The following is a 52,135-nucleotide window of genomic DNA, read 5'->3' on the forward strand; positions in this document are numbered from 1 at the left end:
ACTACATGTTTGTTTGTTTTCAGCAAAAACACATTTATATCCTGCTCCTCCCTGACCTCTTTGGAGCAGCTCCTCAGAGCTATGGGAGAGGCTCTCTCCCAGGCTATAGTCCTCAGTAAGGTCCCCAAATAAAGCATAACGTGCAACTTTTAGGTTGTGTGCTTTTGTTCAGTGGACAAAGGTCACAATGTATGAAGACTTCTGTTGCATATTTGGTACTTTCGTTTAATCCTCACAACAACCTTGTGATGCTGGACCTCTCACATCCATTTCACCAAAGCAGAAAACCAAGACATGGAGGAGTTAGGTGCCTCGCATGATATCATACACTTACTGAATGAAAAAGTGTGGACTTGATGCCAGGTGTCTCTGAATGCAAAGCCTAAGATAGTTCCAATAGAGCAGGAAAGTCACTGACAGCAGTTCATAAACCCATCACCTACGGGGATGTTAAGTCCCTAAGGATTAGCCTGTGGGTCCCCCTTCCCGTAGAGGAAATGGACGTCCTGCCTGAGGCTGATGCCGCGTGCGGTCCCTCACTTGGTCCTGATCTCCGTGTATTCTGAGTGGGCGCTCTCCCGAGGATGACGCATCCCATGGAAGCTGAGGGAGGCGTAATGCAGCTCTTCCTCCATCCCCGAGGTGGGGGTGGCCCCTGCCGAGCTGGTGGGGTCAGGAGGATCCTCTAACTTGGACTCTCGCCGGTGATCCTGGATGGAGAGCAAAGGAAGGGGTCAGATCAAGGTAGTTTCAGGGGGAGAAGGGAGAGAGGGTCCAGGAAGTGAATTTGACTCTGGGACAGAGCATCTATTCATTCTTCCATTCTGCTACCAAACGTTTCTGAAGGTTCCATTTATTCAGTCATCCAACAAATATAACGCTATAGATTGTTTTCCAGTTCTACTGAGCACCCACACAGACCTACGGAGGAAATATTACTACGTTACAGGGAGAGAAACGAAGTCTCAGAGAGGGTAGGTTCTTCCCAAGGTCACACATCTATTGATCACAAACTCAACCCCTGGCCCTCTGAGGTTTCCTGAGGTTTTCCGTAAACAGGAGGGTGTTTATGGAAACTCACTTCTCCTGTGTGTCTCTCCTTTACTCTCGCACCATTATCACACTCACAACACTTCTGTCACCAGATGCGTGGGTTCTTTGTACCCCCACACCAAGGAATTCTCCCACACCAGCTGGGTGTCCTGCAATGTAACTCAATTCTGATACTATCTGCCTGGAGATAGTGTCAGATCCCACAGGTTAAGGGCTCAGTCCCATGAGACTGCCTCCCCCCCACTTCAGGTGTCAATCACAAGTCCAGGTTGTCACCTGTGCTTCTGACCAACTGGCTATAAATCAGAGGTTCCTATGGCCTCCTCTGCAGGTTTGATTAATTTGCTGGAGTGGCTCACAAAACTCAGGAAAACCGTTTACTTACTAGATTACTAGTTTATTATGAAAGGATATAGCTTAGGAAGGCGTGAAAAGTCCGATGAAGAAATACACAGGGCAAGGTATGTGGGAAGGGGTGCAGGGTTTCCATCCCCTCTCAAGACACGTCACTCTCCCAGCACCTCCACTTGTGCACCAGCCAGAAGCTCCCTGTGCCCCACACTATTGGGATTTTTATGGCGGCTTCGTCATGATTAAGCGATGCGTCTCTCCAATGCATCAGCTTGTCCCAACCTCTGAGCCCAGCACTTGTGGCTCCCTCTGTCTAGAGCCCTTCAACGACTCTCTTTCAGGGGCTCACACTGTGTTCCTTCACTTCCTGCAGGGGTTTTCTCAAAGACTCCCATCCCCAGAACTGTCCCTCCCATTGCATTTCCCTCCATAGCTCTCATTTCCTGTATACTTTCACTACTCACCTGTTCATTGCTTTCACCATAACCGCCCCACTCCCCTCTCAATAAATGTAAGTCCTTGACAGCAAGGGACATTTTCCACTGTCTCTGTAAAAATACAGATATTACCCAAGTGCTCAGAACAATCAACAAGTGGGAGATAGTTGCTGAAGGAATAAGTGAATGCATGCGTTATGGATTTGCTCAAAACGTCAGTGATGGCCACATTAGTCATAGGTCAAGAAATAAATGCAAGTCAGGGATCAGAGGATGAGCATGAGTAGGGCTGGTTGATATGGACACGTGAGGAGAAGGGGGCAGATGGGCAATGATTCTGAGGTGCAAAAAGCTTACTTTGCTTGAGCAAGCCTGTTTGGAAGAAGTGCAGCATTAAAGCTGACTCTGGTTTTCCTGCCCTAAATGTCAATCAAGTTGTTTGGCAGTGTGGAGAAACAGTGCATTTCAGACTTGGGCAGGATGGGATGACTGTCTAATACAGATGCAGGCAGTGCAGATGCAGTCAATGCAGATGCAGGTAATGCAGATGCAGGTAATACAGATGCAGGTCATGCAGGTGCAGGTAATGCAGGTGCAGGCAATGCAGATGCAGGCAACGCAGGTGCAGGTCATGCAGATGTTTGGGGGAAGGTGGGGAGGCTTCAGCGGGATAAGAGCTAAGTGGGGAGCTCAGCTCAAAGGGAGTGTTTGTATCAAGCTGTATTTAGAAGAAACACAGACATGCTTTGCAGTGTATCAGTGCAGGAAGAGGTGATGGGGGAAAGGGATAGATCGCTGGTTGGGAGTCAGGAACAAGAGTACCATTGATGAATTGGAGAACCCAGCAGAGTATGTTTAGGGATGTATTCACCATGTGTTTCTGATGTTTTGACAACCGGGGCTTTGTTAACCCTCGAGGGATTGCCCCTGCCAGTGCTAGTCAAGTTCTAGAGATTCTAAGGGATCTGCCTGTAAGCCTGCCCTTCATATTGCAAACCGATCAGCCCAAACCACTTCCTTTATCAAACTCTTACTCTCTGGACCGTTATCCTGCTCTCATCACCCCGGGGCCAGGTACCAGAAAACCAGAGACAACCCCTACACCCCAGAGCATTCTGAAATCATTCAAACTAGACAGTCCTCAGTCTGCTTACCCTGCCTGTTCCTTCCCACGTAAACCACAAAATCTCTTGCCCAGGTTTCCTCCTCACTCCCTCTGCCTCTTGACAGACCCTTGTGCTGCCCCTCATGGCCTTGCAGGGTGTGGCACGCCCCCTCCTCTTGGGAACTGTAATACCTGTCTTTTTTGTGGTAATTGTCTCCTGATCTGTTGGCCTCACACAGAGGAATAATAATAAATCCTACATTTTCAAAGAAGCAGGAAGGGGAAGAGCTCATTTCTGGACATGCTGAATGGAGCATGGCTGTGGGCCGCCCCGGGAGATCTGCAGGGCAGGCTGCATTGCTGGGATGCCCGTGTCACTCACCAGGGAAGTTGGTCCTATGACAGGGTGGATGTCCTCCATACCCACTGCAGTCCTGGCTGCTCTCTTCCTGTAGGTCTTCACTCTGTTGGGAGACACTAGGGTCTGTGACACAGGGTATCTCTTTTGAGGCTGGAGTGAGTGACTAAGGCAGGTCAAGAGTAGGGTGAGCCCAACATATTCAGAAAAAACCATAATTCGGAAAGACACCTGCACCCCAACGTTCATAGCAGCACATTTACAATAGCCTGGACGTGGAAGCAACCTAAATGTCCATCGACAGAGGAATGGATAAAGAAGATGTGGCACATATATACAATGGAATATTACTCAGCCATGAAAAAGAACAAAATAATGCCATTTTCTGGGACATGGTTGGACCTAGAGATTGTCATACTGAGTGAAGTAAGCCAGACAGAGAAAGACAAATGTCATATGATATGGCTAATGTGTGGAATCTAAAAAAACGGTACAAATGGACTTATTTACAAAACAGAAATAGAGTCACAGATGCAGAAAACAAACTTATGGATACCAAGGGGGAAAAGCGGTGGATAAATTGGGAGATTGGGATTGACATATACACACTGCTATATATAAAGCAGATGACTAATAAGGACCTACTATATAGCACAGGGAACTCTACTCAGTACTTTGTAATGACATATGGGAATAGAATCTAAAAAAGAGTGGATATATGTGTATGCATAACTTATTCAATTTGCTGTACACCAGAAACTAACACAACATTGTAAATCAACTCTACTCCAATAAAAAGTAAAGATTAAAAGGGTAGAGGGAGCCCAGGAGACTTTATAACAAGACTGTGACAAGGTCCCTTCTCCCTCCCGGCTTCTGGATCGGGGACCAGGGCTGGGAACACGCTCAAGCCTGGCCAGGTGTCTACGAGCTGGATCCTCACTACCCCTGCACCGCCCCAGCCTTGCTCTGGGTCCTCACAACCCCTCCAGGCGCCTCTTCTCCTCCCCTGGCCCACAGCCAGCCCAACTCACGTGAAGAAGATGAGGCACAGGCAGAGAACAAGCAGCGTGGTGACACCAGCTCCCCCAAGGGCCCCCTCAATCACTCCTGCTCTGGTCCCCGAGTTTCCTGCAGACAAGAGAGACTTGGGGAGAATTCCAATCCTGACGAGCAGGCATAAGTCTCCTCCTCTCCGTAGCAGGTAGAGAGGGGTGCCCCCCCTTCCCACCGAGGGTTCTGCCCCTAGGTTCCCCCACCATTGGTAGGACCTGAGCCTTCTCCAGAAGGGCACAGTCTAGGCCACACCTCCTCTCCACCCCACAGACTCCCAACACACTTCCGCTCTTCGTGGAGTCAGATATTTGTCCATCCAGGGTCTCTCTGCAAAAGACTCCAGACCTGGCCACAGCAGAGCCATGAGGTTCTGGGCCCCGTGGACATTCCCGAGAGACAGACAGACAGAGAGCACTGTGGGAGGCTGAAGGGCCTTGCCTCTCCTTCCTTCCAGGGAGGGGGTCTAAATCTGCTCTCCTGGCCTCTACTGGCCCTGTCACTCAGGGTCCACGGTGATCTTTTGTGCCTCAGAAGGAGGTGGAAGCAGGAAGCTTCTCAGACCTCCAGGTCAGGCCCAGACAGCTCTCCTGGCCCTGCCTGGTGGCACCCCAACACCCAGGGCAAGGGATGTGCGTCTGGGCGTCACCTGTCAACAGATCGGTGGGCACTGCTGAGACAGCCCTAATGGGGCTCTGTCCACATGGGGACCAGGTGTTATGACCAGTGGGAATACAGCAGTGAGGGGAGCGCTGGGCTCCAGAGAGGGCTCAGGGTGAGGGCTGAGGGGCTGACAGTCACAAAAATGGTCCAAAGAGATGTTGGGACAACGAAACTCTTCTGTATGATACTATAATGGCAGATACATGTCATTATACATTTGTCCAAACCCATGAAATGTACAACAGCAAGAGGGAACCCTAATGTCAATCATGCACTTTGGTTGAAAATGATGTGTCAGTGGAGATTCATCGATTGTAACAGGAACCCTCTGGCGGGGCGTGCTGTTGGGGGAGGCCGTGCGTGTGTGGGAAAGTGCAGTGGGGACGAGGGAAGTCTCTTTACCTTCTGACGAATCTGCTACGAACCCAAATCAGTTCCTGAAAATAAAGTCTACTTAAAAAATGCCCCCCCCGCAAGGTCTTCGGTGACTGGAGAAAGATAAAGACCATATTTAGAATGGGCAGGGAGGGAGGTGTGGGTAACCTTGGCAAGGCCAGAGTCGGAGGATACTGCAGGAAGAGACCTAATGGGGGCTTCTTGTGTCTAATTGCAGGACCACACCCGACCTGCACCATTTGAGCTCTGAAAGTGCAGTCCTGACCCAACCTGGAAGAGACCCCACTCCAGTCAATGCCCCATGGATGGGGGGGCTCCGTCTTACCTGTGCCATCCCCTGAGCACACACCTGTTGCTGGGCTCTGTGGAGCACCTAGCAGTGGAAGACAGGATTTCCTTCCTCAGTGAGAGGACTGGGGTGAGATAAGGGTAGGCATCCCCCCACACACACACCCAGAAGCCACAGAAACGCAGGAGGGACAGGGCTTCTGTCCTTCCAGGCCCTCCTACTCAGCCGGGTCTCCACGCAACAGCACCAAGCACCCCCGGCCTGGCCCACCTGCCCCCATCCCCTCACGCCCCGGGCATCACGGCGCAGCGCTCACAGGTGACGCTGAGCTGGATGGTCCTCTCCACGATCACACCGCTTGCGGGGAACTTCACCTGACAGGTGACATTGGTGCCATTGTCCTGGGGCTGTGGGGTGATGGTGAGCACTGAGGACAGGTGGGTCCTGGGGCCCAGGGAGGTGAGGGCGGCTGACGTCCAGGAGAAGATGGGGGGTGCGCCCTGCTCACAGGCCCAGGGCACAGAGCAGGTCAGGTTCCCGGGGCGGCCAGCCTCCAGCGTCGCAGGAATGAGGATGTGGGGTGTATGGTTCAGGGCTGATGAAGAGAGGGGGAGACGGGGTCAGGAGGAGGGTTAGAGGTGCAGCCCTGAGATAAGCTTCAGGCTTTGGTCCAGCCCCTCTTTCTGAACCCCCACTTGCTCTCCCCCCGACCCCTCCCAGGAGGGGGTCCTATCCGAGTCCTGCCCTGGGGCTCCAGGTCCTTCCCCTGAGGTCTCTCCCGGACCCCACTTCTTACCCGTCACATGCAAGGAGAGCTTGTTAGGCTTATAAGTCCATAATGTCGTTCCTCTTTGCACACGAAAAAAATATGAACCTTGATCCCTCCTCCTGGCGTCTCTGATGTCCAGGGAGCAATTGTTTCCACGGTCCCCTAGGAGGTGGAATCGGCCTTGGGTCTCTTCCTGAACTTCATGTCCTGCGTTGTTTGTGGCCACAGGGGCATCCAGCTTCACATCGGCCCCTTCCTTGAACCAGTAGCCGAAAACTGGGGCAGAGTTGTCCCAGCTGTACCAGGGATAGTAGAAGGAGCAGGGCACGCGGACACACAGGCCCTCCTGCACCGTCACGGACGCCTGCACTTCCAGCCGGTATCTGCTCTCCCAAGCCAGGGACCCTGCGGGGAAACGAGGGTCAGCCACAGCCCCTGCCCTGCCCACCCCTCTCCCCGCAGCCCACCCACCTGCCCACAGCAGGGACAGCAGCAGCGGCAGCATCTCTGAGACGGAGGGCTTCTGGGCGTCCTGTGTGTGAAAAGAGAAGGGGCAGGAGAGAGGGAGGTAAGGCTGCGGGGAGACCCACGGGAAGCCGGGGAGGAACACGAGACCCAGCTGTTCACAGAAGAGGAACTGCAAAGCCGGAGCTCGGCCCCCCCTCCGCACAGAGCGCACGGACACCCCTCGGTCCAGAGACCCCGGAGACCTGCCCAGAGAGGAGCAGGCAAGGAGGAGAGCCCTGCCCTGCCCCCCATCTCAGGTGGGTCCTTCCAGCACCAGAGCCTCTGAGGACATGGAGGCGTAGGACACGGTGAGCCTCCTAAGGTCCTCCCGTCTGAGCACCGCTGTCTACACCAGGGAGCCGCTCAGCTCCTGTCTCGACCTGGAGGGTCCCAGCCTCACCTAGACCCTCGGGTGGTCGGTCCCGCAAGATGTCGGGTTCTTTAGGGTCTGTGTGAGCGTCTGGGGCAGAAGACAAGAAGGGGCTCCTGGGTGACGTGAAGGCAGCCGCCAATCATGCCTTCACTCCTTCCCCCAACACTGAGCATCTTGGGCTGGTGACCTGGAGACCAGAAGGGCTACGGCTGGCCTGGTCCCTGCCCAGGAGATGCTCCCACCCGGGCCCATCACTTCCTCCCCAAACAGGCAGCACTGTCGGGCTTTAGAGCTGCATCAGTGGTGAGATTGCCGAGTGTCCGGCAGCATACTGGGTATTTTCTAAAAATATGATATGGGATGTTTTTTTAACTTCTACTATGCTGATTCCCAAACTTTCAATGGCATCTTCAGAATAAAAACCATGTAGCATCTTCATGTAGAACAAACGGGCAAGCACATGGTCTATGTCAGTGCAAAGGAAATTTCTTTTTTTTAACGAGCCTCCAAATTATTTAGTTTTCAATTTAGTTTCATTTTTATTTTGTATTGGAGTAGAGTTGATTTACAATGGTGTGTTAGTTTCAGTTGTGCAGCAAGGTGATTCAGTTATACATATACATATATCTATTCTTTTTCAGATTTTTTTCCAATATAGGTTATTGCAGAATATTGAGTAGAGTTCCCAGTGCTATGCTTTGTCCTTGTTGAGTGTCAATTTTATATATAGCAGTGTGTATGTGTTAGTCCCAAACTCCTCATTTATCCCTGCCCCATCCCCTTTCCCGTTTGGTAACCATAAGTTTGTTTTCTATGTCTGTGAGTCTGTTTCTGTTTTGTACATGAATTTAGTGGTATTAGTTTTTAGATTCCACATGAACGTGATATTATATAATGTTATCTCTGTCTGACTTACTTCACTCAGTGTGATCATCTCTAGGGCATCCAGGTTGCTGCAAATGGCATTATTTCATTCTTTTCATGGCTAGGTGATATTCCACTATATATATTCATATATATATCTCACATCCTTATCATTTCTCTGTGGATGGACACTCAGGTTGCTTCCATGTCTTCGCTGTTGTGAATAGAGCTGCTATGAACATTGGGTTGCACGTACATTTTTGAATTAGAGGTTTCTTCGGATATATGCCTAGGAGTGTGATTGCTGGATCATATGCGAACTCTATTTTTAGTTTTTTTTTTTTTTGCAGTACGCGTCACTGTTGTGGCCTCTCCCATTGCTCCGGACGCACAGGCCCAGCGGCCATGGCTCACGGGCACAGCCGCTCCGCAGCATGTAGGATCTTCCCGGACCGGGGCACAAACCCGTGTCCCCTGCATCGGCAGGCGGACTCTCAACCACTGCCCCACCAGGGAAGCCCCTATTTTTAGTTTTTTAAGGAACCTCCATTCTGTTCTCCATAGTGGCTGCACCAGTTTACATTTCCATCCACAGTACAGAGGGGTTCCCTTTTCTTCACACCCTCTCCAGCATTTATTATTTGTAGACTTTTTGATGATGGCCATTCTGACGGGTGTCAGGGGATACCTCATTGTAGTTTGGATTTGCATTTCTGTGAGGATCCTTTTCAAATGAAAGTTCAATCCTGTCTCTGCTCTCCTCAAAGGCTTCCGGATACTTGCATTGGCCTGGAAGCCCTTGGGATAATTGTCTCTTATGGGACACAGAACCTGCTTTCTTCCACTTTCAAGTCTTCGCTCAAACATCACCTCGGGCACACTCTCAGCAACAGAAAACAGCCCCCAAATGTCACGTGTTCGCTCCCTGCCCGATGCTTCTCCAGACACATGTTACCATCAAGCACACTCAATATTTTTCCTTATTTTTTAAAAATGTTTCTATCCTTATATCCAGAAGGACACCTTCTTGATGACAGAGATTTTAAAAATTTCTTTATTGAAATGTAGTTATTTACAATGTTATGTGTAATGTCTGCTGTCCAGCAAAGTGGCTTAGTTATTCATATACATATAATACATGTGCTTTTTCATATTCTTTTCCATATGGTTTATCCCAGGATATTGACTATAGTTCCCTGTGCTGTACAGTGGGACCTTGTTTATCCATTCTGTATATAATAGTTCACATCTGCTAACCCCAAACTCCGAATCCATCCCCCCCCCGTCCCCCAGGTAACCACAAGCTTATTCTCTATGCTTGATGACAGACATTTTTTTTTTTTTTTTGCGGTACGCGGACCTCTCACCGTTGTGGCCTCTCTCGTTGCGGAGCACAGGTTCCGGATGCGCAGGCTCAGCGGCCATGGGTCACGGGCCCAGCCGCTCCGCTGCATGTGGGATCTTCCCGGACCAGGGCACGAACCCGTGTCCCCTGCATCGGCAGGCGGACTCTCAACCACTGCGCCACTAGGGAAGCCCGATGACAGAGATGTTTGATGCTGTGCTCACTGATGCCCCCTGGGAACCTCCAACAAGGGGCACAGAGTAGATGTTCAATAGTTCCTGCCGGATAGTCTATAGTTAAGTGTATCCACTCTTCCACCCAAAACCAGACAGTGAAACACACTCACACACACACACGCGGGGACATTTAAGCCTGAGCCTGAGGATATGTTCAGGACTTGGAGAGGCAGGAATGGGGAGAGAAGGATGTTTCAGGGGAAGGGACTGCACGTACAAAGTCTCAGAGTCACAGAGGTCAGGCCAGGCTGGGTGTGGAGATGTGGGGAGATGCAGGGAGAGGACGGATGTGGGTGGAGATTCCAGCAGGGCAGAGCCCGCCAGGGCTGCAAATCCAGCCAGTGGTGTGTGCACCTTGGTCTCTGGCCGTGGAGAGGAAACACAGCTGTCCCTGCTGTGCAGCAAGTGGATGGTAACGGTCTCTGCGAACAGTGCGGAGGCCTGTGTTTCCCAGGGAGATGGAGGCAGGAGGTGGGTGGGTTCAGAGACCCAGGGAAGAGAGGAGGCTGCTGGAACGACTGGGGTCAAGATGGGAAGGAGACGGGCATCAGGACGAGCTGTGCTTAGGAGGAAGGATTGTCAGCACTTAGTGATTATTGGCTCCTGGAGAAGAGAAGCGGGGATGAAAGGGGACAAACCCCGTCCTTCCTTCTGGCCTTAGAGATGGGGGCCACCTTGTCATCAGTGTGACAGGGAACCCAGCAGAGAAGTGGGTTTGGGGAGGAAGATGGCAGCTCCACTTTGGGTACGCTGAGTGGAGCAATCCTGGGGGCCATTCTGGGGCAGGTGTGCAGTAGGATGTTGGGTGGTAGGATGCCGACATCACTCCCCAAGAGGGGTAACCTGGAATGGCGTTTGCAATAGACGCGCCCCCTGCAGGCCTGGTTTTGCATCTGAAACGCCCCCTGCAGGCCTGGCTGCCTTCCTCCTGCGGGACATCACTCTGAGCCACAGAAGAGACCAGGCTCTGGTCAGATCGGGTGCCGCGGGCCGCACACTCACCCTGTTCCTTGTTCAGGGGCGGGGGGATGACTGAGGTGGGAGAGGGCAGGTCTGGCCCCACAGACCCTCTAGAGCACAGCGGCTACCCTCAACCCTGACACTGGGCGGGGAGGAGCCCCTGCCCCAGGGGACTCCTCACCGCCCCCAAGCCCCGCCCCCCCACTCCCCCTTCCCGTCAGCCTCCTGCCGGCCCCGCCCCCGCCCCCTCCAGCGCTGGTTCCAGGGTGCAGCCACCTGCACCCTGCCCTCCCCACCCCTCCCCTCTCCCCTCTCCCTGGGGGTGCTCACAGGAGGCCGATGAGGACCAAGAAGAGTAGCGGGATCTTGACAGCCGCTTCCCAGATGGCCGTCAGAATCACCTGTGCTGCGACGCGCCCCGACTGCCCTGCAGGAAAGCGGGACCAGGATGGAATCATCTGCTCAATCCTGTGTCCTTCCGCTCCCAGGAGGACTCTGGACGTTGGTCTTCCAGGCTTTCCTCATCCACCGGATGCCGAACCCCGTGTGCCCGGGGTATCAGCCCACCCCATGCCCTTACCTTCCAGCAGCTGAACAGAAAACAAAAATGCATAAGTTGGACTTCATGAAAATGAAAAATTCGGCTCATCAGTGGACTGAGAAAGTGAAAAACCCACCCATTTAATGGGAGAAAATATTTGCAAATCATAGATTCGATATGTGTGTGATATCCAGCCTATATAAAAGCTATATCAAAAACAATACAAGGGCTTCGCTGGTGGCACCGTGGTTGAGAGTCCGCCTGCCGATGCAGGGGACGCGGGTTCGTGCCCTGGTCCGGGAAGGTCCCACATGCCGCGGAGTGGCTGGGCTCGTGAGCCATGGACGCTGGGCCTGCGCATCCGGAGCCTGTGCTCCGCAACGGGAGAGGCCGCAGCAGTGAGAGGCCTGCGTACCACAAAAAAAAAAAAAAAAGGAAAAACAAACAAACAAACAAAAAACAATTCAAGAACAAAAAGGCAAACAGTGCAATTTTTCCAAACGGCCAAAGGAATAAAAAAATTCTCCAAATAACCAATACGTTCATGAATAAAATGAACGACGTCATTACTCGCTCCATAAATGTAAATCAAAACATGATGAGATATTCCTTCACACCCAGTAGCGGGCTCGAATTTTTTTTTAAGGAAAATAATGTCGACAAGGATCTGGAGAAATTGGAACCCTCATACTTTGCTGGTGGGAATGTAAAATGGTGCTGCCAGTGTGGAAAACATCTGGCATTTCCTCCGAAATTTAAAATTAGAAACGACCATTTGACCCAGAAATTTCACTCCTAGGTATATGCCCGAGAAAACTGAAATCAATGATCTAAAAAAAAAAAAAAAAAAAAGGAAAAGTATAGCAACGTTCATAGCAGCATTGTAAGAGCCAAAAAGTGGAAACAACCCAAACGTCCATCCACTGCTAACTGGATGGAGACAAGCTGGCGCATCCGCGCAATGGAATGTTATTCAGACAAAAAGGAACTGATATGATACACGCTCTACGGATGATGCTTGAGAACGTTTAGCGAGAGAAGCCGGACAGAAAAGGCCACTGCTCTGTAACATTCCACGTGTATGAAGTATCCACTATAGGCAGATCCAGAGACAGGAGAGCAGCCTCCAGACCTGGCCACAGCACAGCCATGAGGTTCTCTGCCCCGTGGAGATTCCAGAGAGACAGAGAGCACTGTGGGAGGCTGAAGGGCCTTGCCTCTCCTTCCTTCCAGGGAGGGGGTCTAAATCTGCTCTCCTGGCCCCTACTGGCCCTGTCCCTCAGGGTCCACGGTGATCTTTTGTGCCTCAGAAGGAGGTGGAAGCAGGAAGCTTCTCAGACCTCCGGGTCAGACCCAGACAGCTCTCCTGGCCCTGCCTGGTGGCACCCAAACACCCAGGGCAAGGGATGTGCGTCCGGGCATCACCTGTCAACAGTTCGGTGGGCACTGCTGAGACAGCCCTAATGGGGCTCTGTCCAGATGGGGGACCAGATGTTATGACCAGTGGGAATACAGCAGTGAGGGGAGCGCTGGGCTCCAGAGAGGGCTCAGGGTGAGGGCTGAGGGGCTGACAGTCACAAAAATGGTCCAAACAGATGTTGGGACAATGAAACTCTTCTGTATGATACTATAATGGCAGATACATGTCATTATACATTTGTCCAAACCCATGAAATGTACAACAGCAAGAGGGAACCATAACGTCAATCATGCACTTTGGTTGAAAATGACGCGTCAGTGGAGATTCATCGATTGTAACAGGCACCCTCTGGCGGGGCGTGCTGTTGGGGGGAGGCCGTGCATGGGAAAGTGCAGCGGGGACGAGGGAAGTCTCTTTACCTTCTGACGAATTCTGCTACGAACCCAAATCAGTTCCTGAAAATAAAATCTACTTAAAAAATGCTCCGCCCGCAAGGCTTTCGGTGACCGGAGAAAGATAAAGACCATATTTAGAATGGGCACGGAGGGAGGTGTGGGTCACTTTGACAAGACCAGAGTCGGAGGATACGGCAGGAAGAGACCTAATGGGGGCTTCTTGTGTCTAATTGCAGGACCACACCCGACCTGCACCATTTGAGCTCTGAATGTGCAGTCCTGACCCAACCTGGAAGAGACCCCACTCCAGTCAATGCCCCATGGATGGGGGGCTCCGTCTTACCTGTGCCATCCCCTGAGCACACACCTCTTGCTGGGCTCTGTGGAGCACCTAGGAGTGGAAGACAGTGTTTCCTTCCTCAGTGAGAGGACTGGGGTGAGATAAGCGTAGGCACCCCCCACACACACACCCAGAAGCCACAGAAATGCAGGAGGGACAAGGTTTCTGTCATTCCAGGCCCTCCTACTCAGCCGGGTCTCCAGGCAACAGCACCGAGCACCCCCGGCCTGGCCCACCTGCCCCCATCCCCTCACGCCCCGGGCATCACGGCGCAGCGCTCACAGGTGACGCTGAGCTGGATGGTCCTCTCCACGATCACACCGCTTGCAGGGAACTTCACCTGACAGGTGACATTGGTGCCATTGTCCTGGGGCTGTGGGGTGATGGTGAGCACTGAGGACAGGTGGGTCCTGGGGCCCAGGGAGGTGAGGGCGGCTGACGTCCAGGAGAAGATGGGGGGCGCGCCCTGCTCACAGGCCCAGGGCACAGAGCAGGTCAGGTTCCCGGGGCGTCCAGCCTCCAGCGTCGCAGGAATGAGGATGTGGGGTGTGTGGTTCAGGGCTGATGAAGAGAGGGGGAGACGGGGTCAGGAGGAGGGTTAGAGGTGCAGCCCTGAGATAAGCTTCAGGCTTTGGTCCAGCCCGTCTTTCTGAACCCCCACTTGCTCTCCCCCCGACCCCTCCCAGGAGGGGGTCCTATCCGAGTCCTGCCCTGGGGCTCCAGGTCCTTCCCCTGAGGCCTCTCCCGGACCCCACTCCTTACCCGTCACATGCAAGGAAAACTTGTTAGACTTATAACTCCATAATGTCGTTCCTCTTTGCACACGAAAAAAATATGAACCTTGATCCCTCCTCCTGGCGTCTCTGATGTCCAGGGAGCAATTGTTTCCACGGTCCCCTAGGAGGTTGAATCGGCCTTGGGTCTCTTCCTGAACTTCACGTCCTGAGTTGTTTGTGGCCACAGGGGCATCCAGCTTCACATCGGCCCCTTCCTTGAACCAGTAGCTGAAAGCTGGGACAGAGTTGTCCCTGGTGTCCCAGGGAAGGTAGAAGGAGCAGGGCACGCGGACACACAGGCCCTCCTGCACCGTCACGGACTCCTGCACTTCCAGCCGGTATCTGCTCTCCCAAGCCAGGGACCCTGCGGGGAAACGAGGGTCAGCCACAGCCCCTGCCCTGCCCAGCCCTCTCCCCGCAGCCCACCCACCTGCCCACAGCAGGGACAGCAGCAGCGGCAGCATCTCTGAGACGGAGGGCTTCTGGGCGTCCTGTGTGTGAAAAGAGAAGGGGGAGGAGAGAGGGAAGTAAGGCTGCGGGGAGACCCACGGGAAGCCGGGGAGGAACACGAGACCCAGCTGTTCACAGAAGAGGAACTGCAAAGCCGGAGCTCGGCCCCCCCTCCGCACAGAGCGCACGGACACCCCTCGGTCCAGAGACCCCGGAGACCTGCCCAGAGAGGAGCAGGCAAGGAGGAGAGCCCTGCCCTGCCCCCCATCTCAGGTGGGTCCTTCCAGCACCAGAGCCTCTGAGGACATGGAGGCGTAGGACACGGTGAGCCTCCTAAGGTCCTCCCGTCTGAGCACCGCTGTCTACACCAGGGAGCTGCTCAGCTCCTGTCTTGACCTGGAGGGTCCCAGCCTCACCTAGACCCTTGGGTGGTTGGTCCCGCAAGATGTCGGGTTCTTTAGGGTCTGTGTGAGCGTCTGTGGCAGAAGACAAGAAGGGGCTCCTGGGTGACGTGAAGGCAGCCGCCAATCATGCCTTCACTCCTTCCCCCAACACTGAGCATCTTGGGCTGGTGACCTGGAGACCAGAAGGGCTACGGCTGGCCTGGTCCCTGCCCAGGAGATGCTCCCACCCGGGCCCATCACTTCCTCCCCAAACAGGCAGCACTGTCGGGCTTTAGAGCTACATCAGTGGTGAGATTGCCGAGTGTCCGGCAGCATACTGGGTATTTTCTAAAAATATGATATGGGATGTTTTTTTAACTTCTACTATGCTGATTCCCAAACTTTCAATGGCATCTTCAGAATAAAAACCATGTAGCATCTTCATGTAAAACAAACGGGGAAGCACATGGTCTATGTCAGTGCAAAGGAAATTTCTTTTTTTTAACGAGCCTCCAAATTATTTAGTTTTCAATTTAGTTTCATTTTTATTTTGTATTGGAGTAGAGTTGATTTACAATGGTGTGTTAGTTTCAGTTGTGCAGCAAGGTGATTCAGTTATACATATACATATATCTATTCTTTTTCAGATTTTTTCCAATATAGGTTATTGCAGAATATTGAGTAGAGTTCCCTGTGCTATGCTTTGTCCTTGTTGAGTGTCGATTTTATTTATAGCAGTGTGTATGTGTTAGTCCCAAACTCCTCATTTATCCCTGCCCCATCCGTTTTCCCCTTTGGTAACCATAAGTTTGTTTTCTATGTCTGTGAGTCTGTTTCTGTTTTGTAAATGAATTTAGTGGTATTAGTTTTTAGATTCCACATGAAAGTGATATTATATAATGTTTGTCTCTGTCTGACACACTTCACTTAGTGTGATAATCTCTAGGTCCATCCAGGTTGCTGCAAATGGCATTATTTCATTCTTTTCATGGCTAGGTGATATTCCATTATATATATTCATATATATATCTCACATCCTTATCCATTTCTCTGTGGATGGACACTGAGGTGGCTTCCATGTCTTCGCTGTTGTGAATAGAGCTGCTATGAACATTGGGTTGCACGTATCTTTTTGAATTAGAGGTTTCTTCGGATATATGCCCAGGAGTGTGTTTGCTGGATCATATGCTAACTCTATTTTTAGTTGTTTTTTGTTTTTTTTTTTTTGCAGTACGCGTCACTGTTGTGGCCTCTCCCATTGCTGCGGACGCACAGGCCCAGCGGCCATGGCTCACGGGCCCAGCCGCTCCGCGGCATGTAGGATCTTCCCGGACCGGGGCACGAACCCGTGTCCCCTGCATCGGCAGGCGGACTCTCAACCACTGTGCCACCAGGGAAGCCCCTATTTTTAGTTTTTTAAGGAACCTCCATACTGTTCTCCATAGTGGCTGCACCAGTTTACATTTCCATCCACAGTGCAGAGGGGTTCCCTTTTCTTCACACCCTCTCCAGCATTTATTATTTGTAGACTTTTTGATGATTGCCATTCTGACGGGTGTCAGGGGATACCTCATTGTAGTTTGGATTTGCATTTCCATGAGGATCCTTTTCAAATGAAAGTTCAATCCTGTCTCTGCTCTCCTCAAAGGCTTCCGGATACTTGCATTGGCCTGGAAGCCCTTGGGATAATTGTCTCTTATGGGAACACAGAACCTGCTTTCTTCCACTTTCAAGTCTTGGCTCAAACATCACCTCGGGCACACTCTCAGCAACAGAAAACAGCCCCCAAATGTCACGTGTTCGCTCCCTGCCCGATGCTTCTCCAGACACATGTTACCATCAAGCACACTCAATATTTTTCCTTATTTTTTAAAAATGTTTCTATCCTTATATCCAGAAGGACACCTTCTTGATGACAGAGATTTTAAAAATTTCTTTATTGAAATGTAGTTATTTACAATGTTATGTGTAATGTCTGCTGTCCAGCAAAGTGGCTTAGTTATTCATATACATATAATACATGTGCTTTTTCATATTCTTTTCCATATGGTTTATCCCAGGATATTGACTATAGTTCCCTGTGCTGTACAGTGGGACCTTGTTTATCCATTCTGTATATAATAGTTCACATCTGCTAACCCCAAACTCCGAATCCATCCCCCCCCGTCCCCCAGGTAACCACAAGCTTATTCTCTATGCTTGATGACAGACATTTTTTTTTTTTTTTGCGGTACGCGGACCTCTCACCGTTGTGGCCTCTCCCGTTGCGGAGCACAGGTTCCGGATGCGCAGGCTCAGCGGCCATGGGTCACGGGCCCAGCCGCTCCGCTGCATGTGGGATCTTCCCGGACCAGGGCACGAACCCGTGTCCCCTGCATCGGCAGGCGGATTCTCAACCACTGCGCCACCAGGGAAGCCCGATGACAGAGATGTTTGATGCTGTGCTCACTGATGCCCCCTGGGAACCTCCAACAAGGGAGCACAGAGTACATGTTCAATAGTTCTTGCCGAATAGTCTATAATTAAGTGTATGCCACTCTTCCACCCAAAACCAGACAATGAAACACACACACACACACACACTCACACACACACACTCACACACACACACACGCGGTGACATTTAAGACTGAGCCTGAGGATATGCTCAGGACTTGGAGAGGCAGGAATGGGGAGGGAAGGATGTTTCAGGGGAAGGGACTGCACATACAAAGTCTCAGAGTCACAGAGGTCAGGCCAGGCTGGGTGTGGAGACGTGGGGAGATGCAGGGAGAGGAGGGATCTGGGTGGAGATTCCAGCAGGGCAGAGCCCGCCAGGGCTGCAAATCCAGCCAGTGGTGTGTGCACCTTGGTCTCTGGCCGTGGAGAGGAAACACAGCTGTCCCTGCTGTGCAGCAAGTGGATGGTAACGGTCTCTGCGAACAGTGCGGAGGCCTGTGTTTCCCAGGGAGATGGAGGCAGGAGGTGGGTGTGTTCAGAGACCCAGGGAAGAGAGGAGGCTGCTGGAACGACTGGGGTCAAGATGGGAAGGAGACGGGCATCAGGACGAGCTGTGCTTAGGAGGAAGGATGGACAGCACTTAGTGATTATTCGATCCTGGAGAAGAGGAGCGGGGATGAAAGGGGACAAACCCCGTCCTTCCTTCTGGCCTTAGAGATGGGGGCCACCTTGTCATCAGTGTGAGGGGGAACCCAGCAGAGAAGTGGGTTTGGGGAGGAAGATGGCAGGTCCACTTTGGGTACGCTGAGTGGAGCAATCCTGGGGGCCATTCTGGGGCAGGTGTGCAGTGGGATGTTGGGTGGTAGGATGCCGACATCACTCACCCAGAGGGGTAACCAGGAATGGCGTTTGCAATAGACGCGCCCCCTGCAGGCCTGGCTTTGCATCTGACACGCCCCCTGCAGGCCTGGCTGCCTTCCTCCTGCGGGACGTCACTCTGAGCCAGAGAAGAGACCAGGCTCTGGTCAGATCGGGTGCCGCGGGCCGCACACTCACCCTGTTCCTTGTTCAGGGGCGGGGGGATGACTGAGGTGGGAGAGGGCAGGTCTGGCCCCACAGACCCTCTAGAGCACAGCGGCTACCCTCAACCCTGACACTGGGCGGGGAGGAGCCCCTGCCCCAGGGGACTCCTCACCGCCCCCAAGCCCCGCCCCCCCACTCCCCCTTCCCGTCAGCCTCCTGCCGGCCCCGCCCCCGCCCCCTCCAGCGCTGGTTCCAGGGTGCAGCCACCTGCGCCCTGCCCTCCCCACCCCTCCCCTCTCCCCTCTCCCTGGGGGTGCTCACAGGAGGGCGATGAGGACCAAGAAGAGTAGCGGGATCTTGACAGCCGCTTCCCAGATGGCCGTCAGAATCACCTGTGCTGCGACGCGCCCCGACTGCCCTGCAGGAAAGAGGGACAAGGATGGAATCATCTGCTCAATCCTGTGTCCTTCTGCTCCCAGGAGGACTCTGGACGTTGGTCTTCCAGGCTTTCCTCATCCACCGGATGCCGAACCCCGTGTGCCCGGGGTATCAGCCCACCCCATGCCCTTGCCTTCCAGCAGCTGAACAGAAAACAAAAATGCATAAGTTGGACTTCATGAAAACGAAAAATTCGGCTCATCAATCGACTGAGAAAGTGAAAAACCCACCCATTTAATGGGAGAAAATATTTGCAAATCATAGATTCGATATGTGTGTGATATCCAGCCTATATAAAAGCTATATCAAAAACAATACAAGGGCTTCGCTGGTGGCGCCGTGGTTGAGAGTCCGCCGCCGATGCAGGGGACGCGGGTTCGTGCCCTGGTCCGGGAAGATCCCACATGCCGCGGAGCGGCTGGGCCCGTGAGCCATGGCCGCTGAGCCTGCGCGTCCGGAGCCTGTGCTCCGCAACGGGAGAGACCGCAACAGTGAGAGGCCCGCGTACCGCAAAAAAAAAAAAAAAGGAAAAACAAACAAACAAACAAAAAACAATTCAAGAACAAAAAGGCAAACAGTGCAATTTTTCCAAACGGCCAAAGGAATAAAAAAATTCTCCAAATGACCAATACGTTCATGAATAAAATGAACGACGTCATTACTCGCTCCGTAAATGTAAATCAAAACATGATGAGATATTCCTTCACACCCACCAGAGGGCTCGAATTTTTTTTAAGGAAAATAATGTCGACAAGGATCTGGAGAAATTGGAACCCTCATACATTGCTGGTGGGAATGTAAAATGGTGCTGCCAGTGTGGAAAACATCTGGCATTTCCTCCGAAATTTAAAATTAGAAACTAACATTTGACCCAGAAATTTCAGTTCTAGGTACATGCCCGAGAAAACTGAAATCAATGATCGAAAAAAAATAAAATAAAAATAAAAAGGAAAAGTATAGCAACGTTCATAGCAGCATTGTAAGAGCCAAAAAGTGGAAACAACCCAAACGTCCATCCACTGCTAACTGGATGGAGACAAGCTGGCTCATCCGCGCAATGGAATGTTATTCAGACAAAAAGGAACTGATACTGATACACGCTCTACGGATGATGCTTGAGAACGTTTAGTGAGAGAAGCCGGACAGAAAAGGCCACTGTTTTGTAACATTCCACGTGTATGAAGTATCCACTATAGGCAGATCCAGAGACATGGAGAGCAGATCAGTGGTTGCCAGGGGCTGGGGAGGGGAGTGTGGGGAGTGACTACTTCATGGGTACCAGGCTTCTCTTTGGGGTGATGAAAACATCAGATGGATGGAATTAGGTAGTGATGATGTTTGTAGAACATCGTGAATGTTCTCAAAGCCAACTATTGTATGTTTTAAACTGGCTAAAATGGTGAATATTATTTTATCTGATTTTTCCACAATAAAAAATAATGCATTTAGGGACTTTGCTGATGGTGCAATGGCTAAGAATCTGCCTGCCAATGCAGGGGACACAGGTTTGAGCCCTGCTCTGGGAAGATCCCACATGTCGCAGAGCAACAAAGCCCGTGTGCTACAACTACTGAGCCTGCGCTCTAGAGCCCACGCACCACAGCTACCGTAGCCCGGGCGCCTAGAGCCCATGCTCCACAACAAGAGAAGCCACCACAGTGAGAAGCCTGTGCACCGCAATGAAGAGTAACCCCACTCATAACAGCTAGAGAAAGCCCACGTGCAGCAATGAAGACCCAATGCAGCCAAAAATAAATTAAAAAAAAAAACTAACCTTCTCTGAAAGCCACTGGGGAGGGGAGTTCAGGTCGTTTGAGTACGAACTACTCATTCTCCCTGCTTGGTGCCCTGCAATAAATGCTGTACTCTCCTTCACCACATCTTGGTATCAGTAGATTGGCTTTGCTATGCAGACCCAAGCTTGGTTTGGTAACAGAGTGTTGGTGGTTCTGTGTGGGTGTCTGGGGCATAACAGATGAGTAAGGGTCTTAGGTAACTGTTGGAAGCAGTTCACCCATTCATTCATTCACTCCTTCATTCATTCACTCAACAAACACAGAGTGAGCATCTGGTCTGTGATGAGTCTGGAGGCAAAGAGGAGACACAGCCAACTCTATTCATGTCCTGATACTCCCCCCCACCCCCGGGGAGACACAGACAAATCTACAAGCATCTGGTGGAGACCCTGAAGATGGAAACACGGGCTGGGGCAGCAGGGTTACAGGCTTTGTCAGCACGTTGCTTTGGACACAAGTGATCAACTGGACATGGCCTGGACTCTGAGGGGACAAGAAGGAAGGTTCTCAGCTCTTGGACCCTGCTGTGGGCCCAGGGTCAATGAAGAGGCCAGATCGCCAAGAGGGTAGATCAGGGGAGGGGGGCTCTTCTCACCTCTTCCCTCATCCTCGCTGCTCATGGGACACCTGGAATTTCACAGTGCCCTCAGCTGGCCTTCAGGTCTTGCTTTATTTCTCACCTCCCTTCGTCCTGGGCTGACACTCTGTCATCCTGCCACTCCTGCTGGAGGCCACACCTGCGCTCACAATTGACCCCCGGTTCCCGCGAGAGGATCTGATGGGCTCGTTTGAATAATCCCACCGCTGATTGGGAACTTGTCTTAGTCAGCTCAGCTTCTGTCACAAAATGCCAACCAGGTGACTTGAACAAACACATTTATTTCTCACGGTTCTGGAAGCTGGCAAGTCCGAGATCGCAGTGTCAACAAATTTGGTTCCTAGTGAGAACTCCCTTCTTAGATTACAGATAACTGCCTTCCTGCTGTGTCTTCACAAGGTCTTTCCTCATAGCATGCATGTGGCAGGGAGTGTGGCGGGGAGAGAGAGATTGCTCTTTCTCTTCCTCTTCTTATAAGGCCATCAATCTTAGGACTCCACCCTTATGCATTTATTGAATCTCAATGATCTTGGAAAAGCACTCTCTGAATAAGTCAATGCTGGGGAGTTAAGGCTTCAACATATGAATCTTCAGGGGACAACATCCAGTCTGTAGCATTCAGGTTCCATGGGGTCCCCACATTCCGTCTTGTCCTCTTCATAGGAAATTCCATACCTGTCACATGCAAAGAAAGCAAGCCACATTAGTAATTATGTTCTGCCTCTCCTCTCTCCACTGGAAAGAAGTATGTCCCATTCGCCATCATCCTGGTTTCCATGATGCTGAAAGCACAGCTATGTTTCCCAGGGTCCCCCAAGGAGTTGGAATCACCCCCTGAATCCCAACCTGCAGTATTTAGTCCAGGTGGGTTGTGGCCACAGGTACATCCTTACCAGGCTTGTCCCTCTTCTGGAACCAGTAGCCACAGGCAGGTGTGGATTCATTCCAGCCATCCCGAGGGTAGGAGATGGCGCAGGACACAGGGATGCACAAGCCCTCCTGTATCATCAAGGACTTATTCACTTCCAGCTGGAAATCCAGATGCTCAGCCTGAGGCCCTGGGGGTGACAGGCTTGACCTCAGCCCCCCGCCCCCATCCTACTTCCTCATTCCCAGATGGTAGGGGCAGCTCCAGCTCTGGAATGGGAAGGGCCAAGCCCTTTTCTGGCGTCTATGTTCCCTCTTTCAAGAAACCAAGAGCGCTAAGACCAAGAGGAAGTCCTGAAAACAAGTGTGTGGGGGGGGAGGGGGAGAGAGGGAGGGGCAGGGCGAGAGAGAGAGAGAGAGAGAGAGAGAGAGAGAGAGAGAGAGAGAGAGAGAGAGAGAGAGAGAGAGAGAGAGAGAGATTGTGTGTGTTTGCAGAAGAGGAGTCTTAGACCTGCTCTCATCAGACCTAGGCTGTCTTGGGAGATGGTCCTCACTTACTCATTTTTCAGAGAGACACTGCAGTCCAGAGAGGGCAACGGACAGCCCAAGATACTTGGAAAGGCAAGATCTGCTCCCCCGTCTCCTGGCTGCCTCTCCACGTCCTGTCCTTTGGAACCTGCTTTGCATACCAGGGACCCAGGCACTCCCGGGCAGGCATCAGAGAGTCACTACTTTTCATCATGCTGGCATATTATTCCTGCTGGGGATTAGTTCTGGAGTGGCCCGAGTTGGCTTTAAAGGCAGAAGAGTGTGGAAGAACCCCAAGTGAGCTGAGGGAGGAAGATTTTCACTCCTTCGTGTAATTAGCAATACAGAGTGAACACATTCAGTGCACCGGGGGCTGGGACTAAGACCTGGCCTCACCGCTCACTGTTTAGTGGGATGGGTCATAGGCAATTCCAGCATTTCAGTGATAGGAGCTGGAACAGGGGAAGAGCAGAGCCCTCGCTCTTCTAGGTTTTCCCCTGAATCACCACACACCTGATCCCAACATCTGTTTGTTTTAAAAGGTGGGGGTGGGCGGGTCATTACTACCATCCGGTGGCCACAACCTGAACTTCTGCTTCTGTAATTTCCCACGTGAAGAGGTGGTCCAAACAGCAGCTCACTACAGGTTTCTACGAAAGAATGCTTGAGTACATGGGTGAAGGCTGTTCCTCTCCGCCTAATTCAAAGTGCAAAGCTGCTCTGGAACTTGCATCCCACATCAATCTTTTTTTTTAACGGAGGCTCTTGCTCTGGGCAGCACCTCCTTTTACTCAAGGTTAACACGTGCGACTGTTTCTCTTGCTTTTCACATGCTCTGAGCACCTTGTACGCGTGTGCCCGGAGATGCCTGATTCACACAGACTACTGTTTATTCTATGGTGGGAAGAGCAAATTGTGTCTGGTATGAAGGCAGGACCTAGGTTTGTATCAGTGTGCAGTAAGGTTCTGTTACAAAATTTCCTGTGTAGCGGCCGCGAAAAGCCCTCCTCTCTCTCTGCAGAGGTTCCTGGAATGCTACTTTTTACCAACCTCCCATCTAGTGCAGAGAAGCCAGAACAGAATCTACCGTGAAACCGCAGTTCACCAAACGAGGATGAGGGAGGGCATTCTTGCCTGTTTGAGACCACCCTCCTTTGGGAATTTTCAGAGGCAGAAATCAGGTTGTGGCCATCAGATGGCAGTAACAATTCCTCAATTTCTAGTCTTAATTAAACCCAACAGCTATTGGAATCAGGTGACAGGTTATCTGAGACTTGTATGATTAGCCAGATGTAGTCCAGTTATGGTTGAAGCATGTTAGGGTGAGCATCTAGTGTCAATTAATTACTGTTCTAAATTATTTACCTACAGCAGATCCTCTGAGCCTTAGGAAAACCTGCCGAGGTCAGTAGTAATGATCCACTTACCAGTGATGAGGTTCAGAGATGTCAACACATTTTCTTTCTTTTTTTGTTTTAAACTGCGTATTGAGATATAATTTATATATGAATTTATATATCATATAATTATATATGATATCATTTATATATGATATAATTTATAAACATGGGACACATTTAATGTATACAATTTGATGAGTTCGGACATATGCATTTACCTGTGAAACAATGACCACAACCAAAATAAGAGAAATACTCATCACCTCCCAGAGTTTACCTGTGCACAGTACCGGTAACTACAGGCGCTACGTTGTACAGCAGATCTCTAGAACTCATTCATCTTGCATAACTGAAACTTTATATCCCCATTTCCTCTCCCTCAAACCCCTGACAACCACCACTCCATTCTCTGCTTCTCTGAATTTGCCTATTTTCGATACTTCCTAGAAGTGGAATCAGGAAGCATTTGTCTTTCTGTGACTGACTTATTCCACTTAGCATAATGCCTTACAAGAAATGCTTGAGAGAGTTCTTCAAGTTGAAACGAAAGGATGGTAAAGAACGACATGAAAGCATACGGGAGCATAAAACTCACCGGTAAAGGCAGATAAAGAGAGAAATACAGAATACCGTAACAGGGCAATGGTGGTGTGTAAATCACTTTGAATTTGAGTCTGAAAGTAAAAGACACAATTATTAAGGATAACTGTAGTATCCACTATTTGTTAATGGATACATAAGATCAGAAGATATAAGTCGCCACACGAAGAACGTGAAGTGTTGGGGGTGAAATTGTAGCGTTTGGTTATGGGATTAAAGTTAAAATGTTGTCAACTTATAATAGACTGTTACCACATGGTGATATTTCATGACCCCGCTTTCTAGAGAGCAGATCCAGCTCTTGCTTGGAGACAAGATTTGAATCTCATCTTCCTGTCTGTAGAGCAGGGGTCCCCAACCCCCGGGCTGTGGACCGTACGGTCCTCGGCCTGTTAGGAGCTGGGCCGCACAGCAGGAGGTGAGTGGAGGGCGAGCGAGTGAGCCAAGCTGCATCTGCTGCGTCCCACTGCTCCCCATTTCTCGCATTACCGCCTGAACCATCCCCCCTCCCTGCGCCTGTCCATGGAAAAATTACCTTCCACGAAACCGGTCCCTGGTGCCAAAAAGGTTAGGAACTGCTGCTCTAGAGCATCTGGGGTTTTTTTTGTTTTTCTGTTTTTTAAATTGAAGTATAGGTGACTTACCATGTTGTGCTAGTTTCAGGTGTACAACAAAGAGATTCAGATTTATATATTCTTTTCCTTTATAGATTATTACAAAATACTGAGTAGAGTTCCCTGTGCTATACTGTAGGTCCTTGTTTGTTATCTATTTTATATATAGTAGTGTGTATATGTTAATCTCAGACCCCCAATTAATCCCTCTCTCCTCCACCCCCACCCTTTTCCCTTTGGTGAACATAAGTGTGTTTTCTGTGTTTGTGGGTCTGTTTCTGTTTTTAACAGTATACTCCAAATCCCCAACCTGCCCCCCACCCCACAAAAATATATATAGTGAGGGATAAAATGTGGATTGGAGTTAAGTATTGAGTCGTCCACCAGGTCTGGGGCTCCTGTCTTATATGTCTCTGCCTCCTGAGTCCCCTTTATTTTTTTTTATTCAGGACATAGTTTGACCTGGCTTTAGATGTGGCTGGATTTCAGGGTGCATATGATGGAAGGGCCTCTCTCTCTCCTCGCTTTTTTGGTGGTGTTGTTGATTTGATTCAGCCTGGTTTTTGCTCTCAGATTCATACAGGTAGGAGCTGTGATGCCCACTTTGCAAATGAAGACACTGATGCCTGCAGAGGTTAGGTAAGTTTCCTTTAGAAACTGGCGTCTGGGCACATCTCACTGCCTCATGAGGTCCGGACCCTTGCAGCTGCGCATCTAGCTCAACGTTCCCTGGGGAACGTTGGTAGCGCGCCCTCTGCTGCTCATCCAGGGAATTACCGGGATCACTGCACAGGTTTCCACTGCCCTGATCATCTTTTTTTTTTTTTTTTGGCAGCGCTGTGCTTAGTTCCCCCGCCGGGGATTGAACCCACCACAGCAGTGAAAGCACTGAGTCCTAACCACTGGACCTCCAGGGAATACCCCAACTTTTTCAATCCATATTTTTTCACTATCAACTTCTTCCTGATGCCTAGTTCCCACCCTATCACTCTGGGGCTAATCTATCTCAAGATTTATAGTCTCACTACATAGGTACGATAAATAGGAAATAATAATATTATTATTACTGTTATTATTAACAGTGCTATTGGTTTTTTTAAAAATTTTATTTATTTATTTATTTTTGGCTGCGTTGTGTCTTCGTTGCTGCGCGCGGGCTTTCTCTAGTTGTGGCGAGCAGGGGCTACTCTTCATTGCGGTGTGCGGGCTTCTCATTGCGGTGGCTTCTCTTGTTGCTCTAGGCACGCGGGCTCAGTAGTTGTAGCTCGCGGGCTCTAGAGCGCAGGCTCAGTAGTTGTGACGCACGGGCTCAGTTGCTCCGCGGCATGTGGGTATCTTCCGGGACCAGGGCTCAAACCCGTGTCCCCTGCATTGGCAGGCAGATTCTTAACCACTGCGCCACCAGGGAAGCCCCGCTACTGTTAATCTTAATCTTATTACTATTTTTCCATTCCACTCCCTTCTTCTCTGGAAGCTGATAGGGGACCCTGCCACTTACCCTCTCTATCCATTTCTTACTGTACCCCCATGAGGATGTAGACCAAGAACGGGATTGCCGCGTTTCACAACTCCATGGCTCCCCCTGGTGGTCGGATGCACTTGGGGTGATGGGGTTTGCCCAGGCAGGTCCACAAGGATGGGGGCTGGGGGTTATTAGGTCTCCACCTTGTTTAGAGTTCCACAAAGATTCCAGGTTAATATTCCTTGTGCTCTCCAGGCCTGATACATAGGTGGGAGTGGAAGCTTATTAACGTCCGTGCTGGCTGCACCAGGCAGGACTTTGCCGTGGGCGGGGCTGTGACGTTTTGCTCTTCCGATAAGAAAGAACAAAGCTGCTCCCCTGGCTGCCCCCTGCTCCCAGGTGAGCACTGGGGCTGGCTAAGGGGAGCTATACCTGGTATTAGCATGTGTTTCCGGAGGGAATCAATTCCGCAACATCGGTCAGACTTCTCTGATTCCGGATGTTCAGGGGCTGATGATGTAGGAAACCTCACGCTCCTGACTAGGGGTCAGACAAGTTGCTCCAAGTGATAGGGAATCCAGGATGGAATGGGCCAGGGCCAGCTCCGGCATCTGCTTGAAGGCAGGAGAGTGAGTCTCTGGAGGCTGGGAGGTGTTGCAAGCCTGCAATCACCTCCCGAGGGTCTCACTGCATTAAACTCTCAGGTTCGTGCGATGAACCGGAACTGGACTCTGAATGAAACCGGTTCTATCTATCTTGGACCAGTCATCGCTGATCACGTACAGTCTGAATAAAAGGGAGGGACATTTCTCTGCAATAACTTGGCACAAAACTCTATCTGATGGGGCAGCTCCATGTCGGATGTCGCCAAAGAGGTCCGGTCAGAAGCTCTCTGTGAGAGAGGTTGCTGGTCTCCTCCTATTATCCCCCACTTCTCTTTAGTAATAAAGACCCCCCTCCCCACCCACCCCCACAATGGACACTTGTTCTTTCCCGCCCCTTTTGTATGTAACATTCAAGATGACCCAGGGGCAGAATTCTGATAGCATCACAACGTGTGGGAGTTTGGTGAAACTCAACGTGAATCAAGGTAAGTGTGTTCCAGCAGGATAGGTGTTAGCTCTTCTCTAAATGTTTGATAGAATTCGCCTGTGAAGCCATCTGGTGGCATGGATATATATACACTAGCAAAGGTAAGGTAGATAGCTAGTGGGAAGCAGCCGCATAGCACAGGGAGATCAGCTCGGTGCTTTGTGACCACCTAGAGGGGTGGGATAGGAAGGGTGGGAGGGAGGGAGATGCAAGAGGGAAGAGATACGGGGACATATGTGTATGTATAACTGATTCACTTTGTTATAAAGTAGAAACTAACACACCATTGTAAAGCAATTATACTCCAATAAAGATGTTAAAAACATAACTAATGTAGAAGAAAGAAAAAAGGTAAGCGTGTTCTAAGACTGAGAAAGTGGGGGGTGGCGGTGGTGATAATGGCCCCCAGAAAGGCTATGCTTTTCATCCAAATCAGAACTTGCTTTGGACGCAGAAAGAAGGCAATGACATTGTAAGAAACACAAAAGACTGAAGAATTCGATTACATCCTTTCTTATCACATTAGTTCCCAGCATTAGCCAACAGCTTATACTGAAAATGATGACCTAGGAGGAAATGGAAGGATGGGGCCCCAGAGTTCTTTCTCCTTCTCATCCTTCCTTACCCATCAGGAATCTGAGGGCAGAGCACGTGGGCAGAATGTGCCTGTATCAGGAAGTGAAATAAAAACACTGAGGTAACAGGGAATGTTATGAACCTACTGTTTCCCCCCAACTAAATTCGTATGTTGAAGTCCTAACCCCCCAGTCAGGACCTTTAGAGACATAATTAAATAAAAATGAGGTCATTAGAGTGGGTCCTAGTCCAATCTGCCTGGTGCCCATATAAGAAGAGGAGATGAGGGCACTGACACACCAAGAGGCAAGACCCTATGAAGACAGCAAGAAGACCGCCACGCACGAGTCAAGGAGAGACGGTGCCTCAGAAGGCACCAACCCTGCAGACACCTTGATCTTGGACTTCTAGCCTCCAGAACCGTGAGGAAATAAAGGTCTGTTGTTTAAACCACCCGGTCTGTGGTACTATGTTACGGCAGGCTGAGAAGACTAACACAAAACCTTATTGTATAATGAGTGCAGATTTCCAGTTTCGGAAGATGAAAAAGGTTTGGAGAGTGATGGTGGTGACGGTTGCACGACGATGTGAATGCACTCAAAGCCACGGCACTGTGTACTACTTAAAAATGGTTAAAAGAGTCCATTTTATGCTCTGTAGACTTTGCCACACACACACAAATTTGAATTAGAGCAGTGAGGTGTTTCCACTACTCTGTTAAGAACAAAATACATACACCTGTACCACTGACAAATTAGGAATTGTGCAAACTCCAGGATTTCATAGATGAGTTACATGTTCTTGTATTCAAAACTGGCATTGCACAATAGAAAGACGAATGGTAAACTAATGCTAATAGTTTAAATTTTAATTTTTCCTAGAGCGACATTAAATAGAAAATATAAATCGTCACGACGAGTCAAGAGAAGCACAGCAGGGGCTTCCCTGGTGGTGCAGTGGTTGAGAGTCCGCCTGCCGATGCAGGGGACGCGGGTTCGTGCCCCGGTCCGGGAAGATCCCACATGCTGTGGAGCGGCTGGGCCCGTGAGCCATGGCCGCTGAGCCTGCGCGTCCGGAGCCTGTGCTCCGCAACGGGAGAGGCCACAACAATGAGAGGCCTGCGTACCGCAAAAAAAAAAAAAGAAAAGAAAAGAAAAAAAAAGAGAAGATGGTTAGAGGTGCGGCCCTGAGAGAAGCCTCAGGCTTGGGTCCAGCTACTCCCTCTGAGCCCCCACCTGCCTTACCCCGACCCCCATCTCAGGAGGAGCGTCTCATCCCAGCCCTACCCAGGGACCTCTAAGGCCTTCCCCTGTGACCGCTCCTGGATCCTCTTCATTATCCATCATATACAAGGAGACCAGGTTACACATGTAATTCTATTTCATTCTTCCTCTCTCTATCCTAAAAAAAGTATTTTCCATTGTCCCTCCTCCTGTCATCTCTGATGTCCAGGGAGCAGTTGGTCTGGGGGTCCCCAAGGAGGAGGATTCAGTTCCGAGTTCCCTCCTGTAGTTTCTGATTTGGATTGTTTGTGGCCACTGGAGCCTCCCAGTCTCTATCTTGGAACCAGTAGCCATGAACTGGGGTAGAGTCAGTCTAGCATCTCCTGGGATGGTAGAAGGAGCAGGGCACACGGACACACAGGCCCTCCTGCACCGTCACCAGCCCCTGCACTTGCACCATGTAATCCTTCCTGGACTCCCTCTGGCCCTCGGCCCCCTCCATCTACCAGAACAGGGCCACCAGCAGCAGCAGAAGCACGTCTGGGGTTGACAGTGCCAGGGTCCCCCAGAGAAAGTCTGTTTCTCAGGGTTTGTCTTTCAGGAACTAAACGTTGCAAGATTTAGAGGAGCCCCAGCAGGAAAATGTGGGTGAGGTCAGAACATTGAGTCTCCTCAGAGGAGGAACTTCACAGCCAGAGACTGTTGGCACCAGGAGAGCCCTTAGAGATCAACCACGCGCCACCCCACGTCCACTGCTGGGGACACTGGACCAGGGAAGGTGAGAGACTTGCCCAAATCCACACCCCATGCTGGGCCTGAGCTCCATTTCCTGCCTCCCTGTCAATGCCCTTCCCCTCAGGGGTCATTTTCTGCAAAGTGAAAGTTGGTCCCTTCTGGCCAGACCCCTTGAGTCACAGGGTGTAGTTTGTGGAGGTCGGTCCAGCCAGGGTGGGACGTAGGGACATGGGAGGTGGAGGGGACCTCTCCCAGTGTCCATGTGATGGGCATCCCCTCTCTGCTCATGACGTCACACACCAGGCCTAGACGCTGTCCCTTGAGTCACCGTCCAGTGGGGAGACAATAGATGTCCTGGCACCTGGAGCTGTGATGGGGGATGCACAGGGGTGTAGGGTGTCGCTGTCCCCACAAGGTTGGAAGTTGAGTGTCAGGAGGACTGAGTAGAGGGGAATCTCGGGCAGTGGAGTTGAGGATTCTGTGTATTAACACACATGGAAGACTTGGAGGGGAGGTGGGCTTTCAGGATGCCTGGGAAACAGAGCATGGTTCTCTGTACGGATTTCGAAAGGGATGGAAACTAGCCCATGTGTTGTGGCTGTCCAGGTGCCAGGATTATTTCTTCACTGCTGGTGTGTCTCATGACCACACTTCTCTTTGTTACTCCAGAGTGTGGTGGGGGTCTGTCAGCCTCTGGGGCTTTGCTCGCGCAGGTTCTGCCCCCAGAAGTACAGGTGTGCAGGAGACCTGGAGCGAGGAACACCAGCCTGGCAGTCGCCCACCCTCGGGGATGGTAAGGATTTCATGAGAGAAGAGACATGCACCGAACTGACAGAAGATTATTTTTAACTGTGTGGCTGGGGGCTGGGAGGAAGTGGTTGGAAGGCATGGCAAGCGGTGACTCCTCAGAGCCATGCTGGGTTTTTTTGAAATATTATTGGGGAAAGATATAAGACAACTTACCGATTCAACACAAAACGAACACCCTCCAAGAAACAGAACACTGCCAGGCCCCCAGGATCTCTCTCTTGTTTCTCCTCCCCATTCCCACACTTCACTCCTTCAATAAGCCCCTAGCCTCACTTTAATGCTATTTGGTTCCTTGCTTTTCTCTGTAGTTTTAACATCCTAGCCTCTCTTTAATGCTATTTGGTTCCTTGCTTTTCTCTGTAGTTTTAACATCCGAGCATGCTGCCTTCAGTACTATGGCTTTGCACTTGTTTTTCTTAAGACCTGGTATAAAGAGAGAGAACTGCCATCTGTTTTCTTCCATTCAGCTTCATGAATCTGCCCGTCCTATATCATCCCCTTCCTGGAACCATTACCCATAACACGGGGTAGCGTCGGTGCTGGGATAATTGAGAAGGGAAGGTGCGGGGTCTAAGCACGCAGGGCACATGCACGCCATCACCAACTCCTGCATTTTCAGCTGGTATCTCATCCTGCAGCCCCACCCCCCTCGTGCCCCCCCCCTCCTCGTCCTGGCCAACTCACTCTCTCCTAGCAGGGGTAGTTACAGCATCTCTGTGCTCAGAGGGGCGGGGCTATGCCCAAACTATTTCCCATGGTCCTCAATTTGCAAAGAAAAGCAGAATAATTGGAGGAGAGACACAGGGAAGCCACAGAGAATCTAACAGTGTGCGGAAGAGGAAATTATGACCACAGGACATCAGAGCTAGGAGGACTTTTAGCCCCAGTTATTCAATTCGCAGAAGAAGACACTGAGGTTCAGAGTGGGCAAGTGAATTGTCCAAATCACACAGGAGCCCTGTCTCATGCACCATGGACTGCACAGGGACACACTTCATCAATCTTTGCCCAGGGTTCATTGGCTGGGTGATAAGAAGTGTATGTTAATATGAGAAGGAAGAATTGTCTACTCCTACAATGAGGCGAGGGAAGACATTTCAGTCACTCATCAACCATCCACACTGTGCCTTTAGGTTTCTAGTAAAGATTCAGCTCTTGCTCTTGAGGAAAGCAGCATCTGATTGGGGGGCCAGGTTACGTGACAATTTCAGTGCCATAGGGAAAATGCCTGTGATGGGAGAAACAAAGGCAGGTGATGGGTGGGGCTCTTGTTCTTCTGGACTAGAAGGTGAGTTCTCAGAGAGGAATAGGCCAGGTAGACATAGTAGGGACTTTCAGGCACTCACAGGGTATGTGAATTCTGCAGATGGTCCTGGACTCTCAGGTACTATGTTCTCCATCCCACTTACTCTCCCACTGTGTTGGGGATCCTTCACCAGCAACCAAGTTCTGTGCTCTGTTCGTGACCACCCCCACCTCTGCCCCAGCAGGGGTCGGGCCTCCGCCCAAGACTTGCTCCTAGGGATCCCGGGGATCCCTGGGAAAGGGCGATGCCGCTGTCCGTGGTGCTGATTCAGAGTCGAGTGCTGACTCAGGATGTCTGCAGCTCTGGGGCAGAGGAGGGGGAGCTGATCACAAAGAACAGGGACCCTAGGTCTGTATTCAGGAGGGTCAATATGTCAGATGTGCTGGAAAGGGTCCAGGTCTGCCTGCGAGGAAGCGCTCAGGGGAAAGGAAGACCTCTGTTTCTCCTCCTTGACCTTCTGGCAACCCTCAGGAATGTCCTATGGACATTCAACAACATAGGCTGTCGACACCGGTCCAAGCTCAGGGAAGGTGAAAGTTTTGTGCTACCCTTTTACAGATATGGTACCATTTCATTTTCTGAACACCCCTGACAGAAAGGGGTAATCCCCCCAACAGAGAGAGGGTGCAGCTGACAGACGGATGAGTAGCTGTAGGTACTCGTCGCCAAAGACCACTCCAAACAATCCTACCCCTGCCTTATGCAAACATGGTTATCCTTTTATTACATAATGGAATTTATTATGCCTTCCTCTCGAATCTGGATTGGGCCCGTGACTGCTTTTCCCAATAAAATGTGGAGGAAAAAACGTCCTGAGATTTGTATGACTCGGATATTAAGAAGGCCTGGCAGCTTCTGCTCCTGCCTCATGGATCCCTGGGTATCTGTGTAAGCAGTCCAGGGGACTCTGATGGAAAGAGATGCTACACAGAGAAACCCTGAGGGCTTAGACCTTCATCCCCAGCCCCAGCCACAGTTTCAACATGACTGCCTGAAAGAGCTCAAGGCAAAACTAGACGTGAAACTGCCCACCTGGTCTCTGGCCAGTTCATAGCACCATGAGATAGCATTAAATGATTGTTGGGGCCATTGAGTTTTAGGGTGGTTTGCTGTGCAGCAATACATAACCGAACTGGCAGCCCACACGAATTATAGCTAATAGGGGAAAAGGGAAATTGGAGGCTTACTCACCACCAATTTTCTCACGTACTATATGTAAGTACGTATGTAGGTACGTATGTATTTATTTATTTGCTGCAATGCACAGCTTGCGGGATCTTAGTTCCATGACCAGAGATGGAACACGGGCCATGGCAGTGAAAGCACCGAGTCCTAACTACTGGACCGCCAGGGAATTCCCCCACATACTGTATTTAAAGGATGACTTTTAAATGGTAACTTGAAGCCTTCAGTGAAGATAACCTGTGGCGTCTTTTTCAGGCTGGTGAGCGCCAAGCAACAGGGTGGCGCTGCCCGTGGTGCTGAAATAGAGCCAGATCCTGAGCTCAAAAATCGCCCAGCTCCAGGAGGGGTCTGATCCCTTAAGCATGGGATCCAAGACTCAGGCCAGGAAGGAAGCCATATAACCTGGAGTGGTGAAAAGATAAGGTCTTCTTAACAGAAAAGGATTGGGGGACAAGAAGACCCTCTTATCAGTGGGCTGGGGTTCTCTTATTTTTCTCTCTGCTTCCTAGTTCATCCTCAGAGATGCTTCTGCATGTCTGCCTGTCCTAATTGCTTAAGGGAATAAAGGACAGTGAGTCTACAGGAAAGACCATGGGGCCTAAGGTTGAGGACACTAATGGGGACCAGAGAGAGAAGGATTACAGGAGAGTTTAGGACCTTATGGAGAGAGATTGAGAAATGAACTGATAGGAACTCATCGGGGAGGGACCGTCAGTTTCAGCAAGTAATTATAATAATAGTGAGAAGTATTCATAACCCTCATTAACTATTATATTTCAGGAAAAATGTTAAAATATGTTTTCTCATAAGACCTTACTAGGTATGATTTGTACTTATTAAATAGAATGTTTAGATCTAGGTTTTGGAGGGACCAGCTGACTTTCCCTCATTCTTGAATGTTGATTGAACACCTACTCTATGCAAAGCACCATCCCACACATGAGGTTAAATGGTGTCACGGTATGGTCTATAACATCATCAACACCAGGTCCAGCTTCCCAGAGCCAACGACATTTGATTACCACCTTGGTAGACTTCCTTCTTTTTTTTTTCTGGGCATTTGTTTTCTCTATTATATGTCCTATTGGAAGTATGATTTTATGTTGTTTTATTTTATTTTTCTGGGCAATTACCTAGTCTTCTAAATTCAATTCTCACTTTAAAAAAATATATATATATATTTAGTTAGTTAGTTGCACCAGGTCTTAGATGTGGCAGGCAGGCTCCTTAGTTGTGGCATGCGAACTCTTATTTGAGGCACGCATGTGGGATCTAGTTTCCTGACCAGGGATCAAACCCCGGCCCCCTGCATTGGGAGTGCAAAGTCTTAAACACTGCACCACCAGGGAAGTCCCCTCACTGTTTTTTTTAAAAAGAGGAAATGTGCTATATTTAATAAAACTTTCAAATGAGGTTGGGCATTTATTTTGCTTCCACTTTATCTTGAGTGAAAGTGCTTTTCTTTTCTTTTTTTTGGCTGTGCCGCGCAGTATGTGGGATCTCAGTTCCTCGACCAGGGATCGAACCTGTGCCTCCTGCAGTGGAAGCGCAGAGTCTTAGCCTCTGGATCTCCAAGGGAAGTGCCCCAAAATGCTTTAAATTCACCACCTCTGGAGATTCATTTTACCAGTTCTTTCTAATTTGGCAACTGGAATAAACTTTCTAGAGCACAAACCACTCTTTGTAGGTGTTGTTAATTCAATTTGACTTCACATAAGCCCTTTAAGGCAGGTATTGCTATTATCATCCCCATTCTACAGATGAGCAAACTAAGACAGTGCATGTAAAGTGCTAAGCACACTGTCTAATAACCTCTGCTTGAATTTTTTCCCGTGATGCCCTGGCTAGCAGTGATAGAGGCTCAGCTTCCAGAGCTCCTAACACCGACGTCAAGCTTTGTCACCTGTACTAACTATGACTCTCTCACCCCCACCAGGCAGAGGGCTAAGAGGACTGTGACTTCGCTTGTGTCACCAGAACCTAGCACAGGGCCAGCCTGGCACAAGGCGACCTCAGGAAATGACCATTCAACAGATGAACCAACGAGCCAGTGATGACAAGAACTGGCCCATGATGATCCTTGACGGTGACTTCATGGAGGCCATCTCATCTTACACTAAGGCATCATGGCTCCCCTGTCATGAGGAAAACATGGTCTCCACAGTGCCTGTCAAGTCACTCGTGACATCACTCACCAGAGACCCGCACACCCTGGGGCTGTGCACCTCTGTCTTGGGATCCCTGAGGCTCTAGTCCCTTCATCGTGAGGACCTTTGAGCACCAGTTTTGGGGGATCTGGTTTGGGGACCCTGGGTCTCAGTTTCTGAGGCCCAGGATCTCTGGTCTTCTGCGTCTAAGAGATCTGAATCTTTGGTCTTCTTTGGCCCTCAGATTTCAGTTTCGAGGGCCTGGGGGATGAACTCTGTGGGGAGAGTTGTCTCTGGAGTCCTGGTTCTCTCGGCTGCTTGAAGTCTCAGGGGTCTGGGTCTCTGGGTCACTGGAACTCCGAGTCTCTATGACACGGGGCCTAGGGACTAGTGAGTTTCAGGGATCTGAGTCTTTGGAACCCTCAGTCTCAGAAGTCGGAGGCTCTAGGGCTGATGCACGCGCAGAGACCTCAGCTTACACACACACTGCTCCCTCTCCCCACCCTACGCATCCACACGCACCATTACCACCCCTGCAGGCAATGCCTAGATCCATTCCGAACCCCCACCTTCAGGCTCTCTGCGCTGCGCATGCGCTGTCTCCTTTTACACCCACGACCAAATCCCGCACTCCCACCTTCAATTCCCACCCGCAACCCCACCTCAAAGGGTAAAAATAATATGCTCTATAATCCCTCTAAAAGCCTATAATAATCCCACTAAAGCAGATCATCCGAATACAGCCATTTCGCCTTTTAAGCGTCCTGCATGGTAACAGATTACTACCACAGCAAACAGTACACGCCCCACGTCCCTTGCCCGTGCGCAGGCGCAGACGGAAACCAGGCAGTGCATTTTGGGAGTGGTAGGCAGAGTGAAACAAGGGGCCGCTGGGGCTGCTGGGAGTTGAAGGCCGAGGGCCCAGTAACCACAGGTGCTTCGGGTGGAGCTGTTGCATGGGGTTCTGGGAGTCGTAGGCAAGACAGCCCCCAAGGCCTTGTGGTAGTCGTAGTCTCTGGAGCCACTTCCGCGCCGGAGTTCCGCGTGTTCGGCAGTTTGGACCATCCAGCACCGCGTTCTACTCAGGTATTTCCTCACCAGCTGGTCGGCTCGTGAGCGCCCGCTCTTTGTTGCGGTGCCGTGTGAGGGTTGAGGGTCTCTCTGGGGGTGAAGCCACTCGCCTTTGATTTCCCAACGCTTGTATCGCAGAGGCCTTCTGACCGGGATCCCCACTTTGGGCACTGCGGTCCGGCCTGTCTCTTGCTCGCCCATCCCCTCCCCCAGGTTGGAATTCGACCATTTCCCTGCCCCCGCTTCCAACTGGGTACGTCCGGGAGGTCCCTACTCTGTCCTGGAACCTCTGTCTTGATAGAATGATGTTACACACTCTCCGTCCTTCCGACAAGGCTGCGATTCGGAGTCATCCCTGGGGGTCTGGGTCTCGTCTTCCGGGCGCATTTATTATTCTCTCAGCCTACAGATCTTTCCTAAGCACCGACCCTGTGCCAAATCCCGTGCGAGGCAGGAGAAGTCAGTGGTGGCCGAAGCAGACCCTGTCCCTGCCGTTAGTGAGCTCACAGTACAACGGGGGAGACAGGCCTGTCACCACGAAGGATACCGTCATGATCCGGTTGGGGTGGGGGCATACATGGGGCTCTGCGAGCCCAGAGGAGGCGCCTGACCCAGCCTGGGGTCTATAACGTCTTCGAGGGAGAGATGCATAACAGACACTTCAAATCTGACATGTCCAAATGGAATTCTGGTCAGCTCCCCTCTGACTAAATGGTCCCATCATCCTCCCAGGTGCTCAGGCCCAAACCTCCAAGTCATCCTTCTTTTCTCTTTCCTCATGACCACATTCTCCACCCCAATCCAAGTCCCATGCAAGTCCCGTGGACCCTACCTTCAAAATAGATACAAAATCCTACCTTTTCTTGTCATCTCCACTGCCAGCACCCCAGTCCAGGCCACCATCATCTCACTGACTATTGCCATAGCCTCTTCCCTGGCCTCGCTGCCTCTGATCCTGCCTGCCACGGCCTGTTCCCCACACAGCAGCCAAAGGGAAACTTTTAAAACCCAAGTCAGATCGTATCCCTTCTTCACGCAAAACCCTCCCATGGCTCCCATCTCTCTCTGAATAAGATTAAAACTGTATCATGACTTCTGAGCCTCTGACAATCTGCACAGACTTATCGCCTGCCAGGGTCTTCCTCACTCAGGGGGTAGACCCCTAGGACCGAGTGACCATAGATTTAGGGGGAGAAGAGGGATGAGTCCAGGGTGACTTTATGTCTTGTCCTGGGGAGGAGCTGGAAGTGGCAGTCCTCTCAGGAGACAGGGAACAGCTGGGCAAGCACAGGTTTCTCCCTGTGGGGAGCAGGGTTGCTGGTCAGTTTGGGCGCCTAGGATCCCAGAGGACCAGCGGGGATCCTCAGTGGGGCATCTGGAGGACCAGCCCGATGGACGTCATTATTCAGAGTCACCCACAAGGAAAATGAGCTGGGCAGGACCTGAGAACCATAGAGAGCTCTCCAAACGAGACTGGAGGCTGAGCAGGAAGCAGACCAGGAGAGCGAGGGAGAATCAAGTCAAAGCGGGGGGTGGGATGGGGGGCGGGGAAGATTTCAAGGGGGCGTTGCTCAGCTGTGACGGATGTGGCGAATGGTCATGGCCAATGGGTCCTGAGGGCTGCTTGCTGGGCCCAGTGACAAGGAAGAGTATTCTGGGCAGAGGGAAGAGCAGTGCTAACACTTTCCTGGGTAGGTGTTTCCTGGGGTGTTGGAGAGTAGAGGCCAGAGTGGCTGAAGGAGAGTGGAATGTGAGGTCAGAGAAAAAGGGAGCCTCATCAGACGTAAGCTTTTACGAAAGTGAGCTGAGATGCATGGGCGAATGTAGAGGAGATACTGGGCAGGATCCCACTGGCTGTTTTGTGGAGAATTGTGTGTGTAGAGGAGGGGAGGGTGGGGCGGGGAGACCAAGGAGGAGCCTCCTGCAGTAAGAGCGACATGGCTCAGCTCAGACTAGGGTCGCAGTTGTGGAGATGCTAAGGAGTGTTGGGCTTCTGTTTTGAAGCTACAAACAGGGTTTGCTCCATTCTGGTTGGGCATCTGGGGTTTGAGGTCTGAGGAGGATGCCCCAGGTGCATCTTCAGTGGCGCATTTGGAGGAAAGGCTGGGACTTGCCATTGCAGTTGGGAGTCACCCACAGGGAGAGTGAGAAGCAAGAGCAGTCGTGGGTCCTGGACCACAAGGCTCCTGCCCTGAGTAGCTGGAGGGATGGAGCTGCCCTTTACCGCAAGAGAAGCAGGTTTGGGAAGGGGAATCAGGAGTCTAGGTTTTGAGATGCCTGTCAGACGTCTGGGTTGCACTGGTCCTTAATTGGTGTTACAGGCAGTAAACATACAAGTCACATAAAATGATTCCACACATTGTGGTAAATCCTGGAAACAGGGTGACCTGCTCAGGGGCTACTGCACTAGTTCAGCCTGGAGATGGTGGTGGCTTGGGGAGGAGGGACTCAGTCTGGTGGGTTTTCATGGGTTCCCCAAGCAGGTGGGTCCAAGGAGAGAGGGTTGGAATTTTTGGCTGGGTGGGGACGGATGAGGTGGGGGGAACAGAAATGAGTTAAAACGGGCTGATCCAAGTCTCAGTAAGGCCACAGAAGCTTTCGGGAGATACTGAGACCACAGCAATCCTGGAGGCCCACAGCCCGCCCTCCCCCGCCCCCAAAACAGAAGAAGCCACAGTCGATCTCCTTGGAGGTACGACCCATGCTGCCTCTGTGTCTCCCTGGAGGAGATGACTGCCCTGCCTTTCAGAGGATACAATCGGGACCAATGCCTAGAGACAGTATCCCACCCCCACCAAAGTGAAATCCAGTTGGTCTTTTCCTGTCCATCCCCCTTCCCCTAACAGAGCTGCAGTTCCCTGGACTCCCTCTGTTCTTAGATTACTGACCCCTCCCAAGCTCTCTGAACGGCCCTGGGAGCCCAGGTCAGTGATAACCACCCTGTCCTTCTGACCAGGGTTGTAAAAGGGCTGGCCTCCCTGGAGACTGTGAAACTGGCCCTTAATAGGCACCTCCATCCCTCCAAACAGAATCCGACTTAATTCTGGGTGTAACTTGCCTGTCTCTCCCTCTTCCCTCCACCTCTCCCAACCAGCTCCTTCTTTTCTTGGTGTGTAATGGGTGTAATCCAAGAAGTCTTCCTGGAGGCACTAGCTTCCTTAAACTAGAATACAGTTGACCCTTGAACAACATGAGTTTGAACTGCGCTGGTCCCCTAATACTCCGATTTTTTTTTCCCAATAAATACATACAGTACTACACCATCCGCGGTTTGGTTGAATCCGCGGATGCGGAACCAGGAAGGCCGACTGTAAAGTTATGCGGATTTTGGCTGCGTCCCTGGCCCCCGTGTTGTTCAAGGGTCAACTGTATACGTATAACCCTCCCTTACTCTGGAAAAAGCCTACTCGGCCTGCATTATTCCTGGCAGAGACACTACGCAAGCAGCCTCTCTGTAGGCAAGGACTCCTGCAATCCGGAATCCACGTGTAACCCGCCTCCTCTCTCCACCTATCCAGGAGAAGCCGACCCTCCCGCCTCGCCAGGACCCCGCGATGCCCGCCCCGCAGTGCGCCTCCTGCCACAAGGCGCGAGCCGCCCTCCGCCGTCCGCGCTCGGGCCAGGCGCTGTGCACCACCTGCTTCTGCGCCGCCTTCGAGGCCGAGGTGCTGCACACGGTGGTCGCGGGCCGCCTGCTGCCGCCCGGCGCCGTGGTGGCCGTGGGCGCCTCGGGCGGCAAGGACTCCACTGTGCTGGCGCACGTGCTGCGCGAGCTGGCCCCGCGCCTGGGCATCTCGCTGCACCTCGTGGCCGTGGACGAGGGCATCGGCGGCTACCGGGACGCGGCGCTGGCGGCCGTGCGGCGGCAAGCAGCACGCTGGGAGCTCCCGCTCACCGTCGTGGCCTACGCAGAGCTCTTCGGGGGCTGGACGATGGACGCCGTGGCCCGCAGCACGGCCGGCTCCGGCCGCAGCCGCTCCTGTTGCACCTTCTGCGGGGTGCTGCGACGCCGGGCGCTAGAGGAAGGGGCGCGCCGCGTGGGAGCCACGCACGTCGTGACGGGTGAGCGCAGGCGCGGCACAGAGGGGCGCGGTGGGAGGAACGGGCGCATGCGCGGCCGAGGGGCGGACACTGTAAGCCCACTGAGGCGCATGCCCCAGAGGTCGTAAAGGAGACTGCGTATATCCTAATTGGAGACGCTAAAAAAGGAGGAGGGGCTGTGCATGCACACTGAAGGTTCACAGTATGTGCGTGTCCTTAGGTTGGGCATGGTAAGCTTTTGAGTCACTGCCATCATCTTTGTACACACACGCTGGCAAATAGAGGGGTGGTAGGGTACTCTCTAGGGGCTAGGGCTGTGGTTCTCTGCGCTTATTTTTTTATGACATTCTTTGTGTCCCTTGTCACAAAAGGAGGGGTATGAAGGGGCATCTCCCATCAGAAGCATCTAGTCTGAACGCAACTGTGTCCTTTTCTCTATTCGCTTCTCCTCTTTGATAACACTTTCTCTGTACCAATCATTACTTAAACAAATAATTGTTGACCATTTATTGTGCGCCAGATGCAAGCTATATAGCCTAGAACAAACTACCTAACCTTGGTTTCCTCTTTTATATAATGGGGATATTAATACTATCTAGGACCTTGAGTTACTGGGAATTAGATGAATTATGGGAATTACGTATGACGCACTTAGACAAGACACTGAGAAACGGTAAACATATAAATGTTTGCCGTTATGATGATGCACAACACAGTCTCTGCTCCTGTCCGTTTCTCACATACGTAATTGTAACCTGATTATAATTATTTCCTGTGCCACTAAGGAAAATGACACAGGAGGACCTAGTGAAGGGAGAAACGTGGGGATTAAGGAAGCGTTTCCTGAGTGAGCGGAGACCTGAAGCCGAGTGGGTAACTAGGTGAAGGACAAAATGGGGGTGGGAGAGGTTCTGAGAAGAGGAAACAGCTTATGCAAAGGCCCTGAGGAGGGAAAGTATGGCCGACTTGAGAAGCCGTAAGACCGGTGTTTTACTATAGACCCAAGTATAAGATGACAAGTTGCAGAATAAGCAGAGATTCAGCTTCAAATTTATGGTGACTGTTGTGTAACTATGCACTTACTTTCTCCCTGGTCCTTCTAAATACGATAATCTGCATTCCCAGAGGCACTTGTGTCAACAGCCCACTTGAGCATCTCCATTAAATGCCATTTTGATGTCTGTGCGTCTGAAGTACACTTCACTAGACTGAAATTATATTGTAGCGTAAAGCAGTGTTACTATCTGAAAGGGCACCGAGCACAGAGCCTGGTTTGCAATAAGAGGGGGGCAAATGAGGGCATCCCAAGTTGCTCCATGGGAGCCTGGTGTGTTCCCCTCTCCTTTCTCGCGGGGTTCACCCGCAGCCTCCCCCGGCCGCCCCACGGTACCGCGGGGTCTCCTCCCGCGGACCCGCCGGCCCCCGCGCCCCCTCCTCACCGGCTCGCGTCTCTCCCCCAGGACACAACGCCGACGACATGGCGGAGACGGTGCTCATGAACTTCCTGCGGGGCGACGCGGGCCGGCTGGCGCGCGGCGGGGGCCTGGGCTCTCCGGGCGAGGGGGGCGCCCTGCCGCGCTGCCGCCCGCTGCAGCTGGCCTCGCAGAAGGAGGTGGTGCTGTACGCGCACTTCCGCCGCCTGGACTACTTCTCCGAGGAGTGCGTGTACGCGCCCGAGGCCTTCCGCGGCCACGCGCGCGACCTGCTCAAGCTGCTGGAGGCGGCGCGGCCGTCGGCGGTGCTGGACCTCGTGCACTCGGCCGAGCGCCTGGCGCTGGCCCCGGCCGCGCGGCCCCCGCCCCCCGGCGCCTGCTCCCGCTGCGGGGCGCTGGCCAGCCGCGCGCTCTGCCAGGCCTGCGCCCTCCTGGAAGGCCTGAACCGCGGCCGGCCCCGCCTGGCCATCGGCAAGGGCCGCCGGGGGCTGGACGAGGAGGGGCCGCCGCGGGAGCCACAGCCGTCCGGACCCCCCACTTCGGAGCCCATCCCTGGCTTCTAGAGACTCCAGTTCTCCGCTGGGATCCGACGACGTGGGAGTGCGGGGCGGCCTGTAAATGACACTGTGAAGGAACCCGAGTTACCTTAGCCCGGGCTTCGGTGTGAGGTTGGGAAGGGGTCGGAACCCCTCACCTGTGGTCCTGCAGAAGCTGGGGCTCTGGGCTCCTGGGGCTGCGGAGGACTCCTGGGTGTCTGGGGGACCCCTGGGCCTCAGAGAGGAGAGAACTGTACAACTTTGCATTCCTGAGCGAGTGGGAATTAGGGGGCTTCTTGCCTGGACCTCTGTGGGGCTCTGGGCGTGCTCAGATAGTCCTAACCCTTCTTGAGCGCCTGCTGTGTGCCTCATGTTTCATGTTTGCCTGCAGTGGGATAAGCAAAGCCATGTAACGTGATGGGCACGTCAGTTACAGCAATCGTGATGCTTCTGTGTGAGCGCTGTGTACAGGGCAGGCGCTGGATCATCTCATTTCATCCTCACCACGATCTCATTGGCTGTAGCCTGAGCTCCATAACTGGCCTGAGGTCACCTCGCTGGAGCCCCAACTGGGGGCTCACACCCAGGTCTGCCTGGGGCTCCTCAAGATGGTGTATTTAGCCCTTACCCCCACTCTCCCCGCCCACCACCACCTGAATCTCTGTGTGATGGGTGGGGAGCCGCTGGGTGAGCTCCCCAGACCTCAGATTTCTGGAGGCAGAGCTGGGTGAACCTGGGTCAGTGGCTTAACCTCTCTGGTCTTCCATTTCCTCCTCTGAGAATGGAATCAAAGCCTCCTAGCGAATCACTGTTGTGAGTATTTGATAATGGTGTCCAACTTCGTTGTTCACATTAAAGTTCGGCCCCCCGGGGGGCTCTGGGTTGCAGGGTTGCCTCCCTGCCGGTGCAGACAGGTGTGAGGCTCAGAAACTTCCTGCCTGACCCCTGGGGAGACTTGGTGTCTCGGTCCCACTTCCGAGCTGTGCTGGGCTGGTTCCTTGTCAGGAGTGCCCTCCTTTCCCATCTTCCAGCTCACATCCTCCAGGGGCCTGGAAGCATCCCTGATTCTCTCCTCCCACCCTGCCCAGCCCAGGACATTAGGACTCTCCCAAACCCCAGCCCTTGGGTCCTGTCCTCCAGCTATCCACACTCTTTGGGGCTCGCTTTTCCTAATTAGATTGGGCTGGAAGGCAGGGACCAGAGGCCCCACCTCCTCCGTGAGTTAACTGAGCATCAGGATAATTATTCATTCGATAGACGTTTATTGAGCACCTCATCTGTGGCCCATGTGCCAAGTGCTAGGAATACTGCAGTGAGCAAAAGACAAAAAGCCCCTGCCCCCGTGAAGTTCACAATCTGGGAGAAACAGACAATAAGTCAATAAAAATAAAATGTCAGATAGTGATTAATGCAACAAAAATAAAGCAGGATAAAGAGGGAGGGAGACAGCAAGAGCCAGTGTCCATAGGGGTCAGGGCAAGACCTCTTTGAGGAGGTGGCATTTGAGCTGAGACCTGAATAAAGCAAAGGAGTGAATTATAAAGCCATCTTGGGGGAGAGCTTTCCAGGCAGAGGGAACTGCCGATGCAAAAGCCCAGAGGTGGGAATAAAGTTGGTAAGTCCAGGGAGCAGCAAGGAAGTGTGGTCAGGGCAGAGTGGGCAGGGAGAAGAAGAGCAAGAGTTGAGATCAGGTGGTAGCCAGGGCTGGTCCTGCAACATCTCGCAGAGGCAGGAGCCCATCTCCGTTTTCTAAAAATCCCTGCAGCTGCGCTGGAGAGAACGGGCTCTAGGGGGCGCAAGATGATCACGGTCAATTGGAATGATTCTAGTGCACCAGGCACTGCGGAACGCTCCTTCCTTGCGTTTTGATCCCCAATTTTACAAAGGGTAAATTTTTGACTCAGAGGGGTGAAGTGACTTTCCCAAGGTCACACAGCAGCAAAGAGCTAGGGCTCTTGCACCTTTTTGCTATGCCGCCTGCTGGAAGCAAGAGGACCTGGGCCCTTGTTGCAGGTCGGTCACTGATTGACCCTGTGGTTTGGGGCAAGGGACTTTTCTGTAACCGAGTTTCTCCCGTCACGCCTTCACACCTTCACACCAGGAGGTGGGTGGTTGGTTAGATTTCTGTTGTGGTTTAGAGTAGCACTATCCAATAGGAATATAATGCGAGCCATATGTGTACTTTCAAAATTACGAGTAGCCATATTTTTAAGGGGGGAGGGGAAAATTTAATAATGTATTTTATTTGACCCACTATATCCAAAATATTACTATTTTAACATGTAATCAATATTTTAAAACCTTGGGGATGGGACTTCCTGGTGGCTCCGTGGTTAAGAATTCGCCTGCCAAGGCAAGGGACACGGTTTTATCCCTGATCTGGGAAGATCCCACATGCCGCGGAGCAACTAAGTCTGTGTGCCACAACTACTGAACCTGCGCTCTAGAGCCTCCAAACTACAGCTACTGAAGCCCACGCGCCTAGAACCGGTGCTCCGCAACAAGAGAAGCCACAGAAATGAGAAGCCCGCGCACCACAAGGCAGAGTAGACCAGAGAAAGCCCGCGCCTAGCAACGAAGACCCCGCACAGCCAAAAGTAAATAAATTAATTAAAACCTTGAGGGTGTTTTACGTTTTTTTGGTACTAAGTTTTCAAAATCCGGTGTGTATGTTACGCTTACAACCCGTCTCTATTCAGATTCAACCACGGTTCTGTGGCAAATGTGACAAGAGGGCCTCGAGTGGGAGCTGGGGAAAAGGCTATTCTCAGCTCCAACCACAAGGGGGTCACTGACCGCACCTTGCATTGGGTGGCCATTGACGGAAGAGCAAAGTCTTTCCTTCCGCTGCCTGGCTGGGGAGCTTTGCTCTCTCCTCCCGCCTCCCCACCGGTCCCCCTGGCCTGAGCCAGCCTCCAAGGGCGAGAGACACAGTCTGGCAGAAACCTGAAGGTCCCCTGTGAACACTGGAAACCTTCCATGACCTCAAGATCCATGTGTACATTCATTCATTCATTCATTCTGCAAATATGTATCGAGCACCCAATTTGTGACAGCAACGAACAAAACAAAAACCTGCCCTCATGGGAGAGGCCAGAAAAGGAGGAAAATAAGTAGAGTATGTAGTGTGTCAGATGGTGATAAACTGATTAATCGGAGGATGGGAAGCATGCCACACATGTATGTAGGGTGGATACGGCAGACCTCGAGGAGAAGACGACATTTGAGCAGAGACCCACACAGCGTGAGGCAGTGGGCTCTGCAGATGTGCGGGAAGGGCGATGCTGGCCAGGGAACAGCGTGTGCGCACGCCAAGGGAGGCAGGCGAGTGGTGGAGCGGGTAACTGGAGGAGAGAGGTAAGAGGGGCCAGCCTGCATGGGCGCAGCTGTGATTTTGAGGCGGAAGCCACGGAGATTTTGGAGCAGAGGAGTGATAAAGGATCATCCCTTTATTCACGAAGCCAACATTTGCTGGCATCTCCCAGGAGCCAGGCCCTGCACGGGGCACTGGGGAAACAGAGCTGGGTGAGCCCCAGTCCCTGCCCTCAGTGGGCTCTCTGTCTGATGGGGGAGGCGGCACGGACCGACACTGGCAAATCAAGACCCAAAGGGATACGTGTCACGGCGGGGGTTAGTAAGGGCACAGGGGAGCCCAGAGGTGGGGCGACCAACTTAGCGTGGGGCGTCACAGAACGCTTTCTGAAGGAGGTAGTGTTTAAACGAGGCCCGAGAAGATGAGTAAGAATGAGCACGGGGAAAAGGGTGGAGGAGGACGAGTGCACCTGCGGCCCAGAGAACAGCAGGTGGAAAGCCTGCAGGGAAGGACACACCGTGAACCGGGCGGAATGGCTGCTTCTGGTGCAGGACGCCTGGGTAGGAGCTGGTGAGGGCGGCCAGTGTCCCCCCACCCCACCCCCAAGAGGGTCAGAATGCCATTGCACAAGGCAGATTTCCCGCTGGGGTGATGGGGCACCAGGAAGGGTTTAGAGCAGACAGGCCTCGCCCCGGGTGTCAGAAAGAGCCTTCTGGGTCTGTGTCTAGGAGGACTGTGGGGTGGGGCTGGGGGAGGGGGACTTAAAGGCCAAGAGGCCAGGGAGAAGCCAAAACCATTAGGGGGTGGGAATGGTGGGAACAGAGATGAGGGCTATTTAAGAAGTCTGGAAATCCTACTAAACTCTAGGGTGTGCTTTGTAAGTATTAAGAGCTCCTGCCTAAACCCCCAAAACTGTAAATACAAGAGAAACCTCTCCTAGACAGGCTGACCAAACATAAAGATGTTTGCCACTTAGGCAGATGGCCGTGGTGAACACGGCCGAGTCTTTCTGAGGGAGAAAGTCGTGGTAAACAAGGAGGGTGGGGCGCGGGTGTTGCCCAGGCACGAAGCCTAGTCATCATGGAGCAGGGCTTTGGCTAGGGCGGAGGTCAGGAGATTTGGGGGCAGAGGAGTGATAAGGAGCACCCCTTTATTCACGAAGCCAACGTCTGCTGGCATCTCCCAGGAGCCAGGCCCTGCACGGGGCACTGGGGAAACAGAGCTGGGTGAGCCCCAGTCCCTGCCCTCAGTGGGCTCTCTGTCTGGGAGCCCATGGGCCCTGGTGAAGGCAGCCCTTACCTAAACACAAGGGGTCCTTTATGCTTATCAAATGTCTGTGAAAGGACCAGGACTGATGAGGCTCCCCACGCCTTAAGGTACTATCCCCTGGAGTCAGAAGCATTCTTTCCTGCAAGGATTTAGAACCCAATCTCAGAAAGATGGGCTTCCCCACCTTCCGCCTGTGCGTGCTCTCCCAGGGCTGGGTAATTAGAGATTCCTGTCAGGTCTGAAGATGTGGGGGCATTGGGTGCAGGGATTCTGGGGAGAGGAAGGCTCTCAATAATGTCACTCTCATTCAGCCTGTTTTCATAGAGCCCCAGCACATGCCAGGTACCAGAGTGGGCTCCAGGGATTCAGCAGTGAACACCTTAGACAACGTCCCTGCCCTCATGAAGCCTCAGTCTGAGTGAGAGAAATGTTTCTTCATTCCATAAATGTTTACTGAGCACCTACTATGTGCCAGGGAACAGAAGCCAAGAAAGCAGGCAAAACCCCCTGCCCTGTCAGAGATGGCACTCAAGTTCTGGGAGATAGACTACACAGAAAAGGAGATAAATAAAACACGAGGGACATCCAATGGTGATAAATGCCATAGAGAAAAAACAACAATAAAAAAGGAAGCAAACACATAAAGCAATTATAGATTGAAATGAGGCATAGGAAGGAAACCAACAAGGGGCTGAGATAGAAACTAGAAGGGAATGTCTACTCTAGAGAAGGTGATCATGAGCAGAGGGATGGGACGTGTGTCCCAGGCAGAGGGAACAGCAAAGACAGGCCCTGAGGTGGGAAGGCACCTACCATGTCAAGAAAGTCAAGGAAGTCCAGGGGGTCTGAGGTACAGTGCGTGACGGAATGGTGAGGCTGGAGAGGCGGACATAAAGCCAGACACAGAGTGCCTTGGAGGTGTTTAGGTTTTATTACAATTGCAGTGGGAAATCATAGATGGGCTTTAAGCAGGGTTTAATATGATACTCTTTTATATTTTAAGAACACATTGCCTGCCAAGTGGAGAATGAACTTAGTGTGGGGTAGGAGTGGGGGGAGGTGGGAACGGGGTTGAATGTGGAAGCAGGGAGACTAGCTTGCATGCTCTTGCACCTGTCCAGGTGAGATATAAGGGTAGCTTGGGCAAGGGTGAGTGAGAGGGAGTAAGTGGGTGGACTCAGTGTCTATTTTGACACTAATGTGACGTGAATTGCCAAAGTAGGAAGTGGGCGTGAGGGAGGGATCAAGGACCACTCCCAGCTTTTGACAGAGGCAACTGGGGAGAGGACGGTGTCACCACCAACAAAGGAAAATAAGTGATTGATGATGGAGATGGAGGGAGGTGGGGCAGAGATGTTCGTTGGCTGTTGACGGGGCATCAGGGACACCCAGGTGTGTATGCAGAAGCTGCCTGGCATGTAGCAGATTCAGGTGCTGACTCAGAGCCATCTAAGAGATTACCCAGAGAGAGTTTGGGTAATCAAAGAGACACATGAAATCAGCAGCAGAGGAGCATGGAGTCAGATGGACTGGGGTTCCAATCCAAGCTCCACCACTTGCTCGTTGGGCAACTGACCTCATTTCTCTCAGTTTCTTATCTGTAGAATGGGTGTGATTGTGTGCCCCTCACAGGGCCAATGGGGGAATTAAGCAAGACGTGACACTTAGGAGGTACTGGAGAAATTGCCAACCAAGAGCTGATGGGGGACAGAAGACAAAGGTGAGGGTCCTTTGGTTTTTTGTTTTTTTATTTTGTTTTGGCAGCCTGTGGGATCTTAGTTCCCTGACCAGGGATCGAACCCATGCCCCCTGCAGTGGAAGGGTGGCGTCCTAACCACTGGACTGCCAGGAAATTCCCAAGGTGAGGGTCCATTTGCACATACCAGAAACACTCTTTGCACGAACTCTCAGATGCTGGGGCTGTTCCAGGAGACGAGGATCCAGCAGAGAACTCCCCGCCCTCGATGGCATGGAGACAGATTTGGAGACAGAATGGCGTGGCATTTAACAGCCAGATGACCCAGCTTCCAATCCCGGCTAATGCCATTTGCACAAGTGACTTCTGCCTGAGACCCAGTTTCCTCATCTCTAACGCGGTACTAACCCTAACCCTAACCCTAACCTCATAAAGCTCTTGTGAGGATTAAATGTGATAATGTATGGAAAGTCCTTGACAACCTGCCAGATTTGTATTATAAATGGAGATAGAGACAGGCATTTGCTGACAGGGAGTCAGGAGCCCGCAGGAGAGAGGACCCCCTGGCTTCACAGTCCCTCAGCCTCCAGGTGGCCGGAGACCACCTCCCCCATCACCCATTCCCACAGGTACACCCTGGCCGCTACCTCCATCAGAAGAGCTCCACCCCTAAAACCACAAGAGCCCACGTCCCACTCCCTGACCACAGCCTCCCATGCTTCCACCGCAAAGACACCCTGACCCTCTCTGTGCAGCCCTCCCTCCACCAAGGCCCTTCTTTCTGCACTTCCTTTACCCCTACATTCCGCCCCTTCACCACACCCCCTCCCACTGTCCTTTGCTGGAGGAAAACAAAACAAAATCACCCAGCCGCTCAGAGGACGCCTCTTTAAATTCCTGGTCACCAACCTCACCCGGGAACCTGCTAGCCGTCCTCCCCTCCCCAGCCAGGTGCCCGCTGAGATGAGTTGGCCCGGGCCTCCCCGTCTCCCTGGCCCAGCCCTCCCTCCACGTCTGGCCACCCGACCCACAGCCCACCTGCAAACTCCCCCACCCTCTCCTCCTTCCTTCCTGAGCAAGGGAAGACGTGTCTCTCCTTCGGTCTGGGGCTCATCCCACCACTCGGCTGGGCAGTTGCTCCACCCGCGCCTCTGTGTTCGGGCATCCCTGAGGTTGTTAGGAACTCTTTGCCTGGGTTTGTGTCGTGGTGCTACCACTCAGGTTTGTGTAACCTTGGACGGGCGTCTCCACTTCTCCTTCTGTACGTGGAGAATCATACGTGTACCTTTCTCGCCAGACCCTGGGAAGGGTTGGATGAGTTAACTTACGAAAAACGCGTTAAGACAGTGTTGGACACACAAATTAGCGCTCAGATGGAACTGAGGCTCAGATCACCTCGGGAGACCATAGGGAGGATTCACAGAGTCCAGGAGTTTGTACGCTTCCTCCTGCGCTTACCAGCTGGATAACCTTGGACAAGCCACTTCCCCCTTCCCCCAGCCTCCGTTTCTCAGACTGTAAAATGGGCCCAAGATAGTCCCTAGCCCATGGAGCCCGGACTTTCCACGACCTCACCGCCCTCATTTCCTTCTATTTTCTTCCCTGGCCCATGCTGCACCAGCCACACTGGCCTCCTCACTGGTCCCCAGACACGTCAGCCCTCCTTCCACCCCAGGGCCTTTGCACATGCTGCTCTCTCTGTCTGGAACAGTCTTCCCCCAGTATCCCTGACAATCTGCAGGTCTTTGCTCAAAGATCCCCTCAGTCAGGCCTTCCCCGGACACTGACCTCCTCCTTAGCACTTAGCACTCATAACTTGTAATAGTATACATTGTGTTTATTTAACTTTCTTTTGCTTGGTTGCCTTTCCTTCCACAATGGAAGCCTCAGGAGGGTAGGGACCTCCGTCTATTTTGTTTATTGCTATATCCTCAGCACTTAGAACCATGCCTGATACCTAGTAGGTGCTCAAGAAATATTTGTTTAATGGAAGGAAGGATAGGGAGAAAGGGAGGGAGGGAAGGAGGAACGAAAGAAGCTAACCCACATAAAGAAGTTACCTGGGTACACAAATTGTGCTTATCCACACGGTGTTGTATGATCCAGCCTTAAAAAGGAAGGAGATTCTTGGGACTTCCCTGGTGGTCCAGGGGTTAAGAATCTTCGCTTCCACTGTAGGGGGTGCAGGTTGGATCCCTGGTCCGGAAAATAAGATTCTGCATGCCGCATGCTGCAGCAAAACAAAGTATTAAAAAAAGGAAGGAAATTCTGACATGAGCCTTGAGGATATTATGCTCAGGGAAATAAGGCAGACACACACGAGATAATCACACAATTACTACATGATGACACTTACATGAAATACCTAGAGTAGTCAAATTCATAGAGACAGAAAGGAGGATGAAGGTTACCAGGGCCTGGGGGAGGGAGGGTGGGAAGCCCGTGTTTCATGGGGACAGAGCTGCAGTTGGGGAAGATGAAAAGGTTTTGGAGACGGATGGTGAAGGCTGCACAACCAAGTGAATGTGCTGCATACCATTTAAAGATGTTTTAAGGGACTTCCCTGGTGGCGCAGTGATTAAGAATCCACCTGCCAATGCAGGGGACACGGGTACGATCCTTGATCCTGGAAGATCCCACATGCCGCGGAGCAACTAAGCCCGTGCGCCACAACTACTGAGCCTGTGCTCTAGAGCCCGTGTGCCACAACTACTGAATCCCGCATGCCTAGAGCCTGTGGTCCGCAACAAGAGAAGCCACCGCAATGAGAAGCCCGCGCACCGCAACAAAGAGTAGCCCCCGCTCGCCGCAACTAGAGAAAAGCCCGAGCACATCAACGAAGACCCAACGTAGCCCAAAATAAATAAATAAAT

General features: G+C 51.8%; 3 protein-coding genes across 3 annotated transcripts; 1 reads left to right on the forward strand and 2 right to left on the reverse strand.

Moving 5' to 3' along the window:
* Positions 1 to 536: 536 nt before the first annotated feature.
* LOC132510495 (myeloid cell surface antigen CD33-like) lies at positions 537 to 6,997 on the reverse strand. Its single transcript, XM_060132673.1, has 7 exons — positions 6,946 to 6,997; positions 6,502 to 6,879; positions 6,022 to 6,300; positions 5,742 to 5,789; positions 4,339 to 4,435; positions 3,329 to 3,410; positions 537 to 710 (listed from the first exon to the last, which is right to left on the reverse strand). The coding sequence occupies exons 1-7, from the start codon at positions 6,977 to 6,979 to the stop codon at positions 537 to 539; spliced, it is 1,092 nt and encodes a 363-aa protein (XP_059988656.1). The 5' UTR covers positions 6,980 to 6,997.
* Positions 6,998 to 10,621: 3,624 nt separating this feature from the next.
* LOC132510228 (myeloid cell surface antigen CD33-like) lies at positions 10,622 to 14,713 on the reverse strand. The gene is made up of 6 exons (XM_060132033.1): positions 14,662 to 14,713; positions 14,218 to 14,595; positions 13,738 to 14,016; positions 13,459 to 13,506; positions 11,090 to 11,186; positions 10,622 to 10,742 (listed from the first exon to the last, which is right to left on the reverse strand). The coding sequence occupies exons 1-6, from the start codon at positions 14,693 to 14,695 to the stop codon at positions 10,622 to 10,624; spliced, it is 957 nt and encodes a 318-aa protein (XP_059988016.1). The 5' UTR covers positions 14,696 to 14,713.
* Positions 14,714 to 36,945: 22,232 nt separating this feature from the next.
* LOC132509350 (cytoplasmic tRNA 2-thiolation protein 1) lies at positions 36,946 to 44,842 on the forward strand. The gene is made up of 3 exons (XM_060130303.1): positions 36,946 to 36,989; positions 40,493 to 41,036; positions 42,476 to 44,842. The coding sequence occupies exons 2-3, from the start codon at positions 40,529 to 40,531 to the stop codon at positions 43,009 to 43,011; spliced, it is 1,044 nt and encodes a 347-aa protein (XP_059986286.1). The 5' UTR covers positions 36,946 to 36,989; positions 40,493 to 40,528; the 3' UTR covers positions 43,012 to 44,842.
* The last annotated feature ends 7,293 nt before the right edge of the window (positions 44,843 to 52,135 follow it).

Source organism: Lagenorhynchus albirostris, chromosome 19, assembly GCF_949774975.1.
Source record: "Lagenorhynchus albirostris chromosome 19, mLagAlb1.1, whole genome shotgun sequence".
Lineage (NCBI taxonomy): Eukaryota > Metazoa > Chordata > Mammalia > Artiodactyla > Delphinidae > Lagenorhynchus > Lagenorhynchus albirostris.

Excerpts from the sequence above, each read along its gene's own strand:
- LOC132510495 (XM_060132673.1), bottom strand. The coding sequence starts at position 6,979 with ATGCTGCCGCTGCTGCTGTCCCTGCTGTGGGCAG. Across the intron at positions 6,880-6,945 it reads GCTGTCCCTGCTGTGGGCAG|GGTCCCTGGCTTGGGAGAGC; the intron begins GTGGGTGGGCTG and ends GTTTCCCCGCAG. Across the intron at positions 4,436-5,741 it reads GTGCTCAGGGGATGGCACAG|GAAACTCGGGGACCAGAGCA; the intron begins GTAAGACGGAGC and ends TCTTGTCTGCAG.
- LOC132510228 (XM_060132033.1), bottom strand. The coding sequence starts at position 14,695 with ATGCTGCCGCTGCTGCTGTCCCTGCTGTGGGCAG. Across the intron at positions 14,596-14,661 it reads GCTGTCCCTGCTGTGGGCAG|GGTCCCTGGCTTGGGAGAGC; the intron begins GTGGGTGGGCTG and ends GTTTCCCCGCAG. Across the intron at positions 14,017-14,217 it reads GTTTTCCTTGCATGTGACGG|CCCTGAACCACACACCCCAC; the intron begins GTAAGGAGTGGG and ends TCTCTTCATCAG.
- LOC132509350 (XM_060130303.1), top strand. The coding sequence starts at position 40,529 with ATGCCCGCCCCGCAGTGCGCCTCCTGCCACAAGGCGCGAGCCGCCCTC. Across the intron at positions 41,037-42,475 it reads AGCCACGCACGTCGTGACGG|GACACAACGCCGACGACATG; the intron begins GTGAGCGCAGGC and ends TCTCTCCCCCAG.